This window comes from Humulus lupulus, chromosome 1, assembly GCF_963169125.1.
Source record: "Humulus lupulus chromosome 1, drHumLupu1.1, whole genome shotgun sequence".
Lineage (NCBI taxonomy): Eukaryota > Viridiplantae > Streptophyta > Magnoliopsida > Rosales > Cannabaceae > Humulus > Humulus lupulus.
Window position 1 is genome coordinate 86373733 of NC_084793.1, and position 72089 is coordinate 86445821.

Below are 72089 nucleotides of genomic sequence, written 5' to 3' on the forward strand. Positions count from 1 at the left end.
TTATCTTATCGAGCCTTGGCTTACATGTGCTATGTGGTTGTTGAATCTAGTTTATGTCACGGTTTGGTGGTGTTTTAGGTAGTCTTTTATGTTGTTTTTATTTCATTTAGTGTGGTTTTATGCTTTTGTTTGTTTGTTTTTCAATTTTAGCGAATAAAAAGGAAGATTTGAATACTTGGAGGAAATTGGTTCAAAAAGAGAAGAAAAACCCAAGTTTCGGTGTTGTTTTCAATAAAGGATGGATCCCGGAATGATTTGAAGGCATTGGTGATTTTTCGGGTTTAAAATTGCAAAAATTGAAGAATTCATTAAGGGTCGCGGCTTGAGATATTTGGAGTCGCGGCCAGCCTGAGGATGATATTTGGTTTTACCAAGATTATTACTAATTTGTGATACGTGCACTTGCGTAGCAATAAATTTCGCAACACGTTTTTGACGCCGTTGCCAGGGACTGAAAACTATCAATATCAGTCTAATTAATTTTATTTCTAATTTGGTTGTTCTTTGTCTTTTTTCTAACCTGTTTCAGCTGCGTTTCTTTGTTAATTTCAGGTAGTTTTGTTATATGTGTAGCAGAAGAGGAGAAGATAGTCTTGTTCCTGTTAATCCTGGCACAAAATGACGAGAAGAATAAGGTTCCTGAAGTTGTTCAAGGTTAGGCTCAAAATTCTGCTGCAAGTAGGCTGAGAGACTATGTACTGCCCACTATTACGGGAGTACAAAACTGTATAAGACTGCTAGTTGTGGAGGCCATTAATTTTTAGATTAAGTCGGCGATCTTGCAAATGGTGCAATCCACTGTCCAATTTGGTGGTTTGCCTTCTGAAGACCCCCATATGCACTTGGCGAATTTCTTGGAGTTGTGTGATACCTTCAAGTATAATGGGGTGAGCGACGATGAAATCAGGTTGAGGTTATTCCCATTTTCCCTGCGGGAAAGAGCTAAGAGTTGGTTGAACTCCCTTCAATCCAATTCGATAAATACTTGGGAAGATTTGGCTCAGAAATTCCTTGTCAAGTTCTTCCTCCATCAAAAGATGCTAAATTGAGATGGGAGATTAATAATGTTTATCAGCTGGATGGTGAATCTTTGTATGACTCTTGGGAAAGGTTCAAGGAGCTATTGAGAAAATGTCCCCATCATGGTATAGAACAGTGGATGTTAGTCCACAATTTTTACAACGAGTTGTGTGATACAACAAGAACAATTATTGATGTTGCAGCTGGTGGGGCATTCATGAATAAGAGTGCCAATGAAGCTTATGAATTGCAAGAGGACATGGCCACAAACAATCATCAGTGGTCTGATGAGAGGTCATCTGGGGTTAGAAAGGTAGTTGGGGTACATGAACTTGATGCAATTACTGCTCTTACAGCACAAGTAGCCTCGTTGACAAAACAATTGCAGCAGGATACTGTGTATGCTAATGTGATTCAGATGGCAGCTAGTTGTGAAATTTGTGGTGGTTCTCACTCTTTTAATCAGTGTCCTGCTAGTAATAATGATAACATTCCTATGGACCAAGCTCAGGTTCAAGATGTGGGAAATTTTCAGAGGCCATTCAACAATCCATTCTCCAACACTTACAATGCTGGGTGGAGAAATCACCCCAACTTTTCTTGGAGAAACAATCAGGGTCACCAACCTCAGTTTCAGGGTCAGTTTCAGCTGAATATGCCTCAACAACCAATGAATCAAGCCTCTTCATCACAACAGCCTAGGCCACAAGCTCCACCAGACAGGCCTAATGAATTACAAGCTGCGTTATTGACTCTTACCAACACTCAAACTCAGTTTATGACTGAGACCAGATCTTCTATCAGAAATCTTGAAACACAAGTGGGGCAGTTGGCCAATATGCTAAATAATAGACCTCAAGGAAACTTGCCTAGCAACACTGAAATTAATCATAAGGAGCAATGTCAGGCAATTACTTTGAGGAGTGGTAAACAAATTGAGCAGTCTAGTGTACAACAATCAGTGGTTCAGAATGAAGATTTGGGTGAAAAGTCTGATACAGTTGAGCAAGGGGTTACTGAAGATCACAAGAGCACAAAGAAGATTCCTCCAGTTGTTGTTGACCAACCAGACCGAGTTCCATATCCTCAGAGGCTTAGAAAACTACTCTTGATAAACAGTTTTCTAAGTTCTTAGAGGTGTTCAAAAAGCTGCACATCAATATTCCTTTTGCTCAGGCTTTGGAGCAGATGCCCAGTTATGTAAAGTTCATGAAAGAGATTTTGTCTAAGAAAAGAAAGATGGAAGACTATGAAACTGTGGCGCTCACTGAAGAATGTAGTTCAATATTGCAAAGGAAGCTGCCCCAAAAGTTGAGAGATCCGGGGAGCTTTAATATACCTTGCACAATTGGAAAATTTGAGTGTAAGCATGCCTTGTGTGATTTGGGGGTGGGTATTAATTTGATGCCCTTATCTGTGTTCAGAAGACTTGGTTTGGGTGAAGCAAGACCAACAACAATTACTCTATAGTTAGCAGATCAATCAGTGAAGCATCCACGGGGTATCATTGAAGATGTTCTTGTGAAGGTGGATAATTTTATTTTTCCTGCTGATTTTATTGTTCTTGATATGGAGGAGGATGCAGACGTGCCTATCATTCTTGGAAGACCATTCCTAGCCACGAGCCAAGCTCTCATTGATGTTCAGAAGGGTGAATTGAAGCTTCGGGTTCAAGGGGATGAGGTGGTATTCAATGTCTTCAAGGCAATGACATATCCGATGGCTAGTGACAATTGCTATAGTGTGGATGTGATAGATAAAGCAGTCTCGAAAAGAAGGGTGAGTAGTGATGCCTTAGAGGCGGTGTTGATAGGTGGTTAGGAAGATGATGATGATGTCAAGATGAGAGAATATGTAAATTGGATTAAATCTTACCAACTGTACATGAAGAATTTTGAAGAGTTGGCGGAGGGACCCAAACGACCATTAACATCTATTCAGCAGCCGCCGCAATTGGAATCAAAGGCTCTTCCAGATCATTTTTGTTATGCATACTTGGGTGAGAAGGAGACTTTACCTGTAATTGTTTCAGCTGACCTCTCAAAAACTGAATTGGAGAAATTGTTGAGGGTTTTACGGGTTCATAAATTGGCCATTGGATGGACATTGGGGGATATTAGAGGAATAAGTCCTTCAACAGTAATGCATAAAATTTTATTGGAGGAAGATAGAAAGCCATCTATAGAGGCTTAGAGAAGACTCAATCCAGCTATGAAGGAGGTTGTACTTAAGAAGATCCTTAAATGTTTGGACGTCGGGGTGATCTACCCAATTTCTGATAGTGCTTGGGTGAGTCCAGTGCAGGTGGTTCCAAAGAATGGTAGAATTACAGTAGTAAAAAATGAAAATAACGAGCTAATTCCAACTCAAATAGTGAACAGATGGCACATTTGTATTGACCATTGAAAGTTAAATAAGGCAACACGAAAAGATCACTTCCCACTTCCCTTTGTTGATCAAATGTTGGATAGGTTAGCTGGTAATGAGTATTATTTCTTTTTGGATGGTTACTCAGGGTATCATCAAATTGCCATCGCACCAGAGGACCAAGAGAAAACAACATTTACATGTCCCTATGACACATTTGCTTTCAGGAGAATGCCATTCGGACTATGTAATGCACTAGCAACATTTCAACGGTGCATGATGGCTATCTTTTCGGATATGGTGGAAAGGAGCATTGAAATTTTCATGGAAGATTTTTCTGTTTTTGGTTCTTCGTTTGATATGTGTTTGGGTAACTTGGAGAATGTATTGAACCGATGTAAAAAAGAAAATCTGGTGTTAAATTTGGAAAGATGCCAATTTATGGTAAAAGAATGCATAATACTTGGCCACAAAGTATCTAGTAAAGGTATTGAAATCTCTACAATAGAAAATCTTCCACCGCCCATGTCAGTCAAGGGAATTAGAAGTTTTCTAGGACATGCTGGGTTTTACCGAAGATTTATTAAGAAATTTTTGAAGATTTCAAAGCCTCTTTCTACTTTGTCGATGAACGATGTCACCTTTGATTTTAACAAAGAGTGCTTGCATGCTTTTAAAGTGCTGAAGGAGAAGGTGAAATCTGCACCTATTGTGGTGGCTCCAAATTGGGATTTACCGTTCGAATTGATGTGTGATGCTAGTGATTATGCAGTTAGCGTGGTTTTGGGGCAGTGTATTGACAAGGTATTTATGTAACGCCTTAGTTACCTCAGAATAGTTACGGTGAACTAGAAATTTAACTCGCTACCCAAGTCATTTGGTTAAAAACGTGCTTATAGTGTTATTAACAGGCTAAGGTGGAAAACCAATCAAAAGGAAATGATATATTTTATTTAACGCATAAAACTGTTCATGGGCCCATAAAATCATTTACAACTCAAAATGGTCATTACTGTTTCAAATTTACAACCTGCCGACCTAAGCGACAAAAATAGGGTAAACCCCCTAGTTTCTCTGAGAACTCCTTGGCCGTGGTGGTCAAACGGCCGCATATGTACACAACACCACCTAAGCTCTCCACTCAAGGCTGGGTGAGCTTTTCTTTCCCTTTACCTGCACTACATAGCACCCATGAGCCAAAGCCCAGCAAGAAAAACACAATATAGCATGAATATAATATCAACAATGATCATAATAATCATTCAGGACTTTCAGTCCAAAACAGATGAGTGACAATTGGAAAATAAACTAAAGTGGGTTTCGTTCCCATCAGCCATGTGACGATAGGGTCACCGGGGTTTTACAAATAAGTGATCCTTTCACTTGCTTAAACAAGATAGGTGCTTGATGACTAGTCACCAACATAACCTACCTCGTGACCATAGAGTCACAACCATGGGATTCCGCTCCCTAGCCATGTGACAAGCTGTCACCTAGGCCTTTGGCCCTGGCTCTGAGTAACTAGTCATAGACTAGACAAGCGCTTATACTTTTCATCGACTTTAGGGTCGTTCCAACATTAATGCTCCTAGAGTCATTCAATGCTGATATCGATTAGATCCAATCTGTTATCGCCCCTGCGTTCACAATGCTTATGCCGTTTCTGACTCTAAGGTCAGTAATACGCGACCAGTGCCGATTCTGAATAATCAGTGCCATACCCAAGTAAACAAACTCTGCTAGCATTTAATATGCAATCAATGTCCACATTTAGTAACCAACATGCCTCAACAACAACCACGCATGTCTTATACACATGGTGCAATTTTCTTACCTCTGGTTCGAGCGAGAAATAGAACAATAATGACTCTTGAGAACAATTGACCTTTTGATTCCTTAGCAGTTACTTAATCATAACCAATTATAACCTCCATTAATGAAAATCAACAATGAAAGGGTCTTGACCTAACCCCACTCTCGGGACCTCGAAACGTACCCACACGGTGAGTAGATTCGATCCCGGGCCTTAAGGATTGAAACCCCGAGTCAAAAACCCTTAAAAACACTCAAAACGGGATTATGAAGGAACAGAGTAGCGCTACTGCGCTGCTCACTAGCACCCCAGTGCTATTCTCAGAACCCCAAACCGCCCAACAAAGCACTGGGTAGCGCTAAAGCGCCCCCTGGTGGGTGTTGTAGCGCTACACCCAGCCAGATCCTCCCCTGAAACCTCTTCCTTCGACTCCTTCAATTCCAACTCGATTCTAATGCTTCCAAACCTCATTTTTGGTGCCAAATGAACCCAAAAACCATCCCCACATGCCCTAAGCATCACAACCACAAGAACCCTAGCCAAAAACTCCCAACAAAACCAATCATCCAACCTAGAAATCTCAACTGAAAGCAAAGCTAAAACAGAGCAAACCAGGAAATTTAATGGCTAGAAACTTACCTCAAGCTCAGATTATGATGCTCTTCAATGGTGGAACACACTCCCAAGCTCTCAAGACTTACTTCCCAAGCTTGAATCCTCAAGTTAGGCTCAAAAATCCAAAGAGAAAATGAAGAAAAACAGGTACGGGAGAAGTGTTTAAAATTGCTCTGTTTTCTCTTCCTACTACAGCCTTCAATCGCTTAATACTATCCTAGGGGTGAAAAGACCAAAATACCCCTAGGTCAAATAAGGATTTCTAAAGGCTCCCAAGGGCAAAATTGACATTTCCACCTATTTCGTTAATCATAATTAACGCTCTCCAATTCCCGCTATTCTCGATATTCTCAAACACCAATAATTCATATCCTGTTACCCTTTAATTCTCGGCAACGCTCTAATCATTAAAATCATCTCGAGACTCACCCCGAGCCCCGAACTTAAACCTGTTATGACTAAACCGCTAATTAATATTCAAAGATCGTCTCATGCCAAATAGCTCGAACAAATCCACATTATAATGTGGTCTAAAAAATATGTCACCAACATGCATACAAATATACAATTACGCCCTCAACGGGCCAAATTACCAAAACACCCCTGTAATAAAATATGGACCCACATGCATGCATTTAACATCATATTATAATATAATTTACATAAATATGCATATAATCATTTAATGGCATAATTAAACAATTATGGCCCTCCCGACCTACTAATCCAGCCATTAAACATCATTAGGGATTTTGGGGCATTGCAATTTCGATCTATTTACTATGCTAGTAGAACTCTTAACGATGCTCAGTTGAATTATGTCACAACAGAAAAGGAGTTGCTAGCCATAGTATTTGCTTTTGACAAGTTCAGACCGTATCTAATTGGTAACAAGGTGATTGTGTACACTGATCACTCTGCTATCAAGTATTTTATTACAAAGAAGGATGCAAAGCCTCACTTAATCCGATGGGTTCAATTGCTAGAAGAGTTTGATATGGAGATTCGTGACAAAAAGGGTACTGAAAACCTGGTAGCTGATCACTTGTCAAGACTTGAAGTAGAAGAGAGTCAGAATGAGAAAGCTATGCAGATTAATGATTTCTTTCCAGATGAACAGTTATTTGGGGTGAGTGAAAATTCTGTTGTGCCTTGGTTTGCTGATTTTGTGAATTTCCTTGTTGCAAAGATTGTGCCTTCTGAGATAATGAGGCAACAGTTGAAGAAATTTTACTCGGAGGTGAAGCATTACTATTGGGAAGAGCATATTATCTATAGGCATTGTGTTAACCAAGTCATTCGTCGTTGTGTACCTGAGGATGAGATACATCCATTCTCTATAGGTGGTGTTTTAGGTAGTCTTTTATGTTGTTTTTATTTCATTTAGTGTGGTTTTACGCTTTTTTTGTTTGTTTTTCAGTTTTAGCGAATAAAAAGGAAGATTTGAATACTTGGAGGAAATTGGTTCAAAAAGAGAAGAAAAACCCAAGTTTCGGTGTTGTTTTCAATAAAGGATGGATCCCAGCATGATTTGAAGACATTGGTGATTTTTCAGGTTTAAAATTGCAAAAATTGAAGAATTCATTAAGGGTCGCGGCTTGAGAAATTTGGAGCCGCATCTAGCCTCTTCACAGAAGTAGTGTTTCAGAGTCAGGACACGGGCCGCGGCTTGGAACAGCAAATTCCCAGGGAAATAAGATACGGGCCGCGGTAGGTGGACAGTTGCGCCACAAATCGCCTCAACGAAAAATTCAGTTTTTGGGACACGGGCCGCGAAGCTTGAATAGCTGGGCTGCGGCCCAAATCCTTTAGAAAGAAAAAAAAAATTAGGTTATAAACCTAATTTCGAAAAGAAAGAGACAAAGAGTTTTTGGGTGGCTAAAAAACCCTTGGAGAACACCTTTGGGGGCCTCCTCAATTTTTTGTCATTCATCTACTTTTTTATGTGTGGTTTTGAAATTCTTTGTGTTTAGAATGACAAGTATGAACTAATTTTTTGTTTAAGGCTGTTAATTGAATCACTTGAATCCATATTATGAACTAATGCAATTATCATTCCTTCTTCATCTTCTTTTCAATTCCTTGCAATCTATGCTTGTTGATTGATTATTGATTGGCCATCTATAGTCATTACCTTTATGTTTTTGAATCAAAATCTGATAAGTGCGATTTGAATTTGCTTTGGTTGTTTAGGACGCAATTTTAATTTGGAACGAGAGTATCTAGATTAATTGTGTAACTCTCTTTTGAGTTGTTTTGATTAATGCTCTCTTTGTGATTAAATTTACCATAGAAATATAGGAAATTTTGACTTAGGTTGAATTTATATTCATAACATGATTATAAGCTGCTTTTGTCAACTCGTTAATTGAAATAGGAAGAAAGAAGAAGAAATTGGTAACTTGTATTAGAGATTAATAGGGAGGATAGTTGATAAGATTAAATGCCATAATTACTCTCTCATTATTTAAATTCAAGGTTTTCTCTTACTTATTTTCTTTATTGTGTTCTTGATTATTGTTTCTGCAATTTATAATTTTTTTTACCTTGTTACAAAAACCAAAGTTTAATTGACCAAATAGAAATAAAAAAATTGATTGATTGGTAATTGGTAATTCAGTCCCTGAGGATGATATTTGGTTTTACCAAAATTATTACTAATTTGCGATACGTGCACTTGCGTAGCAATAAATTTCGCAACAGTGGTGCAGGTTAGGGTAAGGAGAAGCTTGGCCCGCCATGAGTTGGAGAGTTTTAGGGGTGGAGTGTACATATGCAGTATTCTCGACCACCACGACTGAATATCACAAAGGAACTAGGGTTGAACCCTATGTTGTCGCTTAGGCCGACTTATTTTGTAACCCTTGAGTTGTAAATAACTTTTAAACTTCTATTTTGGGATCCCATGCAAAGACTAAAACTTTTTAATGGAAATGTTTATTCCTTTGACCAAAATCTTTAATACCTAAACTATTAGTAATTTAATCACATGTTTTAGTCCAAATGACTCGTTTAGCGAATCCAACATTATTTTAAACACATGTTGTAACAGTATCTGAATGTCGTAACACTCGTTTAGTGCGTTACATTTTTAGTTGAGATGGCTGAGGCAATGGCTGCGAAGATGGGCATGGAACTTGCTAGGCAGCTGCATATTCCCAAGTTTACTCTTACCTCTGATAGTTCGTTGGTGATTAAAGCTTTACAAGGAAACCTTGATTCGAGCACAAATCAGGGGATAATTATTGAAGATATTAAAGAGCTTTTTAACTTTGTTAATTGTACAAAAAATTTCATTCTTTTCGTGAAGCTAATGGTGCAGCTCATAGGTTAGCTAGTTTTGCTTGTAAATCCTTACAGGATAAGATTTGAATTGCTGTCATCCGTGAGTGTGTTTTTCATCTAATTAGTGGCGAGGTGCCTTAGTGGTTTTTGTAGGAATAAAAGATTTATTTTTTAAAAAAATAATAAAAATTAATCCCAATACAAGTCGGTAAACTAATGGATAAACATTGTGTCTTGTTATCTCAACTATTTTTTTTTGTGTAAGTTCATATGTTTCAAGTTGATCAGTAAGTTTTATGAATTTTATGGTGGATTTTTTTTAATAGTCAATAGAAATCGATTAATCATGCTTTAATGTTTTAAAATATATCCCCAAATTTATATATATATATATATAAATATATAAAAGATGCAAGAAAGTGTACCACCAAGTTCACAAAATTACAAATCAATTAGTTAATCAACAAGTCTATGAACATGGAATTTGACATGAACTATTTATAAACTAATGGTTAATGGGTAATTACAAAATATCCCCACCCTTACTAAAAATCTACTAATATTACTCTAAATAGGAATAAAATATATTTAAGGAGAGTTTTATAGTCCAAAATAGAGAAATTAGTGAAAATGATTTTTTTTAAATGATTTTGCACTCTGACTTACTTTTGATAATTTTTTGCAAAATGATCTCTGTCTAAAATTCGACCAGTTGTCTAAATTTTTCGACCAGCTGTCTAAAATTTTCAATCTGCTGTTTGAATTTTTCGATCACCTATCTAAATTTTCAACTACCTGTCTAAATTATAAGAGACCATTTTGCAAAGAATTATTAAAAATAGGCTATATTACAAAATAACTTTTAAAAAATATGACAAAGGACCCGTCCAAAATAATATAAAGGCAACCATTTTTTTTATAAGGGAGTCATATTTACATCCCAAGTATTATAAAGACATTTTTTAAAATATTTTCTTGTTACGCATTTGAGTGTTAAGTAACTAAAAGAAATTATTTAAGTCTTTAATGTTATTTACAAATTTCAGGCTTAATAAGTACATTATATTCTAATTAAATTAATTTTTTTTTCTTTTAAATTGAGCCTTTCTATTTTTTTTTTAAATTCTATTAATTGTGATAATAGCATAACAATACAATATTATTATTTTTAATTAATTTTTTTCAAAAAATTTATATTTGAGATTGTATTAAAAATTTATGATTTTTATTTAATTATTTCTTTTATTAAAAAAAGTTCAAATTTATCATTTCAAAAAAAAAATTCAAAATTTTAATAAATGATATACACAACTTTATTTTTATTTTTGTAAAATAATGTACAAATACCTTATATATAGGAAATATATGAATTCTAATTATAAATAAATATATTTTTAATTTATGTAATAAAATGTATTTAGTATAGAGTGTATATATAAACTTATGAGTGTAATTATAGCTTCCCATTACTAAAATGGTGAATATATAAGAATCTAAAAGAAAATATAATTAAAGAAGACAACAAGTAAACTTTTTTGGAGTTTTGAAAGTTGATAAGACTAGAGTTGAAGATTGAAGTTGTCATTATGTTTGTGATTTGTGCTCTTTACTTTTGGCGAAGAAAAATGAGGATTAAATAATGGTTTAGGCAGAAGATGAAAATTAAAGTAAACTTACTTGGAGTTTTTAGTCTCTCTTTGAAAGTTGATAAGACTAGAGTTGAAGATTGAAGTTCTCTCCATGCTTGTGATTTGTGTTATGTACTCTTATTGAAGAAAAATAAGGAATAAATAATGGTTTAGGAAGAAGATGATTTATTTGTTTACTAGCTATAGTAAGTGGGAAAGAAGAAAAGAAAGAGTAAAGTTAGTTGCTTTTGTTTTTATTTATTTATTTATTTTTAATAAGTGTCTTTTAGAAAAATGACCTATTTTAAAAATTATTTTGTACTTTAGCCTAGTTTAGATAATTTTTTACAAAATAGTCTCTGACAATTCAGATAACTGGTCAAAAAATTTAGACAGCTGATCGAAATATTCAAACAACAAGTAAAAAAATTTAGACAGCTAGTCGAAAAATTTAGAAAGCTGATCGAATTCTTAGAAAAATGTCATTTTGCAAAAAAAAAAAAATCAAAACTAAGACAGAGTGCACAATCACTTATAAAAAGACGTCATTTTCACCAATTTCTCTTTTAAGAAATATATGAGTTGTAAGTATATAACATTGGTTTGAATTTGGACATATTTTAGAGGAAGCTTGGCGCCAAATACTTTTTAAATTATTATTATTATTTACAAGAAATTGTGTTGACTCGTTTTTTCTTCAACTCACACGGTGTGATAAATGAAGAGTGGTTTGTGTGTAATATCTTAGAGGAGATCTTTAACGATGAACAGTGAGTTAAAGAAAAGAGAAGTAAATGCATCAATAAATAAATGAGACCAATATTTATAGTGGTTCGACCCAAAAAAGATGACATACGTCTACTTTAGTCAGTATTATTTATGAACTTTAAACCCTCAAGAGCAAGTTGAGTTTAATCTTGCTCTTGGGGTAATTACAAAGATGGAGAGCGGAAGCTTTCTCTAGAAATGAACAGGTGCTAACTTGTTTTTTCTCTCGATTCCCAGAATTCTCCCTAGATCCAAATCCAGATCCCCTCCTTTTGTTACTGTGTGAGTTGCACTATTTATAGCCACAGAGATGGGTAGGGCTGACGGTGGCACCTTGTTTCCCGATCAGGATAAATCTTGGTACACTTGGCTTGAAGATAGGTTTGTGTCGCACCAAAAATAGCAGTCCGACGTGTCTTGTTCATTTAATGGTGGAAGGCGCACTTGGGTGCGGAAGAAGGCTCGTATGACGAGGGCCATTGGCGAGCGTCGAGGGGCCTTGGCGATTGGCGACCGGATACTGGCGACTGACAAGGTGCCTTAGGGATCAGCTATGTTTGATGGCGACTTTAGCAGACCCTTGTGTTGAAGGCGCACTCAGGTGTGGAAGGGGGCTCGGGTGGCGAGGGCCCCAGCGATCGGCGAGGGGCCTCGGGGATCAGCTACGTCCGATGGAAATTTTAGCAGATCCTTGTGTGGCGCATTTGTCCGACTTGTGGATCTAGCTAGGGCCCTTTTCTTCTTATGATTGGTGTTGGTGTGACCATCTGGGATCATTTTGCGTCACACGATGGGAGAAGTAGGCTGGCACTGGCGAGTCTTGCCTCTTCTTGAGTATTGGGGAAGTGGTGAGGGCCACTCCTTACGGTGACTGGTGGTGACTATTGTGTCTTGACACGTAATCACTTCATGGGCCGCCACGTGGAGGTGCCGAATTTTGGGTATAACAAATTGTTGACAGGGGAAGCCACCATGCCACAATGCTAGATCCGTGCATGAAGGCAACACTCAAAGGCTTCTCCATCGTATAAGCTGAGTAAGGATGCTAATTAGGGGTATTCATCAAACTGCCTACACCGCACAAACCACCCACGTCGCACCACACCACATCGTAATTTGCGGTTCGGAACCCTTCGCGGTGCAGTTGCAGTTTGCATTTTTTTCCAAACCGCGCAGTGCAGTGCAGTTTGCGATTTTGAATTTTATATATACGGTTCAAACTGCACCGCACCACATCATTATATATATTTCAATTTTACTACATTTAAACTTAATGCATATATATTTATATAGTACAATATGCACAATATTTTAAAAAATTATTATTTTTCATAAGATGGTAACACATATTTTACTTCAATCTAAATATATTTTTCCTTAATCAAAATCTTTATTTCTATAGCACATTTTTTCTTTGTTATTAGTTTGTTGTTTTTTTTATTGTTTTGCTAAAAGTTTATTAATTTTTTTGTATATTTATTATTTTGTGAAACAATCTTTAGTTATGTGCTTTATTATTTTTTGAAAAAAGTTATGAGCTTTATTATGAATCTTTATTAATTATAATATTCAATTGTTAAATTATTTAGTGATAAGTATAAATCTTCCACACCACACCGCATCATACCACATTTTTGTAGTTTGGTTTATGCTGTTTAAGGTCTATGCGGGTGTAGGTTATGGTTTGAAAAATTACTCAAACTACATATACGGTGTAGTTCAATAAATTGGCAAAAAACTGCACCGCACACACCGCCGCGAACACCCCTAATTCTAATGGCTAATTGTGGGTTCTTACTCTGACCCATCGAGAGGCTTTAAATAGCCCCCACCACGTGGGGAAGTATAAGGTGTTCCAGACTCGTTACCCCTATTCCAACTCAACCCAACCCAACCCAACCAAACACCTTCATGTGGAATCTCACTTACCACCACTAGGCCACCACTAGGCCACCCCTAATTGGTGGCATTCAATGCTTGGATTTTGAAATCTAAAATAAAAGGAACATGTTTTACTTTATTCAAGAAAATTCATCAAATTATAAAGTTGGTCAAAGAAAAATCATAAAGGGGTTGGTGGAAGGTGACAATGGGGGTATCAAAACTTCTTAATGAAGTCGTAAATATGAGTGCTAACTTCCTCTGGCTTTTCTTGGTTGATGAAGTGAGCTACTCCTTCCATTACAACCACATCCTGCAAATATGGAACGTCTTTCTTAAAGCCATCTCCGTTTATGTATTCTTTGGCACCAGGGAAGTGATAAGTTATGTCCAAATCTCCAACTATGAACTTGGTTGGTACTTTCAATTGTACTCCACTCCACGCTGCTGTCAGCTCCCAAGTCCTTCAATAATAATAAAACATATCAAAAAAGATTCCTAAGAATTCCATATTGATGTTGATCACATTTAGTGTTTAAGAAAAAGAAAGAAACACTGTGTAGAGTAGCAAATGTACAAGTTTAAAGCTCGATAATAATTCAATCCTCCAGTGAAACCCTTTTGTTTGAATTTTTCAGCAAAATAATCGAGGTCTTGTTGTGAGAGCCAAAAGGGTAATTCAGGAGCTTTAAGGCCTTTGAATCCTATTTCTTTAGGCACACATGGAGGACGTGGATTCCGACCACCATAAAATTTCTTTAGTATGTTTGCAGTGTCATCTCCAGCTAAGTCTTCTTCGACCTCGCCCGGTTCCTACATGACAATTCAACCATAATACAATATCTCTGAGCTCGATAACATATGCATGTACATAGCCTTTTAAGGAGACCAAGTATCTCTAAGCTCGAACAACTAGATACACAAATGATTGAGTTCCTTCCTGGTCAAAGAATATAACTTTAAACAAATCAAATAATTGAATAGGGCCATGGCCATGTTTCTTCTTTTCAAACTAATAAAGTAATGAATTTATCATCGAAATTTCAGTCCCTCATTTCCACTGTACATTACTTCACAAATTCTTATCATCAATCGTGTCTAACTACTAAAATTTATATAAGTTCCATTCAAAATTTAAATCAGAGTGTTTTTTTTAATATAATTATTATGGGCACCACTTGGGTATTTGGCTGCACCGGTGCAACTATTTGGATATTTCAGCACTTAAATATTTTTTTTTGAGACTAATATACTGTGCAAATTTTTAATAAATTGTGAATAATTTATTATATCAAAATTAATATTCAAACAATTTACACGTGCATACAATAAATAGACAATGCAACAACCTTGATTTTTACAATATAAACTATTCCAAAATTCTTAAAAATTTACAAAATATTTTAATTAACTATAATATAAACCTTCTTACAAAAAATACTAAAAAACAAATTATTTGTGATGCCAAAAAAAATAATTGCACCAAAATGCTCCCCCAATTATTATTTCCATATTTTTATAAAACAAAGAACTTTAATGGTTAATACATTGCTCTTTTATTGATCATAGCCCATAATGGCAGATAATACGTACTACCAATATCTCTGGTGTTTTTATAATCTATAGTTAGTTATGGTTATTTATTAAAAGTACTTGAGAAAAGACTTTCTTTGAATAAAAGTAGAGATGTGACTATGAGAATCAGATACAACAGATGTATCTATAATGACATTAAAGATACTTGTGTGCTTTATGCTATGTGTTTGGTGTTCTCAACATATTCAATAAATGCAAGCCACACCATATTTCATGAATACCATTAAAGACATCACCCCCTCCCAAGAAATGCCTCTGAGTTTTCCTTTCTATTTCTGAAAAGCCAACTTTATATCTTAAATAGCTAGTGCTACTTTCCCTGTGCAGTGATCATCACAATAAAATAAAGCTAATTTCTTAAAAAAAAAAAACTTCATAAACAAACTAGTTAAAAAAAAATAACAACAAAAAAATTAGAAATTCCCATTGCTATTTTTCGAACTTGTGAATCATTTTAGTAATTAATTAGACAAAAATAGAAAGCTTAACCAAAAATAATAATAAGATGGTAAATTGAAAAATTAAGACAAATAATAGGTCTTTTTTTAAAAAAAATGTCAAAAGAGCAGGCAATGGTGAAAACCGGTCAAAGGATATACCTGGAATCTGCAAATATAGTAATCATCACCAAACAAAGCTCTGAGACCATCGACGGGTTTAATGTTTGGGTGCCTAGGACGGAAGGGCACGCTCAAGTTGACCAAGGCTTTGACTCTGTCAGGGCGGAACAAACAGAAGTGCCAGGCGATCATAGCTCCCCAGTCATGGCCCACCAAGAAAATCTGATCAATACCCAGTTTATCAATCAGCCCCACCAGGTCGCCAACGATGTGGAAGGACGAATAGGACTCCGCCGACGGAGGCGCGTCGCTGTCACCGTAGCCCCGGAGGTCAGGGGCGATGGCTCTGTACCCGAGTGATGACAGGGCAAGCATCTGGTGGCGCCACGAGTACCATAGCTCCGGGAACCCGTGGAGGAAGAGAACCACCGGACCGGTTCCGATTGAAGCGACGTGCAAGTTTATGCCGTTTGTGTGGATTGTCGTATGCTCTATTTTCTCCATCTTTGCTTTTCTCTCTTTTCTCTTTGTGGTTTTGGATTTTGGAGGTTACTCTGTGTTGGGTTTTAAAGGTGGTAGTGATTTTGTCTCATTAATGAATTGTACATAAAAGGTGGAGGGATAGGATCCAATTCATGCATTTTTATTTATTTACTTTTTTTCAACGGAAGATCATTGGAATTAACAAATATTGGAAAATACAGGGAAAGGGATTTTTTTTTTGGTTGACTCTAGGCATGAGCTGTGACAATAGTGTGAATTTGCTTGGAAATAAAGACGTCATTCATTACTCATTAATTTAATTGAGACAAGAGCCTTTGATGTATGACTGACTTGTTTTGTTCAAATGGGGATTTTGGTTTGGCCTTTGAGTTGTATTGTACTATTTTTATTTTAATTGTTTGTAAAGGAACTCTAGATTCTCCTTGGACCATTTTCCTCTCATAGATTTTGGCTACTACCGCCCTCCAATTCGGGCATTAACTCCCCCAAATTGCTCCTACAATACTTTTGTACAACAAAAACGTGACAATTATTACCTAGTTCGACACTTCTAATGCCAAATGCTATGAAGTCACCATAGAATTGAAAGGGAACCATTAAACCCCATGTCCTCCCATGGAATTTGAACAAGCTTTAATTATTTTCTTTAAAATTTCCAAGGAAAAAATGAAATGAAAAGAAAAGATAAGATAAAAAGTAGGTAAGTAATCATTTGGTATTATGTGTTTTTACAAAGTATTATTTTGATACTATTTGTTTTCAATAATGCTCGTATGGTACCCTGTATTTTAAAATCGTACATATTTGATACCCTAAACTTAAATTTAATTAATAAAATTTTATCAATTTAATCAAACTGTTGTCAATTATATAAGTTTCAAATTTAAATTTAATTACTTAATTACATATAACTGATGACAGTTTAATCATATTGACAAAATTTTATCTATCAAATCTGAGTGTAGGGTATCAAATATGTATAATTTTAAAATATAGGATACCATATAAGCATTATTGAAAACAGATAGTACAAAAATAATACTTTACAAAAATATAAGATACCAAACCAGTAAATTTCTTAAAAAGTAATTCACTAGCTTGATCCAACGTGGATACTACATTTACTATGCTGATTATTTAACTTTAGGGTGTCTTCTTATCTCTTGAGAGCACTTTGTTTTAAAGTTGACAGGCTTGACTAGTCTCGTGTTCATATTTGTTTGAAGCAAATTAGCAGAAGGCATCCTTGAATATCATGATTACTACCATTTCACTCGGTTTCACATTAGTTTGGGTCATTTGCATATTTTTTTTTGGAAATTATACCAAATATGGAATTTTTTCTTAAATTTTGAAAAATATGGTATATTTTTACTTAAGTTTTTTGTGTCATATTTTTTTTATTTACATTTTATGAGAGTTTTTTTTTCCATATATTTATTATTTATATACTATATTTGATCTTTATATATTTTTAGTAGTTTGTTTTGATATGTTCTGAGATTATTTTTATAATTTTAATCAATTTGTACTATTTTTTATCATTCATATTTTATAAAATAATTTTTTTTTTACATAATTCTTTGAAGAAAAAAAATTGAGACCTTCATCACCATATATTTTATTCCCATTTTTTATTATTTTATTCCATTTTTTTAGCTTGTTCAATTAATATTTTATCCACAGTAACTGATTACTACTTTCAAAACAATTTTAATTTTTTTTGTGATTGTAATCCTGTGCCACTGTCAATTTTTTTAGTGATGTGTGGTAACTGATTATAACAATAAAAATTATTTTTATTTTTAAGTGGTGTTGTATTAACTAGTTACAGCTATAAAAATAATTTTGATGTTTTTAGTAATGTACCATTATCAAAATATCAACTGAATTGTAATTGATTACTTAGTCAGATTTGGAAAAGAAAAAAAAACTGATATGAAAAAAATAAACTAAATTGATCGCAAAGGTCAATCTTTGGTGGGCCGACTATTTAAATCTCGTTACTATGCCAATGGGACTTTCATGTCAGCTGAGCTCGGCAGGAATCCAAGTTTCGTGTGGAGGAGCATATTTGAAGCGATTTCTCTGGTCAAAGAAGGAGCCCGAATGAAAGTGGGTAATGGGGCATTGATTCGATTGGGTATTGACCCCTGGTTGCCGTGTGAAACTCACTATACACCTAGAGGGGTTCACAAGTCAATGAAGAATACTCTGGTTCAATCTCTTTTGGTTCCCGACAAGATGGAATGGGACAAAGATTTGATTATGGATTTGTTCAATGAAGAAGATGCCCATATAATTTTGAGTATTCCCCTTAGCAACAGCCGAATGGAGGATTCATGGTATTGGTCCCTAGAAAAATCTGGGCACTTCACGGTTAAGAGCATCTATCGCATCTTGCAAGAGAGGAAGGAGGCTTCGGCAATGGCTTCTCAAGCAGATCTCTGGATGAAGCTGTGGAAAATTCGAGGTCCCCCCAAGGTAAAAGACCTTCTCTGGCGTGCGGCATCAGGATGCCTCCCCACTAGGATGCAATTGCATCTGAAGCATGTCAATGTTGAGCCCAACTGCCCTTATTGCCCCTCTGAATCTGAAACAATTATACACTGCATTGTTAATTGCCCATTTGCACTATCTTGCTGGAGGAGATCGGGTCTGAACGTTGCATACCCATTTCATGGGTCATTTGCCAGCTGGTTGGAGCAAAGCCTAAACCGTAATGATGATGAGAGTAGGCAGCATATTGCAATGCTGTGCTGGGGTATTTGGAAGGCACGTAACGATCTTGTGTGGCAAAACAGAAAAGGGTCTTCGGCTTCTGTGCTTATGGTGACTAAGTCCATGCTTAATCAATGGGTTCGGGCTCAAAATAAGGTAGAGGTGCCACTTGCTGCCTTCTTATCTAACGCAGATGGTGCAGACAATTGGCAGAAACCACATCATGGAGTTATTAAGGTAAACGTGGATGCAGCTATTTTCTCTGAGATGGGCACGTACAGTTTCGCTTGTATTGCCAGAAATGAATATGGGCATCCTATTGAGGCAATTACTAGTTGTAAACAGGGATCAATGACCCCAGAATTGGCTAAGATAATGGGGGTTCGGGAGGCTTTAAGTTGGATTAAAAAGAAAACTGGTCGAAAGCCACAATTGAAACAGATTGCCTCTTGGTGGTTCAAGCTCTCCGATGTAGTACTCCCATGATCTCTTACTTTGGAGATATTGTTCTAGAATGTAAATCCATGTGGCAAATGAGTAGTGATATTTCTATTTTGTTTGTTAAACGGTCTGCGAATAAGGTTGCTCATGCCTTAGCTAGAGCATCTTGTTCCCCCGCTGATCGTACCTTTAAGGATGGGGAGATCCCAACCTTTATCATGGATGTAATTTTGAATGATGCTTATTAATAAAGCTTATTTTTCTTTAAAAAAAAAAATTGATCGCAAAGGTAACTGGTTACAACTAGGTTTGAAAAACAAAGTAGATATAAAAAAAAAAAAAACTAGTTGCGATGGTAACTGGTTACTAAGCCAGACGTGGAAACAAATAGGATCCCAAACAAAAAAGCTAAATTAGTCATAATCGTAACTGGTTACAGATTCAAATCTTAAAAAAAAAAAGAACCAATCGTCATGGTACCTGTTTACTTAGTCAGGTGTAAAAACAAAATTAGATCTAAACAAACAAATCTAAATTAATCGTTATTGTAACTAGTTACAGCTAGATCTAAAAAAAATTAGATATTAATAAAAAGAATCAGACGCCATTGTACTCGATTACTTAAACAAATTTGGAAAAAAATAATCCAGAAATCATAATAGATCGTGACTGTAACCGGTTACAGTTAGTTTTAAAAGTAAAATAAATTAAATATGAAGTGCAAAATCATATTTGAAATAGCAAAACCAGATGTGAAAAAGAAGAAAAAAAACAAAGCGAATAAAAATAAAACTAGTTCTGAAGAAGAAGAAGGGTGGAGGTATGTCGCAATCAGGGGCGGGCAGAGGTGCGTCGTCGTCGTCAGGGGCGGGGCGGGGGAGGGGGCGGAGGTAGCATCGCTGGCGGGGGGCTGAGATGAGAGAACCGAATGGGAGAGGAGAGAGAAAGAAAGGAGAAGAGAGAGAGAGAGAGATGTTGTGAGGGAGAGAAGTGAGAGAGTGAGAAAGAGTTTTGTGCATTTATGATATGGTAATCTATTTTTTATATTATGTGGAATTACCATATTTTAAATTATTTTTAAAAAAAACTTACCATATTTTGTATAATTGTTTTTTCTCATAAATATAGAAACTATGTTTATTTTTCCTATATTTATGTAAATTTCTCTTTTTTTCATGAATAATTTATTGAAATTTTTATAGAAAATACTTAATTTCTTTAAAAAATTATATTTTTATGTTTATTTTTTTCAATTTTACATTTGATGGAAGTTTTTACACTTCGACTGTTTTGCATTTTTTTATTTATTTTTGGATTAATATTTAATTGTTTTTATATATATATATTTTATTTTTAATTTATTTTGAGTTGATGCAGTGAGTTGTTTTCTAATAATTTTTTAATTATTTTTATTGAGACCATATTTTTGTAAGTGTACAATTTTGAAAATTGTATATTTTGAAAACTTAACTAAGTATTTTTTTAAAAAATAATTAGGAATAATATAAAAATTAAAAAATATATATATTTAAGTAGAAGAAACCCATACTAATTTCATAATTTCAATCACATAATTTATAGTGGTCTTATTTGAAACCTTTATTAGTTAAAATTAACCAAATATCAATATATGTAATTTTGTCTTAATTTTTTATTATTATACAAGATTTGATTCACATTATACATTACTATAAGAATAATTATTATTCATTTAATTTTAGATAAAGGAGAATTATTATTTGATAGCTATGGTTTTTTTTTAGAATTCTTTTTTAAATTTGAAAAACGATTGGTGGTGTTTCATGCAGAATGATATTTTTACACCAGTATAACTAATATAAAAAATAACTACGTATATGTTACTAACATAAATGTTATACAAATTAAGGATTCTCATATTCAAATAACAAAAATACGAAACGTAATCCTTTTGAGTCAGTCAGTGAACTGATGAATAACAATTAATGTTGACCTTTTTAATTTTAGAAGTTCCAGCTCACATTTGGTTGAAGCAAATATTCTAAACAACATTCTAATGTAAGAAATGCAACAAAAATAAATTCATAAAATAAGAACTAAACGCCAATTGGGAGAGAGTAGGGGTTCAAATCCCCATTGTATCAAAAAATAAAATCTAAACTATGAAATTAAATGAAACCAAATAAAAAAAAAAAAAAAACTGAAGTGGAACGAATATTAGCTCCAATAACAATTCATTACTCAGATAATTGTTTGTTTAGTGAGAAGGACGGCTGAAGTAGACCTATAAAAACTAAGGAGTAAGTCCTTGGGATACCTCTTATTAGTGCTCAAAAATACATATTTATTGTTTTTAATAGCTAAAATAAATTAAATTTTAATTAATATTTTCATAGAATTAGTATGATTTAATTTATAAATGAAAATATTTAATTTTAATTTAATTTGTTTATTTTGTAGAATTTGATTGATATTTTTGGCACTTGAAAATAAAGAAAATAAAGAAATAAATAAAATTGAAGAAAGAAAAGGAAATGTGGCATTGTTGAAAGAAGGAAGCCCAAATAACACCCTAGGCCCGCTTGGTTTCCTTTCAGCCTAGCACGCCAAGTGGCGTTTCTCCCTCGCGCCACGCGTCCCAACCAGCCCAGCTAGCCCATCCGCCTGACCCGTGAGTTGCCTGACGACTCGAGCATCTGACCCAGCGACATGCGCCCTAGTTCCTTCCCCTCAGCCTTTGAGCGTCCAGGTGGCGCGTTCTGATTGGCTACACTTGGTCAAAAGTCCAGCTGCCACTAGCCACCCATCAACCCATTTTCTTGTGTATGTTGGGCATTGGACCTTCCATTTTGAGCTCTAAAACTCACATTTTGTGGTGTTTTAGAAAAAGCGCAAAATGACCATACACAGAAATAGCTATGTTAATATTAATAATAAGATTTGATTTTTCAAAATCATATTTTATTATTAATATTTCATATTTATTTTGTAAACCCCATTTGTTGTTTAATTTCTTTTTAGTCATTTTCTCCCTTTATAAATAGAGACTCTTCTTTCACATTTGGAATGTAATTTTGAGAGTAAAGAAACTATAACAACATTTCTACTCACTTTCTTCTCATACTTTCTTCTTAGAATTTTGTGAGAATCATGAGCATAATGACCTAATCTTCCTAGGAAGGTTAGGGATGATTTCATATGCTAGTGATGTTATTTTGCCACTTTGATTTACTATGCTCTTAATATAATGCATTTGAGTTATTTATGTTCTTTCATCCTCATCTTTATTTTAGTTATATTTATTTACTTATGCTAATAGTGTATAGGATCAGTCATGCTCTTTCTATGTGCTTCTAATTAGTAAAAGTAATATTGATACATAATTTTATGTCCAATCTTCTATTGCATTATTGCCATTGGGTATTTTGTCATTTTTAGATTTTTCATAAGATTGACATTGTACTCCTAAAGTAAAGAACTTTATAACTCAAATAGACTTTTGTTAGAAAAAAATATGGATTATAATATTAGATTTTCCAAGTAAATGTTGGGATGTGAACTATTTACTTGTGTATTTTTGTAAATCAAGTAACTAAGTAACCAAACAAGTATATGGATGATTTTTGAAACATTTCTACTTCTCAACTCTTGATTACATTTTACTTTTATTTCACTTGTCTCATTTTATCATTTCATAAAAAAGACAACACTAAAATCTCAAATCTTTTTCATTTATATTTTATTTATTTATTTCATGTTACTAACTTTTTGTGTTATTTTCTACTAATCTTTTGGTTTTAGGTTACCTACTTGTGGATCGACCGCCCAATTTTACTATAACTACCGCTTAGTGGTTGTCATATTTTGGACGTTAAACAAATTTTGGCGCCGTTACCGGGGAAGTAGTTTTCAAAAGTTTTAGTGAAGTTTTTACCAAATTGTTAGTAATTTTATTTGTATTTTTGTTGGTATGAATATTGTGTTAGTATAGTTTTTTTTTTCATTTGTGTGTTGTATTTTTTTATTTACTAATTTTTAGTTAATTTCAATATTGTTAAAAAATAATTAGTTATTTATATATATATTTTATTTCTTTCTTTTCTTTATCGGTAAAACAAAAAAAGGACAAAAAAAAAAGGAACATTATATATATATAAATATACACATAAAAAAAAAACATATATATTTATTTCTTAATTTTTTTCTCCATTTTTCTTTTTATTTTTAGTTAACTCTAATTTCATTTCATTTCTCTTTTTTTTTTTTTTTTAGTTTAATAAATATTTGTAAAAAAAAAGGAGATTAAGCTTACCATTTTATCTTCACTTCAAATCTCTTTTTTTTTTTTTTTTTTTTGTGTTGACTATTTTGTTGCTTTAGGTTCTTAGTTTAGATCTTTCATTCCTTTTTTTTTTGTTCCCTTAGTCTTCCTTAAAATTTAGTTCTTCCTTAAAAAAAACAACATAAATTCCATAAAATTGTTCATAAAATTTCAATCATAAAACGCTTAGTATTGGGAACAATTGTGTAATATTACAAATAGTCGAAACCGATATTGTTCTGTCTAGAAAGATTGGTTGTTAAATAAGGTTTGTGATAACGTTACGCCCCACACTTACTTGGGAGCCCCGGGGAGATCTGTCTAGGCAAGTGTGGGTCTAAAGCGATACCTTGACAACCTTCCCAATCAGCCTAGGAACATTTCGAGCATATACATTTGCACTATTACATTTTTGAACTTATTACTATAAGAAAACCAAGCTTGTTCTGTCAAAATAAGCAATTTCACTTTGCTTAAAAGTTGTTTGGTTGAAAATGTTTAACTTGTGATCCACCATACTTACTCAGTAACCTCGGGGAGTTCTAGTAAGGCATTGGAGATCACCCCAAAACCTCCAAATCTACATGGGAATAAGTTTAACAAAAAAAAAAAAAAATTCTGATTTTCGAGAGTGGATGAATCATCACGAAACTTCTAGTGAAACTTATTCCAATTCATCCACCACTCCTTTCAGAACTCCTTCCACCACTCCCGCTTCTCCACAAACTTTAGTTGATAATAATCCATTCGCAATGGCTCGCCATGATGAAATCCAACCGAGAACTCTCAATGACTACCTCCATCCTACTCGCACGTCCATGCCTTCATGCATTATCTTCCCTCCTAATATGCCCACATTAGAATTTAAACCTGGCATGATTCAACTCTTGCCCACATTTCATGGAATGGAAAACGAAAGCCCATATGTGCATATTAGAGAATTCGAGGAGGTGGTAGCCACGTTCTATAACCGAGCTGAAAATGCCGATTCTGTGCGACTAAAGTTCTTTCCTTTTTCCTTGAAGGACAAAGCCAAAAATTGGTTATACTCTTTGAGACCTAGGTCTATTGGAACATGGGAGGAAATGACAAATATTTCTTTCTAAAACACTTCCCTAGCCATAAGACCAATAGTCTAAAACGACAGATTTCCACATTTTCCCAAAAGGACAATGAAACGTTCTATCAAGTTTGGGAAAGATTCAAAGATCTGTTGAATCAGTGCCCGCACCATGGCTATGAGAACTGGCGTTTGGTCAGTTACTTCTATGAAGGCCTCACGGGTCATGAGCGCCAGTTTGTAGAAATGATATGCAATGGTGAATTCCTTAAAAAGAGGCAGACAATGCTCTTGAATATCTCGAAGAAACCGCGAAAAAATCTCACACCTGGACTGGTCAAAGTGCTAATGATAGCACCAACCGACACAAACCATCTGGGATCTATCAACTCCGAGAAGAGGATAGTGTTAAGGCCCAACTCGAAGCTTTGAAGCTTTGAAAAAGCAGTTTGAGGCCTTAATGACGAAAAATGGCCAAAAACCGCACATAAATGCTCAAGCGGAACCACAAGAACCTTGCTTTGTTTGTGGAGGGACGAATCATTTAGCTAATGACTGCTTAGCTTTTAATGAAATGAGGGGGCTTTATGAGGAGCAATGCAATGCCTTAGGGGCATATAACAATCCATTCTCCCATTCGTGCAACCATGGTTGGAGAAACCACCCAAATTTCAGTTGGAGAGATTCCAACCAAGCTTAATCGTCTAGAGGCCAATGGAGAAATGAGCAACAAGTTCAACATCAAAGGCGTATTCTGCACCTCAATACAATGCTCATCCGCAGCGAAATTCTCTTGAGAATACCTTTCATGCATTCATAGAGGAGCAATACAAACTAAATCGCCAAATGATGGAAGAAATCAAGGAAATGAAATATCAATTCTCAAAATTGACTGAATCCTTGGCCATTCCAGAAAAGGCAAACTTCCTTCCCAACCTAAATTCAATGTGCAAGGCCAACACATGGCCCAATCCTCAAATTCCAATGATCCAAATGTTAAGGAAGTAAATGCCATCACAACTAGAAGTGGTAAAACTTTGCAAGACCCACCCATAAAAGCCAACTCTTCCAGTACTCCAAAAGTTAATCCCGAAAATGCACCACTCAATGCTGCTCAAAAAGTACCATTTCCCTAGGCTTTGAAACTTGTTGGGAAACTTCTTAATAACCGAGCTGAAATCCTTAAGCACTTGACACAAGTGAAGATTAATCTTCCTTTGCTTCACATCATAAAACAAGTGCCGACTTATGCCAAAATCATCAAGGATCTGTGCACTGCAAAAAGGAAGCACCATGTCAAGAAGACTACTTTCTTGACTGAGCAAGTGAGTGCGGTGATTAAACAAAAGACACTGCCGAAATACAGAGATCCCGGCTGTCCCACCATTTCTTGCCAAATTGGGACTCATGAAGTCAGCCAAGCTTTACTTGATCTAGGCACGAGTGTAAATCTCATGCCTTACTTTGTGTACTCGCAACTCGGCCTTGGAGAAATGTAGCCAACATCTGCTATGCTACAACTTGCTAACTGCTCCACCAAAAAGCCTAGGGGTATTGTTGAGGATGTTTTAGTTCAAATTGAAAAATTCTATTACCCCGTGGACTTTCTTATTCTTGATACACAATCTGTGGTAAACATGGAGTCAAAAATTCCTATTATCCTTGGAAGACCATTCCTTGCTGCTACAAATGCTTTGATCAATTTTCAGAATGACCTAATGAAAATATCGTTTGGAAACATGATTCTCGAAGTCAATATCTTCCACATCGGGAAACAACCCTGAGAAGATGATGAATGCTATCAAACATTCATGATTGACACTTTAACTCCCGAGGAGATTCAATTGCGAAGCAACTTCGATAATCTTGATGAACTCCTCCTTTTGTCTCAAAATGATAGCCCGATTCTATTGAGTCTACTCTTGCAATATCAGATCACATAGACTCACAGAATAGAAGGACTAAGTTTTAGCAACCTCACTTTGAAGAGCTACCTCATGAGAGGGCATAGCCGAAAAATTCAGTCGAAGAAGATCCAATTGTTCAGTTGACCCAACTTCCCGAGGGTTTGAAACATGTCTTCTTGGGAGACGGTGAAACCTTTCCAGTTATCACCTCGTCCAACCTTCAAAATTCTCAAGAATTGCAGTTACTCGAGCTATTGTGAAAGCATAAATCTGCGATTGGTTGGACGCTTACTAATATCAAAGGTATTAGCCCTTTAATTTGCTCCCATTGAATGAATCTAGAGGACGAGGCTATCCCTCAAAGAGATCTTCAAAGGCGACTGAACCCCACAATGAAAGAAGTTGTAAAAAATGATGTTTTGAAATTGCTAGACACTGGTATTATCTATCTAGTGGGCGACAGCAAATGGGTTAGTCCTACTCAGGTAGTACCCAAGAAATCGGGTGTCACCGTTGTTCAAAAAGAAAAAAGGGTCCTCATCCCCACAAAAACTATGACAGGGTGGCACATGTGCATTGATTATAAAAAATTAAATGTCACCTCCCGCAAAGATCATTTTCCACTCCCATTCATAGATCAAATCCTTGAACGTGTAGCTGGTCATCCATTCTATTGTTTTCTTGATGGCTATTCTAGCTACTATTAAACCGAGATTGCATTAGAAGATCAAAATAAGACCACTTTCACTTGTCCCTTTGACACCTTTGCTCTCTGGCATATGCCATTTGGCTTGTGTAATGCACTAGCTACATTCCAAAGATGCATGATGATCATCTTTAGTGACATGATTGAAAAATCAATGGAAGTATTCATGGTTGACCTTACCGTTTTTGGAAATTCCTTTGACACATGTCTTCTTCATCTTGAAGCTGTTTTAAAACAGTGTATTGAGAAAGGACTTGTGCTCAATTGGGAGAAATGCCACTTCATGGTATCTTCTGGCATAGTCTTAGGCCACATTGTTTCTGAAAGAGGAATTGAGGTTGATCAATCCAAAGTCGACCTTATCTCCAACCTGCCTACTCCTAAGACTGTAAAAGACGTTAGGTTATTCCTTGGTCATGCTTGTCTCTATAGGAGGTTCTTACAAATTTTTTCAATGATTGCTCGTCTGCTAAGCAACCTCCTAGCCAAAGATGTTACCTTTGAGTGGACACCTAAGAGTGAGGAATCATTCCAAATGCTTGTCAGTTCACTCACTTCCGCTCCCATCATTCAGTCACCAGATTGGAATCTTCCTTTCGAAATCATGTGTGACACCAGCAACTTTATTGTGGGAGTTGTGTTAGGACAATGAAGGGAGGGGAAACCCTTTGTTGTCTATTATGCAAGCCGAACTCTCAATAGTGCTAAAATGAACTATTCCACTATTGAAAAAATTTGCTTGTCGTCGTCTTTGCCCTTGACAAATTTCGATCTTATTTGATTGGATCACCTATTATGATCTTCACAGATCACTTTGCTCTGAAGTATCTCCTTTCCAAAAAGGATGCTAAGGCACGATCAATACAGTGGATCCTTCTCTTGCAAGAATTTGATATAACGATCAAAGACAAGAAAGGTGTTGAAAATGTCATCGCGGACCACTTGTCCCGACTTGAATTCAACGATCCCGCTGATGGTCCACCTATTCATGATGATTTCCCCAAACAATTGCTTTCTGTTGCTAAGTTACCATGGTATGCTCACATTATGAACTACTTAGTAATAGGTGAACTCCCATCTGAATGGAGTTCACAAGACAAATGCAAATTTATGGTCGAGGTGCGCAATTTCTTTTAGGATGACCCATATTTATTCAAGTACTGCCCCGACCAAATCATGCGAAGATGCATCCACGACGATGAGGTGTCTAGTGTGCTGATTTTTTGCCACAATGATGCTTGTGGTGGTCACTTTTCTGTGAAGAAAACTGCTGCAAAAATCTTACAATGCGGTCTTTACTGACCCACTCTATTCAAAAACACCAATGATTTATGTTGTTCTTGTGTAAGGTGCCAAAAGTTAGGTTCCTTATCCCGTCGGCACATGATGCCCTTGAATCCAATTCTTGTTATCGAAATATTTGATTGTTGGGGGATAAACTTTATGGGACCATTTCCACCTTCTTTTGGCTACCTTTACATTCTTCTCGTTGTGGATTATGTTTCCAAATGGGTTGAGGTTGTACCCTGTCGAACCAATGATAATGTTGCAGTTGTCAAATTCTTGAAAGAAAATGTGTTATCAAGGTTCGGTACTCCTCGTGCTATCATCAGTGATCAAGGTACTCATTAATGCAACATATATTATGAAGCTCTTATGCGTAAGTATGGTGTACTTCATAAAGTTGTAAATGCCTATCATCCACATACTAATGGTCAAGCTGAGTTAGCCAATAGGGAGATAAAACACATTCTGGAAAAGAAGGTAAATCCGGACCGCAAATATTGGTCTACACGTCTTCTAGACGCTTTTGGGGCATACCACACTGCTTTTAAATCCCCTCTTGGGATGTCGCCCTATCGACTTGTCTTTGGAAAAGCCTGTCATTTACCTGTCGAGCTCAAGCATAAATCTTTTTGGGCTATCAAAGCCTTAAACTTTGATATGAATGCCGCAGGTATCAATCGCAAATTCCAATTGTCCGAAATTGAGGAGTTGAGAAACGATGCATATGAAAATTCCAGGATTTATAAAGCAAAGTTGAAAATTGATTACGATAAACAAATCCTGCGAAAACATTTTGAGCCAAATCAGAAAGTGCATCTGTATGATTCTCGCTTGCACTTGCATCCTTATAAACTGAGATTGCGATGGACTGGTCCATTTGTAGTGAAGCATGTATTTCCTAATGGTTCTGTTGAGGTTGAGGACCCAACCGATGGGAGAATTTTTCGAGTCAATGGCCAAAGACTGAAGCATTACATTGAGAGCATGAGTCACGTTGAAGAGGTCCTTCTTAAGAACCCAATTTATACACTCTGAAATTCTGAATGGTTTGTTTGTTTTTTTTTTTTTTAATTTTTCTGTCTTTCTTTTAATATTGTATGTTTTTCATTCTTGTATTTTTGTTTTTGTTTTGGGGTATTGTTATCAGGCTATTTACGCTCTCACCTCATGGACATGGTCATCATCCAGGTGTTCTCTTTCCCTACCTTTTTCATTGAGTATTCATTTTGACATTGAGGACACTGTCTGATTTTTAGTTGGGGGTGGTGAGCATTCATTATCATTCATTTGGAAAATCTTATTGTCGTGTTGAATTTTTAAGTCAATTTTTTTTCAAAATTATCCAAGAATGAGTACAACTTGTTGGTCTGAGTATTAAGAAGTTATTTTTAGAGTTCTTTTGTGCACTTTCCAAACATGTGATAAATTGGTTGTTAACACAAATAGTTGAGAGAAATTTCAAATTTAAAGTTTTTCATTTCTTGGTGAGTTGTGAGAGTTGAGAAAACAACTTTTTGAACTTTTATTGATATTTTGAGTTGGTAAAGTCACATCTTGGAAATTTAAAAGATGACATTTACTCGAGGGATGTTTTTCATATAAGAATGAGTCTTGGTAATAAAGTTTAAATTTGTGATCTATTTATTTTATTTTATTTGTAATTTCCTTTTATTTTTGTGTTGCCTCTTGTCAAAAAAAAAGAAGAAAAAAAAATTAAAATTAAAAAAAATGAAATGATAAAAAAATGAAAAATAAAAAAAAGAAGAGAATAAGAGCAACACTTTCATTTATTATTTTGCAGTTGTTGAAATTTTTTTTTCTTCTATTATTATTTTTTGCTTTGTGTTAATTGTATTAAAAAAAATTATAAAACATTATTATTAATAGTTTCATTTTCTTATTTATCATTTCTAGTTAGTTGTCATTTTATTCTTTGAGCTTTCTCATGTAAATCCCAAATGTTGTTTGTCATTTGAATTCCAATAAGTTGATATGCCTATCTTGTGATCAATACTTGTTCAAATCGCTTGTCTTAAAAAGTTTATCTTTTCTCATTTGAGCGTAAAATGCTACATTTCCAACTCCAAGAGTGTTATTCTTCCCATAAAAATACTTTCAATGCTTGTGAGGAATTTGGAGTTAAGACCTCTATACTTTTGAGATTTTTCGATACTATTTGTGTTATGACTTGCGATAAAAATGAACGTGGTTTGGTGCACATACACACAACTCTGGAATTGCAACTGAAGTAGCTTTGATAGTAATCTCTGACTTCTTGCTGATACTTTGAAAATGTTTAGATGGTTTTGCTTGATTTGACTTGATTATTCAACTTGATAATTTTATTTTTCGCTTGAATTGCTAGGGACTAGCAATAAGCTAGTTGGGGGTTGTGATTAGTGCCCAAAAATACACATTTATTGATTTTAATAGTAAAAATAAATTAAGTTTTAATTAATATTTTCATAGAATTAGTATGATTTAATTTATAAATGAAAATATTTAATTTTAATTTAGTTTTTTTTTGTAGGATTTAATTGGTATTTTTGGCACTTGGAAACAAAGAAAAATAAATAAATAAATAAAATTGAAGAAAGAAAAGGAAATGTGGCATTGTTGAAAGAAGGAAGCCCAAATAGCACCCTAGTCCCGCCTGGTTTCCTTTCAGCCAAGCGCGCCAAGTGGCGTTTCTCCCTCGCACCACGCGTTCCAACTAGCCCAGCTAGCCCATTCGTCTGACTCGTGAGCTGTCTAGCGACCCGAGCATTCGACACAACGACCCGTGCTCTAGCTCCTTCCCTTCAGCCTTTGAGCGTCCAGGTGGCGCGTTCTGATTGGCTGCGCTTGGTCAAAAGTCCAGTTGCCACTAGCCACCCATCAACCCATTTTCTTGTGCATGTTGGGCCTTGGACCACCCATTTTGTGCTCTAAAGCTCACATTTTGTGGTGTTTTAGAAAAAAGGGCAAAATGACCATACACCAAAATAGCTAGGTTAATATTAATAATAAGATTTAATTTTTCAAAATCATATTTTATTATTAATATTTCAGATTTATGTTGTAAACCCCATTTGTTGTTTAATTTCTTTTTAGTCATTTTCTCCCTCTATAAATAGGGACTCTTCTTTCACATTTGGAATGTAATTTTGATAGTAAAGAAGCTATAGCAAAATTTCTACTCATTTTCTTCTCATACCTTCTTCTTAGAATTTTATGAGAATCATGAGCATAATGACTTAATCTTCCTTGGAAGGTTAGGAATGATTCCATATGCTAGTGATGTTATTTTTCCACTTTGATTTACTATGCTATTAATATAATGCATTTGAGTTGTTTATGTTCTTTCATCCTCATCTTTATTTTTGTTATCTTTATTGGCACTCGAACACGAGTCGCATTGTTCGAGCCTGAGTTGCAGGCTCGAAGACACCAATCTTCTACGAGGGATGAGTTCGAAAAAATCACTGGATGAGGAGGAGGTTATAACTGGAACGATGAGCTCGAAGCCTAGCTAATCTCAAAAGTGCGTCAGCACAAAGATCAAGCTCAGTGACGCATCTGGTACGCGAAAAGACTGTTAGGAAATATTTCATAGGGATTGGTTATTATCATCTATTAAATCCCTATTGTCATGGAATATTGAGTAATTAATGCATTTATTGTATTTATTACATATTAATTTGATTGATTGTAACTTCTTTGAATTAGGGGAAGATATTCTCATGACCAGGTCTATAAATAGCTTGGAGTAATTCATTTATAGGCACACACAAAATTGTACTAAAGAATACTCTGCCAAATTGTTTTCCTTAAAAGCTTTGAGAGAGTAGTGAGAATAATTTTGACTCGTGGACTAGACAGGTTTTAACTGCTGAACCATGTAAAAAAGCCTCTGAATCCTTCAACTTTTTCAATATTTTTGTTTAGTTCTCTTCATATTTAAGTTGATGAAAAACGACGTCAACAGTTTGGTGCTTTCATTGAGAGCATTAAGAAAATTGGTGTATTTTTTAATAAAAAACCTCATGCACACCATCAATGGTCGTTGTGAACAACCCTAAAACTGGTGGGCGACCATTATCCCCGAGGAGCAAACTCTTTAGACTGAGAACTACCCACAGAGGCCTGGGAAGCAGTCCATGGTAGATCAGAGCCCTGATGAGGGAAGTGCATCATCAGCCTCCAGGGGGCAACCTGCTCCAACCCCCAGACCCGACGAGGATCTATACTATAATCCCGAAAGGTATGTGCCCGCCGTGGAATTGGAGAATCGCAGATTGCACGAACAGCTAGCCGAAGCTACATGGCAAAATGAGGAATTGGCTAGGCAGGCCGCTGAAGTACAGGCACCGCCTCGGAGGACCAGAGGACGGCCCTGTGGGAGTACGACCGCCAGAATGGATGAACAAAGGGCCCAACAAGCCCATCCAAGGCCTAGGACAAATACCGACAATGGTCGTCCTGGGGGAAATGCTCAAAACGCTGCTAGAGGCAATTGTAATGCCCCGAATTCTCCGATGTGTTTAACGGCGTGAATAGTAGGTCGGGAGGGCCATACTTGCTTAATTATGTTATTAATTGATAAAATGCATGTATATGTTGATTATATTATAATATGATGTGAAATGCATGCATGTGAGTCCATATTTTTAATTACAGGGGTGTGATGGTAATTGGCTCGTTGAGGGTAAATTGTTTACTTGGATGCATGTTGGTGATATATTTTGAGACCACATTATAATGTGGGTTTGTTTGAGCTATTCGGCATGAGACGATCATGGTATGTTAAATATCGGTTTGGTCATAACAGGCTTAAGCTCGGGGCTCGGGGTGAGTCTCGGGGTGTTTTAATGATTAGAATGTTATCGGGCATTAAATGGTAACGGGATGTGAATTATTGGTGTTTGAGAATATTATGATTAACGGGATAAGTGGAAAGTACCAATTTTACCCTTGAAATGGTTTTAGAAGCCTTAAGTGACCTAAGGGCATTTAGGTCATTTGGATGGATTTATATAACCCTTTAGTTGGCTGTAGAAGGATATAGAATAAACAGAGCCAAAACAAGGTCTTTCTTCTCCAACCCGTACACCATCCTTCACCATTTCTCCTTTGGAGTTTTTGAGCTCAAAGTGGGGTTTCAAGCTAGGAAATCAAGGGGCTGGGTTTGTGGATTTGGTTCAGCCATTGAAGGAGGTTCAATCACGAATTTGAGGTGAGTTCAGCCATAAGTTTCTGGTTTGTACTCTATTTTCCTTTAGTTTTTCAGTTTATGATTTCTTGATGATAGTTTGGATTTGTGGAGGTTTTGATTGAAGTTTAGCTTGGGTTTTGATGAGGGTGAGTTATGGGTGATGTTTAGAGGTTAAATTGGGTGTTTGGAGGAGGTTTGGAGCTGGTTAGAGGGCTTGGTTCCAAGGGAAAACGCAGGGGAAAGTTTGCTGGTGCGTGCTGTCATTTTGGCTGGTCTAGGTATTGAGCCGCGGCATGGCTGTGGTGCGCCGCAGCTCATGGCGTCTGGTAGAGAGGGTAGCCTCTGTCTGAGGGGCGCGCCGCGGCACAGCTAGGGCGGGCCGCGGCCCTTAGGGCAATTTTGGCCAGAATGGAGTTTTTAGCTTGGGGATTCAAGCCTTAGGCCTCGGGGTCGAACCTAGTACCCGGTTGGGTAGTGTTTGATGTCTCGGAGGCTAGGTTTTGGTTTGGGAACCTTGTGTTATTCATTTTATTGATGGAATCCCATAATTGGTTATGACCAGGTAACCGCTAAAGGACCAAAAGGGTTGATCGTTCTCAGGGGTCGTTCTTTTATTCATTCTAGCTCGAACCAGAAGTAAGAAAACTGCACCCCAATTGTGACATGCATGGATATACATGAGGCATGTTGGTTGAGTAAATATGGACATGAATTGATTGTGGAATACTTAGCATATGTTGCTCACTTGTGCATGGTACTGACTCATTAGTCAGATTTGGCAAAGGTGCTAGTATCAACTGTGAAGCTGTGACTTATTAGTCAGGTTCGGCAGTGGTACTGGGCACTGGTCACGTTGCGTTGACTTATTAGTCAGAATGGCATTGGCCTGTTAACGCAAGCCAACAAAGATTAGATCTAATCGACTATCTGCATTGAATGACTCAAAGAGCATTAATGCCAGACCGACCTCAAGGTCGATGAAAGAAATAAGCGCTTGGAGGCTAGTGGCTTACCTAGCAGCCACTCTCCCACTTGAAATAGTGACATGCTTGTCAGTCACTCAGTATGGTTTACCAGAGCCTGTTGAAGGCTAGTGGCTTACCTAGCAGCCACTCTTCCATTTGAGTTAGTGACTTACTTGTCAGTCACTCAGTATGGTTTATCAGGACCTCATGTGATGTTCACTCATTTGTTTGAAAGCTTTATGCTCAGTGTGATTATAATGATAATCATTTGATAATGTTTACATATAATGTTATGTTTTCTTGTTGGGCTTTGGCTCATGGGTGCTATGTGGTGTAGGTAAAGGAAAAGAAAAGCTCACCTAGCCTTGAGTGGAGAGCTTAGGTGGTGATGTGTACATATGCGGCCGCTTGACCACCACGGCCAAGGAGTTCTCAGAGGAACTAGGGGGTTTACCCTATTTTTGCCGCTTAGGTCGGCAGGATTGTAAAATTTAAAACAGTAATGACCATTTTGTATTGAGAACAACTTGTAAATGTTTTGATTAGCTCTGCAGAGCAGTTTGTAATGAGAATATCCATTTCCTTTTTATTAGTTTTATACCTTAACCTGTTAATTACACTTAGAACACGTTTTTGACCAAAGGACTCGGGTAGCGAGTCAAATTTCCGGTCCACCGTTCACCGTAACTGTTCTGGGGTAACCAGGGCATTACAGCAACCCTACAGTAAGTGTAACTGCTGGAACAGAGAATAATCGATCTCCTTTCGTAGCTCGAAATGATAACCCCGGGCCTATTAGGAACAACTTGGAGCTTGTCCGAGCTAATTCTGGACCTTCTAGACCTTCCAGACCCAATTTTGGAAGGCCCCCGCCATCATCAATAAGGCATCCTCCCTTGCCAATAAGGAACCCCTCTTTAGCTCGAGAGGCACCCCAGCCAGCTCCCAGTGGGAAGCGGATGGGGTAGTGGGCACCTTAGAGACCTACTCGGAGTGTGAGCTAAGATAGAAATCATAGGGCTCAACCTGGACAAGGGGGTGAACGAGAGGCTCACCGAGGACATAGGGCATCCCAACCAATGGGAAGTCATATGTCGAGGTCGCAAATGACTGGGGCGAGGGGGCAAGTGGAATACCCACCTCACAACCACCGAGCCACACAACACCAACCTGAGAGGAATGTCAGCTTCCTCAGTGGAAGTCAGCACCTCAGTAGATCAGTGAGTGTATACAACACCGAGCCCAGGAATACTGAGAATTATGAGAATGATTACCCTGATCTCCGAGGTCTCTTGAATCAAAACTGGGGGCAGACTTACCCGTCAAACCCGGATTCACGAACACATTTAAGTAGCCAAAAAGAGCCCATGCAGCCAGGACGCGAGATTCGGTATAACCCTGTATTGGAGCAGGGAGCTGGAGTTTTCACAAACAATATCCAGCTACCCCAAATACAAGCTCAACCTCCGGTGGACTTGGTCCAATAAAGAATCAACCAACTTGAAAGAGCATTCATGCTCATTCAAGAAGAAAGAAATAAGGACAAGGCTGATGACTCCGATGAGGAGCTCGGGCCTTTCGCTCCACATATATCAAACACTCTGTTTCCTTACAAATTCAAGATATCCCACATGGCACCCTTTGATGGGACTTCAGACCCATATAGCCATTTGAGTACGTTTAACACGATAATGCGTGTTAGCGATGTTTGATACGAGCTTAGGTGCATGCTCTTTCCAACCACACTAATGGGACCAGTAAAAAACTTGTTCGACAAGTTTCGAAGGCACTCGATCTCATCTTGGGACCAAATGGATAAGGAATTCAAGAAGAAATTCAAGGCCATGGTAGGTGTCAGGCTCAAAGCCTCGACCTTGACTAATGTTAGACAGTAGCCGAGAGAATCATTAAAAAGCAACTTGGCAAGATTCAACATAGAGGTGGCACTAGCCCGAAATGTCGATGACAGTGGTCATCTCATGGCAGTACGAGCTGGAGTATTGCCGGGGAGTCCCCTTTGGGACGACATGCAAAGGAAACCTGTAAGGACAATAAACGAGTTCAATAACAGGGCTCTGAGATTCGTCAATGTAGAAGAGATGAGGTTAGCATTAAAACTAACCCCTCAACCTATTATAACTACAATGACAAACGTTAACTCAACCTCGAACTCAGCTACGCCTTCAACCTCGCGACCCTTAGGAGACAACCCTTCAAAAAGGAAGAAAAATGAAGGGAATAACTCAGAGGTGGACGGGGAAAAAAGAAAAATGATATAAATACTTCTCCATTTATATAGTTTATACCGAGCTTACAGATACTCGGGAGAACATTTTTATCGCAAACGAGAACCAGATCCATTCAGGCGACCTGGTTCGATGTGAAATGAGAAGTCGAAAAGGGACACCGGTAAATTCTGCAGATTCCATAGAGACATCAGTCATACCACCGATGAATGCAAACAATGAAAGGACGAGATCAAAGGTCTGAGGTCGAGAAGATATTTTGGGCAGTATGTTAGAAACATGAATCTGGCCCAAGATTCGGCTGGACAGAGGGCAGCTCCTACCCAACTTGCCTAATAGAATATGACCCCACATGCAAGGGAGGATAACTGACCTCCCCCGATATATGGGGAGGATGTGGTTACCATTGCCGGAGGATCGCATATCACTGGGTCGGGCAGAAATGCCCAGAAAAGATATATCAACGAGCTCAAGATGGGGGATAGATCTCCCTACGATCTTAAACCCGAGCTCCAAAACAATAGAGGGTTGAAACTCAACCCATTACTTTCACTGAAGAAGACGCCTCGCACGTTTAGTTTCCCCACAATGACCCTTTTATCATTACATTCCAACTCGCCAATAAAAGGGTGCGCCGGGTCCTGATAGATAACGGGAGCTTGGTTAACATCCTTTATAAGGCAACCTTGGAAAAGCTAGGACTTCTCGGTTCGAGACTTGAAAGCCTGTGCAATGATGTTGTACGAATTTTCAGGAGAAGGAATAGCCAGCACGGGATCTATCGAGCTCTCGGTGACCTTGGGAGACTACCCAGTCTCAGTAACTAAGATAATGGAGCTCATAGTGGTGGACACCCCATCGACTTACAATGTACTACTCGGTAAACCAACCTTGATTGGGCTTGGGGCAGTATCATTTGTGAGGCACTTGGCCATCCAGTTCCCAACACCTAGAGGCATTGGGACATTGAAGGGAGACTAGTTGGCCACCTAAGAATACTATTGCATCTCCATGAGAGGGAAGGGCCAAAAAAGTGCACAAGCACTTGTTGTCATCTGAGAAATAAGCAGAACAGTCTTCGAAGTCGAAGAAGAGATCGACCCTAGAATAGAAAAGGATAGAGCCCATCTCAGACCAATCGAGGAGCTCAAGGATGTAGAGCTCAATGAAAAGGATACCACTAGGGTGGTAAAGATAGGGAAGAACCTCCCAAAGGATGCGAGATAGCAATTAATCCGCTTCCTGAGGGAAAATCAAGATGTGTTTGTTGGGAATTGTGCCTTTAAAGCAATTGTAGTTGACAATAGTTTAATTAAATAAATGAATGAATTTAATTATTTTATATATGTAGCTTATGTACCATATTAATGTTAATAATATTAAGTAAATATCAGAAAATTCCCTAGTTCATCTATGTGGTCTCAATCTCATATTGGTATGAGAGGATCGAGATTGAGATTATGAACTTAAATAGTTCACAGTAAAATAAAGCTATGAAATCTTTAGATTAATTACTGCTGGTACGATCCACTAGTATGTTGAATACATGTGACCTAGATCCGGGTTACTAGTGTAGTAGGACACTTTAGTGGAGGTACTTTGCATGGTGAGAGTATGTAGAACTGGACTAGATGTAATTTAATAATACTTGTTTAAATACCATTTCATAGTATTATAAAACAAATCAACTGATGATCGTATATAAACTGATCTTAATCCTGAAGTTACTATGAACTCCTGTACATGTCATTTGATCATTTGATTCATGCGTTATAGTTTGTCAGAATGATCAGGCTAAAAACTATTGTTTTGGGGACTCAATGATGTATATGGCTAGGGACATTGCTTAACAGATATGGAATCTATACCTTCTTATAGATTGAATGATGATTTCCTATTGGGTTGAATTTTAGAACTGAAAAGGTTATTGACATCAAATTCATATTCAGATTATAAATTAACCTTCACTAGTAAAGTCAATGGTACACTAGGAATCAAGATATAATTAAAATGGTAAAACGATAATTTTATTCCCACTTAATTATGAATCATCAATAGAGGATTAATTTGTATGTAATGATTGTATCAATGGACACTTTATGGTTACAATAAAGTACTCAGTAAATATATGTCTTTAATTCTCAAGAGTGGAGTCTCATATTTATAGTGGAATAATCACGAGATTAATAAATATGATTATTGAATCAAAGAGTTTTGGTTAATAATCTTTTATTTATTGGAGCTTGGAATTATTTTTCCATAGGTCCCCGGGGCGGCTCTATTAACACTACTCATGGTAAAGAGTTGATACAAGGGTCAAACTGTGAATGAGCTATTTGAGAGAATATCTATTCTTCAGAATAAATATGCAATTATGTGATAATTGAAGTTGCACAATTTATTATTCCAATAGTGCAATTTTTGAAATTGTATAGAAATAAAAGAAATTGATTTTAATCAATTATTTGTTTAAGTGAGAAATGATAAAAATGGATAGTCAAAATTGGTTTTGATTATTATATTTATTTAATTAACAATAAGATGATAATGAAAATTCAAATTTTGAATTTTAAAATTTAAGTTGTTATCTTTTCCTTAAAAAGATGACACCTTATTTGAATTTCTACTTATTAATTAATTAAAATAAAAATGCACGAAAAATCAAATCCCTTTATTTTAGGAAAGTGTTACACGCATAGGGCTTTCTGGACTGCCCTATGTGTGTACCACGACTGTTACTGATTAGTTATTGGTTTTATTTTATTTTATTTAATTAAACATTTTGAAAGGATTTTAAAATTGAATGTAAGGCTGTCTTTAATCATCATTATTATTATTAAAGATGATCAATTTATTATTATTATTATTATGATAATAATGTCTATATATTCTATATGATAGAAAATAGAATTACAACAAGTTTTACACAAAGAAGAAAAACTATCATCTTTTTCACACAAAGGAAAAACCTTTCTCTCTAGCCTATAATCAAGAGTCTTATGTGTTGAGAATACTTTTGATTCACAAATATTGATTCTTGTTCTCTATGTGCCCACCCACATCTTGAGGTGTAGAGAACGTCTTGGAAGATCTAGGTGTGAGTACTCTAGCGATGATAGGAAGATCGAAATATATACGAAAAGATTCAAGGATTCTCGATAGGCTACAAGAGGTAAATCATTTCGTATTTTTTTACATATACATATTATATTGATTACCATATTGCATATTAAAGGATTCTGATACAAAGTTGTTTATATGAAATTTTTTTGTTGTATACAATACTACCATTACCGCAATTTTCGCTACACACTAGGAACTGTTCATAACAATTGATACCAGAGCCATGTTTAATCCCTGCATATATTAATTACTGTGTGGGTATCATATGCATTTTTTATATTATGTGTAATATATGAATGGATGGATGTTTATGTATGAATCGTTTATGTTCTTAAGGGTTGGTTTTCATGGTGTTTTTGGGTTAGGAAAAGTTCTTAAATTTTATAGATATACAAAAATTATAAGACATTTTGGGGTGTAGGAATTTTATAATTTATTTTTAAATTCTGAAAAAAAAATTCTTGTGAGGCCCGAGCCCCGAGCTCGAACCTCGAGGCCTGAGCCTACACCCCGCGGCCTAGCGCCCCTGCGCGCCTGCACCCCGCGCCCTTGCCAGCCACCCACGACCTCCAGCCGCCGTCCACCATTGACACACCCATTAGGGTTTGTGTCATGCATACCCTAATGGATGTGTAATTATCCATTTGGGCCATTTTAAGCCCAATATAATTAAAAGTATTTTAATTATATTTTATGAGTTAATTGTGGCGAGTCCAAATTCCAATTGGGCTTCAATAACTTATTGGGTATTAAAACCCAAAGTTTGATTAATTTAAAGTTGTTTAAAATAATTAAAAGGTTATTTAATTCATAATGGATAATTAAAATGGTAATGACCCAAAGACTAAAAGAGAATGTCCAAGATCAAAGGTGTTGCTCTTCATTAGGCCTTAGTTAGTTTAATTATTTTTGTGTATTTTTCGCAAGTGTTGTAATTTTCTATAAATACCCAAAGCACCCAACCCACATTTATTTATTTGTTTGAGCATGATTAAATTGTTTAATACTTTATCATGCATAATAACATGCCATACATATTACCCACGTATTACATATTAAGCATGCATATTTTAGAAACATACTTAGGATTGATTATATATTTTTATTTGATAACTCATATAATTAATTTAGTCTTAATTAGTTAAGATGGTAAAACGAATTTAAAGTTGTTTATTTTCTTAATTAATAAAATTGTTTTATTAAATAAAATGATATTCTATTTAAAAGACAAAATAAAATCTAGGGCACGATTATTTATTTTGCATAATTGGATTGGTATTTATTAGAATATCATTTGGTAAAATTAATTTAATTAGTTTTACAAATTAAAAAATATTGATTTTGAGAAAAACACATTTTTTTAAAAATGGTGAGTGAGAGAGGTAATTATGACAATAAGTCCCATGGTCTCCATTATTGGTTGAACACCGAGAGGCATAGGAAGGGCCTCTTGTTGCCTTCGTTTGCGGCCTCCCTGAGGAAAGACTTTTGAATATGTTTATTTTATCTCAAGTTTGACTTCTCATAAGAGAATAAAATTAGTGATGTATTTCAAGTTTGACTGACCCTAAGGCACACTCTTGAGTTAAGTCATTAATCGAAAAATATTGGGTTACACTCCGAAGATGTATCTAGGCTTTCGAGCACGACTAGTGCATCTTGACCAAACTAACGGTAATTCATAAGTCAAAAGAGAAAAAAAAAGTTTTTAAGTTTTCATTTATGGAGTTGAGATCTTGTCTCAATATTAATTTGTGATTAGTCTGACCTACCTTAAGGCGGTCCATTAATTTTCAAAGGCTATTTAGGATTTTTACCCCCCGAACTATTACCACTACCGTATCGTACCCTCTAATTTTTTCAGGTCGTTAAAAATTCCCCCTGAAATATTCACAGAAATGTAAAGAAGGACTTCCGTTAACTTTCAACACAGAATGCTGACATGGCTCTTTACATGCTGATGTGTCTTGGCCATGTCAGCGCCATGTGTGTAATTTTATTGTTTTTAAATATGGTTTTTATTTTTTTTAATGTATAAAAAATGATTTAATTTATTAATTCTATTTTTTAGTGTTTAATTCATTAATTTTTAATATGATTATAGATTTTTTAATTTTAAAATTACACACATGGCGCTGACATGGCCAAGACACATCAGCATATAAAGAGCCATGTCAGCCTTCTGTTAGCCACATGTGTTGAAAGTTAACGGAAGTCCTTCTTTACATTACTGTGAATATTTGGGGGGGAATTTTTAACGGCCTGAAAAAATTAGGGGGCACGATACGGTAGTGGTAATAGTTCGGGGGGTAAAAATCCTAAATATCCATTTTCAAATTAATCTATCGTGGACTAGTAACTATTTTGTATGTGTTATTTTATGTGTTGCATTTATGCATCATATTTACTATTCCAAATATAAACGGATATTTATTATATGCATTAATTCATTATATTTTATTTATTTAATTTTCAGCAATATGTCCAATCCAAACCCTGTAACTGCTTTACTTGCTAATGAGAAATTGACTGGTGATAACTACATGAAATGGAAATCAAACATGAACATTGTTTTGATATGTGAAAACCACATGTTTGTCCTTATTGAGGAATGTACTGAGGTTCTTGCTCTCACTGTTGGCAAAACTGCTAGAGAAAAGTATGACAATTGGATCATATCTAACAATAATGCCAAATGTTATATGCTTGCTAGTATGAGCGATGTGCTTAGAAATAAGTTTGAAACCGTTGAAACAACCTATGAGATTTTGGAATCTCTACAAGGCATGTTTGGCTAACAATTTGGTAAGTGCAGACATGATGCTACTAGAAGCTTCATGAATATGAAAATGAAGAAAAATGTTTATGTCAGAGAACATATCCTAGACATGATCAACATATTGCATGATGCAGAAATCCATGGTGCGACCATTGATGAGAGAACTCAAGTAAGTGTGATACTTGAATCTCTCACACCAGCTTTTATGGCATTCACTACCAACTATGTTATGAACAAGTTGGAGTACAACATGACCCAACTACTGAATGAGTTGCAAACTTTTGAGTCTTTAAACAAAAGTTCCACCAAGGTTGAGGAGGAAAATGTTGCTGAATTCAAGCCTTCCACTTCAAATGGTAATTCAAAGAAAAGGAAGGGTGGCCGAGGAAATGACAAGAAAAAGGACAAACTACCAGAGAAGACCAACAAGTCTTCCAAGATGAATAATTATGCAAAGAAATCTAAAAAGAAGGCACCGAAAGGATCATGCTTTCATTGTGGAGTTGACGGTCATTAGAAAAGGAATTGTCCTAAGTACTTGGTTGAACTGAAAGACAAAAAGAAAGGTAAATTTTATTTGCTTGTTTTAGAATCTTGTTTAGTGGAAGGTGATTTTTCATCTTGGATAGTTGATTTTGGAGCCACTACTCATGTTTATTTTCTTTGCAGAGTCTTAGTACTTCGAGGAAGCTGGCTCATGGAGAAGTGACCATGAGAGTTGGAAGTGGATAGGAGATCTCGACAGCTGAAGTTGGAAAAGCTCGCCTATTTTTTGATAATAATAAATTTATTGTATTGGAGAATGTTTATTTTATTCCTGGATTTACTAGAAATTTGATTTCCCTATCAAAATTTCATGAACAAGGTTTTAATATTTCTTTTAATAATAATTTGATTGTTATTTTGAAATATGGTTTTGACATTTGTTCTGCAAAGTCTGAAGGTGGACTTTATAAGTTAGAGTCCAACGTTGAGCATATTTATGATTCTGAATTATTTTAAACTGCAAATCCCAGATCTATTAAAAGACAAAAGATAGATTCCGACAGTGAAACTTATCTGTGGCATTTGAGATTGGGACAAATTGGTCTAGACAGAATTAATAGACTAACAAAGGATGGTCCTTTAAGAGAACTATCTATTGGTTCTCTCTCAGTCTGTGAATCCTGCCGAGAAGGCAAAATAACCAAGATACCTTTCTCTGCTAAAGGTTCAAGAGCCACAGAACCACTTCAACTTGTACATATAGACGTTTGTGGTCCACTAAATGTCCAAGCTAGAGGGGGTTATGAATATTTTGTTACTTTCATTGACGATTATTCAAGATATGATTATGTATACTTGATGCAAAGGAAATTTGAAACCTATGGTAAGTTTAAAGAATTCCGAGCAGAAGCTGAAAAGCAATTTGGTAAATCACTAAAGGCACTTCAATCCGATCAAGGTGGAGAGTACTTAGATTATGAATTTGAGGACCATTTGCGTGAGCATAAAATTCAATCCTAACTCACTGCATCTGGAACGCCACAACAAAATGGTGTTTTAGAAAGGCGAAACAGAACCTTATTGGATATGATTAGATTGATGATTAGTTTCTCATCATTTCCTTTGACATTCTGGGGTTATGCAATAAAATGTGCTCTATACATACTCAATGTTGTTCCATCGAAGTCTATTCAGAAAACACCATTGGAATTATGGAATGGTACTAAGTTTAGTTTATGCCATTTTCGTATATGGGGTTGTCTTGCACACGTGCTTAAAGGAAAGATTGAGAAGTTGGAATCATGCACTAAAGTGTGCATGTTTGTAGGATATTCCAAAGAAACGAAAGGTGGTATATTTTATAGTCCTAAAGATAAAAAAACATTTATATCTATAAATGCTGCTTTTCTGGAGCATGATTATATAAATAACCACAAACCTCAAAGTAAAGTTGTACTTGAGGAAATGGTCTCAAGTAAACAAGACCAATCACCAGCAGTGACAAATGAAAAACAGCTAGAAGATATCGCTAGTTCTAGTCAGAACAATAGAGAGCTTCGTCGTAGTGGGAGGGTTGGTAAACAACCAGTATGCTATGAATATGAAGTTCAGATGCTTGTGTTTGACACAAACAAAGATGATCCATGACATATAGAGATGCAATGGAAGATTCTGACAAAGAAAAATGGCTAAACGCCATGGACCTTGAAATGGAATCGATGTATTCCAATTTTGTGTGGACTCTTGAAGATCCACCTGAAAAGGTTAAACCTATTGGTTGCAAATGGATATTCAAGAAGAAGAAAGGAGAAGATGGGAAAGTAGAGACTTTCAAAGCAAGGCTAGTAGCAAAATGGTACACACAGAAAGAAGGAGTTGATTATGAAGAAATTTTTTCACTTGTGGCCATGCTCAAATCTATCCGCATACTCTTATCCATAGCTGCTTACATGTATTATGAGATTTGGAAAATGGACGTTAAAACAACTTTTCTGAATGTCTATCTTGATGAAACCATTTAGATGTCTCAACCATAAGGGTTCGAAGTTAAAAGTCAGAAGCAAAAAGTTTGCAAGCTTCTTAAGTTTATTTATGGACTTAAACAAGCTTCGAGATCTTGGGATCTTAGATTTTATGAAACAATCAAAAAGTTTGGTTTTGAACAAAAAGTTGATGAACCTTGTGTTTAATAACAAATTAAAGATGAGATTGTGGTATTCCTATTTCTTTATGTTGATGATATTCTACTCATTGGGAATGACATAGAGATAGTATCAAAAGTAAAGAAATGGTTACCTGAGCAATTCCAAATGAAAGATTTGGGAGAAGCCAAATATGTTTTGGAAATTCAGATGTGTAGAGATCGAAAGAACAAAGTTTTGGCATTGTCTCAAGCAACTTATATTGATAAAGTGCTAGAACGCTTTGGCATGCAAAACTCCAAGAAAGGCATTATGCCTACCCGGTTAGGAGTTAAATTCTCTAAAGAACAATGTCCACAAACACCTTAGGAAGAGGAGGACATGAGACAGTATCCCTATGCCTCTGTAGTAGGTAGTTTGATGTATGCAATGTTATGCACCAAACCTGACATCTGTTATGCATTAGGAATAGTCAACAATTATTAATCCAATTCTGGGTTGAGTCATTGGACAACGGTAAATAATATTCTCAAGTATCTTAGACATACTAGAGATTACATGCTTGTGTATTTAGGTGGAGATAAACCCATTGGATATACTGATTCTGATTTTCAATCAGACAAAGATAGTCGAAATCAACATCTGGATTAGTTTTCACATTTGGAGGAGGTGCTGTAGTTTGGAGAAGTATTAAACATTCCAGTATTGCAGACTACACCATGGAAGCCAAATACATAACAACTTGTGAAGAAGCTAAAGAGGTTGTGTGGCTCAAGAAGTTCTATATTGATCTAGAATTTGTTCCAGGCATGGATCAACCACTTGTTCTGTACTGTGATAACAGTGGGGTAGTAGCTAATTCAAAGGAATCCAGAAGTCACAAGAGGGGAAAGAACATCGAGAGGAAATATCACTTGATCTGAGAGATAGTCAACTGAGGAGATGTTACTGTCTTGAAGATTGCCTCTAAAGATAATCTTGCTGATATGTTCACAAAGACTTTATCTATTAAATCTTTTCAAGGTCATGTAAAATGCATGGGGTTGAGGGAAATTCCTCATTTGCTTTAGGGAAAGTGGGAGATTGTTGGGAATTGTGCCCTTAAAGCAATTGTAGTTGACAATGGTTTTAATGAAATAAAGGAATGAATTGAATTATTGTATATATGTAGCTTATGTACTATATTATTGTTAATAATATTAAGTAAATATCAGAAAATTCCCAAGTTCATCTATGTGGTCTCAATCTCATATTGGTATGAGAGGATCGAGATTGAGATTATGAACTTAAATAGTTCGCAGTAAAATAAAGCTATGAAGTCTTTAGATTAATTACTGCTAGTACGGTCCACTAGTATCATGAATACATGTGACCTAGATCTGGGTTACTAGTGTAGTGGGACACTTTAGTGGAGGTACTTTGCATGCTCAGAGTATGTAGAACTGGACCAGATGTGATTTAATAATACTTGTTTAAATACCGTTTTGATGATCATATACAAACTGATCTTAATTCTGAAGTTACTATGAACTCATATATATGTCATTTAATCCTTTGATTCATGCGTTACGGTTTGTCAGAGTGATCAGACTAAGAACTATTGTTTTGGGGACTCAATGATGTATATGGCTGGGGACATAGCTTAACAGATATGGAATCTATACCTTCTTATAGATTGAATGATGATTCCCTATTGGGTTGGCTTTGGGAACTGAAAATGTTATTGACGTCAAATTCATATTCAGATTATGATTTAACCTTCACTAGTAAAGTCAATGGTACACTAGAAATCAAGATATAACTAAAAGGGTAAAACAATAATTTTATTTCCACTTAATTATGAATCATCTATAGAGAATTAATTTGTATGTAATGATTATATCAATGGACACATTATGGTTACAATAATGTACTCATTAAATATATGTCTTCAATTATCAAGAGTGCAGTCTCATATTTATAGTGGAATAATCATGAGATTAATAAATATAATTATTGAATCAAAGAGTTTTGGTTTATAATCTTTTATTTATTGGAGCTTGGAATTATTGGTCCATAGGTTCCCGGGGCGGCTCTATCAACACTACTCATGGTAGAGTTGATACAATGGTCAAACTGTGAATGAGCTATTTGAGAGAATATTTATTCTTTTGGAATAAATATGCAATTATGTAATAATTGAAGTTGCACAATTTATTATTGCAGTTGTGCAATTTTCGAAATAGTGTAGAAATAAAAGAAATTGATTTTAATCAATTATTTTATTTAAGTGTGAAAGGATAAACATGGATAGTCAAAATTGGTTTTGATTATTATATTTATTTAATTAATAATAAGATGATAATGGAAATTCAAATTTTGAAATTTGAAATTTGAGTTATTATATTTTCCTTAAAAAGATGATACTTTATTTGAATTTCTAATTATTAATTAACTAAAATAAAAATGCATGAAAAAAATCAAACCCCATTTTTCAGGGAAACTGCTATACGCATAGGGCTTCTTGGACTCCCCTAAGCGTATACCACTATTGATGGTGATCAATTATTGGTTTTTTATTTTATTTAATTAATTAATTAAATATTTTGAAAAAAGGTTTTAAAATGGAATGTAAGACTTTGTCTTTAATTATTATTATTATTATTATTATTATGATAATGATGTCTATATTTTCTTTATGGTAGAAAATAGAATTACAACAAATTTTACACAGAGAAGAAAAACTACCATTTTTTCACACAAGAAAACCCTCTCTTTAGCCTATAATCAAGAGTCTCATGTGTTGAGAATACTTTTGATTCATAAATATTGATTCTTGTTCTCTATGTGTCCACCCACATCTTGAGGTGTAGAGAACGTCTTGGAAGATCTAGGTGTGAGTACTCTAGCGATGACAGGAAGATCGAAATATATACGAAAATATTCAAAGATTCTTGATAGGCTATAAGAGGTAAATCATTTTGTATTATTTTTACATGTACATCTTTTATTGATTAACATATTGCATATTAAAGGATCCTCATATAAAGTTGTTTATTTGAATTTTTTTGTTGTTGTATACAATACTACCATTACTGCAATTTTTGCTGCGCACTAGGAACTTTCCTAACAGTGTTCGCATGATCACATTCAGACATTATTAGGATCAACCCAAGCATTATAAGCCATGCACTCAACATAGACAATGGATTCCCTCCAAAGCAACAAAAAAGGAGGCTCCTAGACGACAAAAGGAAGAAAGCCTTGAAAGAAGAGGTCGAAAGGCTGAAGGCAAATCGGTTTATCCGAGATGCTTTCTATCCCGTTTGGATAGTAAATCCTGTGTTAGTTCCAAAGCCCAATGGCAAGTGGAGAACTTGCATTGATTATTCGAACCTTAACAAAGCATGCCTAAATGACTGCTTTCCCCTACCTCGAATTGATTAGCTCATAGATGCCACCGCAGGTCACGACATCATGTCATTCATGGATGCATATTCTGGGTATAACCAGATAACCATGAGTGCACCTGACCAGGAACATACGAGCTTTATGACCGATAAGGGTTTGTACTGCTATAATGTGATGACTTTTGGACTCAAGAACGTAGGAGCCACATACCAGAGATTGGTGAATAGGATGTTTACTGAGCAAATAGGGAATAACATGGAGGTTTATGTGGACGACATGCTGGTCAAGTCCAAGCTTAATTGTAACCACGTTGATGATCTCGCAGAATGCTTTGCTATACTCTGGATATACAACATGAGACTTAACCCATATAAATTCTCATTCGGAGTATCCTCGGGAAAGTTTCTCAGATTCATAGTAAATGTTCAGGTCATAGAGGCATACCCAGATAAGATCAAAGCATTAGTCCATATGCCTTCACCTCGAAAACATAAAGATGTCCAAAGTTTAACTGGACGAATGGCAGCCTTAAGTAGGTTCATATTGAAATCTACAGACATATGTCTTCCATTCATTAATCTTTTGAGAGGGGCGAGAAATTCGAATGGTCGGATGAGTGTGAGCTTGATTTTCAAGCTCTTAAAAAGAACTTCGCTGAACCACCAATCTTATCCAAACCAATCACAGGAGAAGTATTGTACGTGTATCTCACCCCAACCGAGCATGTCATAAACACAATACTTGTTTTGGAGGATAAGAAAGTACAAAAACTTGTTTATTATGTTAGTAAAAGGTTACTGGGGGCAGAGTCGAGATATCCATCAATGGAGAAGCCAACCGTGTGCTTGATACATGCATCTCGAAAGCTTTGGCCTTACTTTCAGGCACATCCCGTGCACGTATTGACTGACCAACCATTAAGATAGGTGTTGTCAAAACCTGAGTCGTTTGGAAGACTGCTAAAATGGGGGATCGAACTTGGATAATTCGAGACCACTTATCACCCAAGAACAACATAAAAGGACAAGACTTAGCAGATTTCATAGTTGAATGTACGGGAATCACCAATGAAGAAGTCATAACCCCAACCCTTAAGCTGTGGAGAATTTATGTTGGTGGGTCTTCTAATGAGAACAGATCGGGGGTAAGAATTATTTTTATCACCCTGAATGGGAATCATTTTCATTCAGCCTTACAGTTTGGCTTCAAGGCATCAAATAATGAGGTTGAATACGAAGCACTATTAGTGGGACTTCAGATAGCTTCCAAGCTCAAATCGAAAGACATTCATTGCTACAGTGATTCCTAATTGGTCGTTAACCAGGGCTTAGGAGAATATCAGACTCGAGGCATTAAAATGGCAGCTTACTTGGAGAAAGTCAAGGAAACATTTGGGAAATTCAAGTTCTATGCCATCAAACAAGTTCCACGAGAGCAAAAATTGAATGCAAATGCTCTAGCTAGGCTCGCCACAACCAAATAAGCTGATGCACTCAATGTGATGATGGTCGAGTTCCTACCGGTCCCAAGCATAGCCGAGCTTGAAGAAGAAGACGTAAACATGATTGACTCGCACCCTACCTGGATGACCCCCATAATTGACTACCTTGAAACTGGGAGCCTCCCAACTGACTGGAATGAGGCTAGGAAACTTATGTACAAGATACCAAGATACACTATCTTGGAAGGGAAGTTGTACAGAAGAGGGTATTCAATGCCACTGCTAAGGTGTGTAACTCCACCCGAAGCTAGGATTTTTTTAGAAGAAATCCATGAAGGATTTTACGGAGACCACATTGGGGGCATAGTCTATCAAAAAAATGTGATTAGGCAAGGATACTTCTGGCCTACAGTTAAAGCGAAATCGTTCGAATACGTCAAGTGCTGTGACAAGTGTCAGTGGTTTGCTTCAATCTCGTGAGCTCCACCTATTGAGCTCACCATGATGAGCTCTTTGTGGCCATTCATGGTATGGGGAATTGACCTCATATGATTTTTACTGAAAGGAAAAGGGGGAGTAAAATATGCCGTAGTCGCTGTTGATTACTTCACAAAGTGGACCGAGGTCGAACCTCTAGCTACTATCACCTCAAAGAAAGTTTTGGATTTCGTGGTGAAAAGTATAATTGTAGATACGGGGTACCAAGGAAAATAATATCAAACAATGGGACCCAGTACGATAGCGAACTGTTTACACAGTTCTGTGAAAAGAACAAGATAATCAAAAGCTTTTCCTCTGTAGCCCATCCATAGGAAAATGGCTAGGACGAAGTAGAGAACAAAACTCTGAAGAGTTCTAATAAGAAAAGGCTCGAAGAGGCCAAAGGAAAATGAACAGAAGAATTACCACAAGTCCTATGGCCATACAGAACGACAGCCTGTACCTTGATAGGACATACCCCCTTCTTCTTAGCTTACAATTGCGAAGCTATGCTACCTATTGAGGTCAAAATCCCAACAATCAGATGTGAGGCATACGACCAGTCCTCAAACCCATCCCAGTTCGAAGAAACATTAGATCTAATTGAAGAAAAATGAGACGAAGCCCAACTTAAGAATGTTGCATACCAGCAAAAGGCTACAAGATACTTCAATAAGAGGGTTCGAGACAGAAAATTTGGATTGGGAGATTTGGTGCTCAGACGCATGTTTTTGGCCACACGAGATCCCTCAGCAAGCGTGCTCAGGCCTAATTTGGAAGGACCATACCAAATCGAATCCATTATTCGACTCGGTGTTTATAAACTAGCGAGATTGAATGGAGAATTGCTACCATAAGCTTGGAATGGGGAACATCTATGACCTTATTATTAGTAATGTAGGAATGATGTTTATTCATTTGTAACCAAGCTTGTACTTAATTTTTACTTTTTATCGATAAAGCATTGATTTTTATTCAAATTTTGTGTATTTTTATTGTTGTATATTTTACAAGCTTTCAAAATTCAATAACCTAAGATTGCAATCATAGGATATTAAGGGGGCATAAGTGGTATACAATAATACCATAAGCTGGAAAGTATAACATCAATAAAAATGAAATAAAATTAAACAATTGTATGGATTATTAACCAAACACAAACTAAACAAGTCTGGAATGAACAAGCAAATTCTAATCGACACGGTTAAAAGTTGGAATTCTAGATAAACCAACAAAAAATTTATATGTCTAGACAGAGTTGGAAAATTTTGCAAATAAGTTTCAACCTCTCAACCTCGAGACCATACTCAAGGATGAGGAAAAGTTACTATAATTAAGCAAAAACATAACTAGACAAATAAGGTTACCCACCAAAAAGTATATTAAACGAAGATACGTGGTAAAAGTAATATTCGATTTTGAAGATAACGAAGTCGAAAAATGTGCAATCGAATGAACTATGTATAAATGCATGGAAATTCAAGCTCAAGCACGACAAATATTTGTGTAGATAAACAAATATAGAAGTAAGTACTTTATGGGCAGGCTTGAAACATTTTGAGGCTAGAAATGTGATGAATGAGATAAAGGAAAAAGCGTTCAAGGTAGACAGTATGCATAAAGATTTTGAGAAAGTGATTTAAGCATAGAATAAAAACTACCATTAACATATAAAAGAAAAACTCAAACCTCGAGTTTTAATTGTCTTTGCCCAAAGGGCATAAAAGAAAGTTAATTACAAAAAATAATAAGGGACGCAACCCTTGTAGAAACATGATTCATTTCTGGCTAGCAAGAGCAGACTCAGCTATTTCGCCTTTCTCCTCTTCACCTCCGCCATCCAAGGTGGTGACAGTTACCTCCTCCTTGGCCAACCGAGCCTTCCACTTGGAAACGAACTCCTCTTCCTTATCCAGGAGGTGAATTCCTCGAGCATGCGTTTATTCTCATCCTCGAGGATCTCATAAGCGATGCTCTTTTCCTCGTTCAAGCGATCGATCTCGGCTTTAGCAGTGTCAAAATCAGCCACCCTAGTGTCGAGCTCGGCCTTCAGGTTATTAACGCCAGCCTCAAAAGAAGCGAGCTTGGTCTGGGAAGCTTTGAGGGCTTCCTCGGCTTTGGCTTGGGTCTCCCAGGCCTCTTGGAGCGATGTTTCAATACGGGCTTGGGCCTCCGTGGCTTCCTTGAGCAGACTCTTGGCTTTAGCCTGGGCTCTGTTGGCCCCCTTCAGGTCATCCTTGGCACGGATTTGAGCCTGGTGGGCGTCGTGGACCAAGGTCTCGGTAGCAACTACTTTCAAGGAGAGAAGGGAGCTCTGGCGTATGACACCAAGATGATTCTGAAATGCAAAACTGTAATAGTTATAAAAAAAATAATAACAAGTAGCCAAGAAAGTAAAATTCAAATAATGTAGACTTACAAAAACCTCGAGTTTCATAATCTGATAAAAAAGGAGTGTGGTGTTATCTCCCCTCAGAAATCACCACACATTGGCATCAAGGTTGTTTCACAATTGGCCTGCATTGGATAGCAAGTCCGAGCATAAGTCAGCTCCTAGGGTCCCAGCCACATTTTCCAAGGGGTACTTGGGCATATGTAGTGCAACAAATAACTGTCGAACCACGGTCGGAGTCGGGGCACCCATAGGCTTTGGGACTGAAGGGTCTACAACCTTTTTGCCTTTGTCCCCAGCAAGGACTAGGCGCGAAGAAGGAGGATGAGTCTTCTTTCCCTAAGAGGATGACATGAAAATTAGAGGCTCGTTTATGATTTCCTAGGAGTGATGTCCTTGACAACCTTCATAGCATCAGGAGTCTGGGGCTTGGGCTCGTTAGAGGCAGCTTTAGAAGTCACCAGGAGAGGATCCTCAGCAACCCTTACGACCTTCGAAGGAGGGGCGTCCTTCTTTGAGGTGGCGCGTGCTTGCTTGCTTCCTTGGGCCTTAGAAGGCATCCCCAGGATGTTGTCCAAGTCTGAGTCCATCTCGTCTAAAAAGAAAAAAGAAGATCAATTATGTTGAGAAAAGAAAAATTACACAAGTTCAATATTGAAGATGACTAAGTATTAAGAACCTAATTGGAGGACTCATTTGAGCTCGAGCTCGGGGACAAGGAGATTCCCCAATCATCTGATGAAGCTATTGGAGTCCCCTCCCTAAAAGTAGGGGACATCCTTGAAAGGTCCCTATAGTCATTGGACCCATATTGGACGACTATCCCATCCCAAACCTTGTTTAAACGGTACATCATTTGGTACTTCCCCAACCAGCTATCAAACCTATGAACCTTGAGGTCTACCCCTGACCATACCATAAAATTGTTCTTGGGATTGTTATATAAAACTATGGTATTGGGTTCTTGTCTAAGCAAAGTTGGAGACCATTTCAACAAGTCAAGCATGACTTTACCTCCTTCAATTAAGCTCATTGAGGCCTTGTCTTGTCCTTCGTTACCCGAGTACGAAGGTTTGACGGACCGAGGAACAGGGCCGCACGAGCTCTAACCCACATGTTACCTCTAGAAGGGAGCTTGGCCATTGGCACTGGGAATTCTTCCCACCTCGCATACTTGCGGATTCCCGAGTCATCTCTAGACCTGCCTTCACCAAAGAGGCCGCAAAGTCGGAGCTTGTCCTCGTGAAGAAGGTAGTTTAGGGATCGCCGATTGTAAGGGAGGTTGAGGATTGCTTCCCTATGGTCCTTCATGGCCTCCGTAGGCTGTGGGCGATGATAGTTGGCTGCAAGAAAAGATTGGATGAGTGTCTCGAGCTCGAAATAAAAGAAGAAACCAAAAAACCATGCAAGGTACTTACAAATCCAATGGAATGAGTAGAAATGGGAGGGAGGGAGACCGTCCGTCCATAAAAAATGGTCTTTATGTTGGGAGGATGGTTGGGGATATCCTCGAATAACTGTCTCTCCTTGGCGTAGCTCGATAGAAAGTAAAACCCGTCTCCACCATGAGCTCGGGAGGGGTTGCTCTTGAGGCAGAGGAGGTAGTGCCGAAGGTCCATCCCACTTCAATTCATGGTATAAAGATCTAAGGGTGGCTAAGACCCTATATGAGTTAGTTTGGAGCTGGAATAGGGCGATGCCAGCGTAGTCTGTGAAGCTCCGAAAGTAATCCTTTAGGGGCAGTAAGGCCCCAACTCGCATGTGATCATAATTCCAATCGGCAAGCTTAACTTTCCTCTCAGGATCGTCTTCGCCAGGGGCGAAGAAGCTCCTCTTGTCGAAACTGGCAGGTCGACACACCAGCTTCCCAAATAGCTTTAGCCTATGGCAGGATAGTAACTCTGAAATCTGTCAGGTCGAGGTGGCAAAACTTTGGTAATGTTCAAGCTCAAAGAAGGAGTTTTCCGAGGCCGGGATGGAAATAGATTTGGGGGATGTGGTGTAGAATCCCAGAATATTTACTTAGCTAGCTAGGTAGTAGTAGTAGTTAGTATTAGTTTGTAGTATGTTAGATTCCGTTGATTTTGGTTCAAGTCGGGACTTAGTTGGAAACTCATAGCAACAGTTATGGATTTTATAAGTTTAACCTATAGTTTAAGAATATTAATTATAACATAAGGTTTGATTAATATTGCTAGTCTTAGATATATATTTATTATAACCTAAGGTTTAGATAGAACATTTAAGAGCATGGCACTTGTCATAATCATGATTATTAAGGAATTAAGTATTTTTGATGGATAGTTATAATAAAAGAAAGATCTAGAAACTCTAGAACCTTCCAGAAACTGTTAGGATCACATTTAGACTCAGTCAAAGTTGTTTATCCAATTCAAAATATGGTGAAAAATTACAAATATGTGTTTGATATATCAACGTATGTCGATATATCGCCTATGGAAGATACGGAAAACACGTCGACTTTGCACGAACGTTTGAACGGGGCTCGGGATTAGGGTGGAGCTGATATATCGCCCAGGGTAGGCGATATATCGCCTCTGGTGATGTATTTTTGAATGTTGATGATTTTTAAATTTAAAAATACCCTTAACCACTTGGACATGCCTTTGAATGATTTTGACCGAGTTCTGGGCGTCTGTTGAACGAAAATTGAAATCTTTTTCATTTTATATTCATTTATTTATTCAAATTAAAAGGGGTTAGTTTCACTCCTTGAACTCTATAATTAGGACCTAGTACTCAGTCATTTTCTTCATTCTTCAAGTAGTCTTCAAAGCCTCCAAGTTGCTAATGTTACTATAGAGAGAAACACTTGGGTTTTGGGTTAAAGCTTTCTCATTCTAAGCTTTTCTAAACACTTGGGAAGTGAGATATAGTGAGATTTTGGTATTGAGGTTTAGATCAATTCATAAGATCATTCAAGGTATTCTTATCCCAAAGTTCAGTTCTTTATGATTCTGTAGTTTTCTTTTATTCATATCCTAACTCTTTTTTATGATTATTGATTAGGTATTTAAGTTTCTTGAAACTTAAAGTTCTTCTTGGTAAGTTTCTTCTTGATGGTTTAGTTTTCTTTCCATCTTTATTCTTTAGAGATACTCACCATTTTTTTTACTGTTGGTTTATAGGAGTGTTCTAATCCCGTTCTTGTTCCCAAATATCCCGACTTTTGGTAAGGAAAATAGGATAGATTTTATGTGCTTATATGTTTATGTTATTATATGTTTTATATGTATATATATATGTATAAATATTTCTTGTAGTCATTTAGGGCTTATAGTTGCTTAGATAGCAAACCCCAAGATTATTTATCATTTTCATGGTTTGGAGTTATGATTTACCCTACCTCGACTAGTAGAGGACCTAGATGGGTTATCATATACTACCATGTGATCTAACCTACCACGATTAGTAGACAGAGGACCTAGATGGTTTATCACAAGCCATGTTAATGAGTTAATGACCATTAATATTGTAGTCCTATATGACATATGTTTTTATAGTCATATTTTATAGTATATGTTTATGATTTAGTCTTATGATTTATGATTTATGTGTTAGTAGATTTTCCTTGCTGGGCATTAGGCTCACTCCTTTATTTTTTTAGCTTGATGTAGGAAAATGAATATGGAAGGCGGAAGGATTCATGGCAGCTTGGCTTGTGTGTTAAGGATGAATAGATTCAATGAACTGCGTGTGGATCGAGGATGGCGTTAATTTTTAGTCTTTTAAATTATGTTTTTGATGTAATTCTGCAATTAGTATTTAAAGTTATGTTTTATGTTTTATAAACTATGGGATCCCATACCATATCACATTTTATTTTATATTTTTACCTTATTTTGTATTGGTACAATATTTTGGGTTTTAAATAAAGTTATGTTCTTTCTTATGTATGTTTCCCAAAATAGTAGCCATGTCTAGTAGTTTTAATGGTCCAAGGTCTTAGAAATAGTTGGGTCATTACATGTGGACGGTTGACCTAATGTACCCTCCATGAGGCTGAATGAGAGTGTGCCAGGGGAGTAGGCTACGGTGACCTTAGGTTTAGGATCTAGTGGAATTGGTCTGATTTCGGGGTCTGGATCGGGGTACACCGCAACTCGAAGCTCCTTTCTCTTCCTTTCTTTGACCTTGAAGATCTTACGTCAAAAATCGGCTCACATATCCTCTCGTTTGAGCTATTCCTTGTGCTCACAGATTAGCCGTTGGTTTCGCGTGAGTGTCAATCTAGGTCGAGGAGATGGTAGGTGGTAAGGGATGGCAAGCTCGGGCCCCCACCGATTCTCTGAAGACTGCGACATCTAACAAGAAAGAAAAAGGTGAGGGCCCATTATAAAAAAAAAGGAAGTGGGAAATATTAAGATCTTGATAACTCAAGTTTGTAAGCTCGAGATAATGAGATCACCTTAATTGAGCTTGAAGGCTCAAAAAGGCGAGATTAACTCAAATGCCAACACCAAACTATTATAAAATTCGGGGCATCGAGAGTGTACCCACGCGGGAGTGGGGCAGTTACTGTCAGTTTAAGAGTATCCCGAATTTCTAGGAAAAAGTGGGCAGTTACCCAGAAAGGAGATATTATCGGGATACGTTCGTTAAAACTCTATTCTAGAACCCTTTTTCTTAAGCTACAGGAAACCTATATCCTATAACCCCATAACTTAAAGAAAGGTTCCATTTTTATCTGTTTTCACCGAACCTTTTTGCCTAAATATGTTTCTGATCACTAAAAATCTACACAAATCAAAAACTACCTCTTGCAAAGAAAATTTCAAGAATGTAGCAAGAACCAATTTTCTTACATACAAGAAGCACACACAATAAAAAATGTGTAAGAAATAAGTGATAAAGTCTGGTGAACTTACACAAGGTTGATCTTGGGAACGTAGAGATCGTAGGCTGGAAAATGGGAAGCAGAAACGATCCCACGGAGCCGAAGGTGGTCAGATTGTGTTGCTTCTTTGGCTTGGAGAATATGCAAAGAGTTGAGAGCTCTGGTTCATTTTTTTCCTTTTGAAATTAAAAAGAAAAGTAAAGAGGTGGAAGATGGCGAATGGATTTAAATAGGAGAAAAGGTGATGCTCAAAAGGGAGTCTGATCCATTGATTTGGGTTAAAACCTGATCCAAGGGACCATGCTCGATTTCAAAAAATTGGCGACAATAATGGAATAGGTAGGGACGTGCGTAGAGAAAAGAGTACTCGAGTAGTCTTAGTATGCAATCCCATAATCCACACTCGAGTATAGTAGGTGGGCATGTTTTTCGAAAGTGAAGTTCAAAATTTTTCTTCTCAGAGGATTCAAACCAACACTTTTGAGGGGGTAAAATGTTACACCAAAATTTCGAGAATAAATAAATAGCCCAAAATGTAGGCTCGAAAAGAGTGAGCTTGAAAATAACAGGTATTAGCAGTATACTTGTATCTGCAAGTGTTAGCAGTACACTTATACGAATTGTTGAGTGGTTCTAAATCTATTATTATCACTCAAATACGAGTCGCATTATTCGAGCCTGAGTTGCAGGTTCGAAGACACCAATCTTCTCTGAGGGATGAGTTCAACCAAATCACTGGATGAGGAGGAGGTAATAACCAGAATGATGAGCTCGAAGTCTGGCCAATCTTGAAAGCGCATCAGCACAATGATTGAGCTCAGTGGCGCGTCTGGTACGCGGAAAGACTATTGGGAAAATTCTATTTCATAGGGATTGGTTATTATCATCTATTAAATTCCTATTATCATGAGATATTGGGTAATTCATGCATTTATTGTATTTATTACATATTAATTTGATTGATTATAACTTCCCTGAATTAGAGGAAGATATTCTCATGACTAGGTCTATAAATTGCCTGGAGTAATTCATTTGTCGGCACGCACAAAATTGTACTAGAGAATACTCTACCAAATTTCTTTCCTTAAAATCTATGAGAGAGTAGTGAGAATAATATTGATTCATGGACTAGGAAGATTTTAACTGCTGAACCACGTAAAAAAGCCTCTCAATCCTTCAACTTTTTTGATATTTTTGTTTAATGCTCTTCATTTTAAGTTGACAAAAAATGACGTCAACACTTCTGTTTATAGTATCAAACCAAACATGTCTTTTCACGAAGGATAAAGTAATTTTCATTTTCTTAATTGATCAGGATAATGAATAGCTATAAGCTTTACTAATAATTATACCTTTATTTGATCCTCAAATTTCTTTTTATAACTTGAAAAAAATTATATTTTTACATCATTTATCTAATAACTATTAATGGTAAGGTTGTCACTACTACAAATTTTGTTTTTGTGTCACGAAAAATCATGACACAAAAAGGGTTAATGCACCGTGTTTAATTACAGAGCAAAAGGCCTAGACGCCAAAATGCAGACATTTCGCAACGAGATTAGTGGCACCAAAACTACTTTTTGGGCCACTATTCTCGTGACACAAAAAGTGTCAGTTTTTTTTTTATATATTTTCTTTAAAAAAAGATGAAGCTTGACCCCCAGTCGTTGGATAGCCACCACCATCACCATGACACCACTTGCAAACCTAAAAGAAAAAAAAAACATATCAGTGGGGCCACCACCACCAACCAACCACCTTCTGCAACCAGAAAATTAGAAGAAAAAAGCCCAGATTTGAGGGACACAAAAAAACCGTCACACACTCCTCTGTTGCATTCCACACACTCCTTTGTTAATCTTACCTTGTCTATTGTCTCCACCCCAGCAAACCACCATTTCTTATCATCGCCTTGCCAACAAAGAGAGCCCATGCTCCATTGTTATTCGCCTTACCACCTGCAATGAAGAGAAAGTTGTAACGCCCTACTTCCTTAGAGTCGTTACTATGTGAGTTAAAAATGTGCCATTAGTTCTCTAATCAATGGTTTAGGTTAAAAGTGTGACTAAACTGGAGTTAAACTCGTTAAATGACAAAAATTATAAAATTTGGACATTCATTGAAATAATGGAAAGTTATACAGTTGGGATCCCCAAAACATTATTTAGAAAATTGTATTACAACTCAAAATATTCACATGGTCAACCTAGGCGACAAAACAACCATTTCAGTACATTTTCCAAAAAATAATCCTGGCCATGGCAGCCAGGCAGACCGAACATGTACCTGTCGCTCTGCGCTCTCCGTACTCATGGTTGGTCGACCTTTACTTTGTGCTTGCCTGCACCATAGAGCACCCGTGAGCTGAAGCACAACAAGAAAACTCAACATATAACATAACATTCAGCAGTATATAGCAAAGTAGCCAACGACTAAACACATAGCGGCCTATGCCATCGCAGTCGCTTTACCAGGCCTTGGGTTCACAGTCTTCATCGAGTGGGTGGATACAACAACCTAACAGGGTCTCATCCTAGTCACCTGCACTCAGCGTGCTTTAAAGCTGATCCCGACCCCTTGGTATACTCGGCTTCTTGCCGTTATCGGCCTTCGCCGTTCCTGGCCCTTGTCGTTCTTGGCCTCGCTGTTCATTCATAACATACATAATAATATCATTGCTATTTAAATGCATAAAAAACATAAACATTAGGGTCACACCATGCAATACAAACAATAGGGCCACACTCTGCTCTACGAGTACAACCATTTTCTTACCTGTGTCCCGAGCTATCCAAATACCGCGATCCTGAGCATAGTACTCTATCCCGAGCCTTGTTGAAAACCTAGTCACAACACATTCATAATAACCATCCATCAAGTTCTAAATCAATAAATAACTTTGGAATATTAATCTAGCCTCCAAGACCTGGGATTCTACCAAGCTGGGTATTAAAATCCTTAATTCCCCCTTTTTCCCATTTAGGGTCGGGACATGCTCTTAAGGGCTACGGACCGCTACTTGGTCAGAGGGTAAGGACCTCCCTGCTTGCGGACACAGGCTATGACCTGCACCCCTAGGGTCACGGCATGCCTAAACAAAACAAAGGCCTTCCAGCCTCTTCCAGCACACGGGCCACAACACCTGAAGAACAGGGCCGCGACCCGAGCCCCCAAACCCAGAAAATCTACCTTTTTCCTCGAGCCTAAACCCCAATTTCATACCCCAAACACCAATTAAACTTATAATCAAGCCTAGACTTCCCTTCCACACAACCTAGGCTACATAACAAATCTCACAAACAATTTATATACTCATCAAATCTACAAACCATACTGAAATCTACCTTCCATGCAAACCTAAGGTTCTAGCAAGAATTTAACAGAGACAAACCAAAATTAATTCTTACCTCTGTGATATCTCAAACCCTGAGCTGATTTCCCAAATCTCCAAGCTTCTAGCCTCCCAAATTCTAGCCTTGAATCCTTAATCTCTGGACAATTTTCTTCAAAACCTTTAAGCTTAAATGAGAGAAGGAGTGAGAACCGAATATGAGATAGAGGGAGTGAGCTGAGTTTTTTCTTGTTTCCTTCTAAGTCTCTAGAGTCTCAGCATCCAAAATCCATGTATATCCCTTAGCCAAAAGTCCAAATTACCCCTTAAGTCTATCTAAATCCTCAAGTGCCACTACGGGAAATTTCGTCATATGCCACATCCCGCTAAGTCCTCGAGTATTCCTACAAATCCCTGTTTAATCGAGGCATGCCCAAATAATTAATAAAATACTACCCATTACCCGATAAATCTCGAACACATATTACATTCCCAAAATACCCCTAGGCTCCTCCTGAGTTGGGTCTTCGACTCCGTTGTGACTATGTAACTCAACTACTCCCTAGGACCGTCTCGAATCGCACATCACAAATATATCACCACTCACTCGTGGTATCAATCATAGTATACATAAATATTACATGTATGCCCTCAATGAGCTAAAATTATAAATATGCCCCTAATAGCCAAATGGGGCCCACATGCATATTTAATTCACCTAAACATGCATTTCTAATTACATAATCATCAAATTCACATATTAGCGCAATTAAATCAATTATTGTCCTCTCGACACGCTAATCGAGGCCCTAAGCCTTATTAGCAAATTTGGGATGCTACAAAAGTGAATGAAGAGATAAGGAGACAGAGAGGGAGGGAGAAGTGAGGAGGAGAGGCAAGAGAACGAGTGAGATAGAGAGAGACAGAGAGATAGAGTGAGAGAGAGAGAGAGGAGACAATGATGGAAACAAAAGATGATATTTTTCCTTACCATGAAAAAAGTCGCTATTGTATTGTCCACTGTTAAACCTGTTGTATCTGAGTCTGCTGATGAGAAGAAAAAAAAAACAGACTAAGGATGTAGAGTCTTGGGATGAGAATGATTTCCTTCGTAAGAATTTTATTTTTAATGGTTTGTCTGATGATTTGTGTGATTACTATAACTCTGAAAAATCTACCAGGGCAATTTGGGAGGCATTTCATAAGAAGTACGACACTGAGGAGACTGGAACTAAGAAGTATGCTGTCAGTCGCTACCTGAAATTCCAAATGACTGATGACAAGCCTGTATATACACAGTCCTATGAGCTGCAAAAAATTGATCATGAAATTATTTATGAAGTTATGACTCTTGATGAATAATTTCAAGTTGCTGTTATAATTGACAAATTACCCCTAGTTGGATGAATTTGAAAAATGATCTCAGACATAAGACGGGAATGATAATTTGAACACTTTCCCATATTTAGTACTGAGTTTGAATATTTCTAAACTAGGAAACTGTACTCCAGGGGTTTTAACTTTACCTGATTCTGAGTTCAAGTGAAACCGACCTGACAGGTGGTTTTTAGATATCCAAGAATGTGAAACACTTCAATATTATTATTATTTTTTAAAAAAATCTTAAAACAATAATTTTTTAGTTAATGACTTATTTTGTTTTTGAAGCTTATAATATAGAAACAAATATACATATATCCAACTATAAAATGATAAATAATGTTTTTTTATTTAAATAAATTAATATGTAAAGCCTTTATAAGGAATTTACTCATTTGGTACCTTCTGTTTTTGCAAAGTATCATTTTAGTATCTTTTTTTTCTTCAATAATACTCATATGGTATAGTGTATTTTAAAGTCATACATATTTGATACTCTAGACTCATATTTGATGAATAAATTTTTTTCAGTATGACCAAACTGCCATCATTATATGTAATTAAGTAATTAAACTTGAACTTGGAACTCATATAATTGAGAGCAGTTTGATTAAATTGGTAAAATTTTATTAATTTAATTTAAGTTTAGGGCACCAAATATATACAATTTAAAAATACATGGTACCAAATATGTGCGATTTTAAAATACAGGGTACCAAAATGATACTTTACATAAACACATGATACCAAATGGTTATCTACCCGCCTTTATATCATTACTTTAGTTTAAAATAACAAATGAAATATTATTATAAGTAAAATAAGGGTATTTTTGTATTTTTTTTAAAATTATACTAGATTCTAGTATTTAATAATCGTATTTTTAATTCAATTAAATTAATATTTCATGAGTAAAATTGTTTATAAACACATGGTTCCAAATGAGTATTTACCATATAAATAATAATATAAGGAAAAATTTGGTAATTTTTTAAAATGTCATTTGCTATTTATTATTTGATAAAATATATTATTATATTAATTTTATGAAAATATGAAAACTTGACAGAATCATATGCACAACCAAACACATAAAGTGATATTCCCAAGAATCATAGATTATATTCCAGTGGACAACCAAACACAATGATGCAAGTTTATAGACTATCAGATTACTATCTTCAACTTTCTTAGTAATATAAAAACTGTGAACTCCTCATACCAAACGACCCCTAAGGAGTTTTCCTTAGAAAATTTGATTATTCGCCATTGCATTGAGGAGGAGGCACGAAATCAAGACCAGAACATGAGGTGCTCGTTGTCTCAAACAACAACAACACCAAGAAGTCCACAGTTGCAGTTTCGAAGCCGAATTCAAATTCTAACCACAACAACAATCCTTAAAACAACAATTAGAATTGGAACCTTCCAAGGAACCAAAAACGGAAGGTAGCAACCGCCCTTAAAGAATGAGTCTGGATAGTTTATATTCCACAACTGTAACAGACTAGGACATATGGCACGCAAGTGTCGGAACATGCCAAGCATTCCCCCGCCGCAGGCTAACCTGACTGAAGAGCCATTTACGGCTATGATTTCTAAGATCAGCCTTGTTGGTGGATCAGATGGGTAGTGGGTAGACACTGGCACTTCTCGCCATGTATTCTATGTTCAAAACATACACTGATGATAAGAAAATGTTGTTGGGAGACTCTCACACCACTACTGTTGCTGGAATTGGAAATGTGTTAGTAAAGTTTACCTCTGGAAAAACTTTGTTACTGAAAGAGTAATACATACTCCAGAGATGAGAAAGAATATGATTTTTTTTTTGTTTTCTACTTAATAAGGCTAGGTTTACTCAAACTATTGGGGCTGATTTGTACACCATCACTATGAATGGTATTTGTGTTGGGAAAGGTTATGATACTGATGGCATGATTAAGTTGAACATTATATTTAATAATGTGTCTACTTCTGCTTATATGTTGTGTGATTTTAATGTTTCTCATGCTAGACTGTTGTCAAGTTAATAAGCGTATTATTAAGAACATGAGTAGCTTAGATTTAATTCCTAAAATGTCATTAAATGATTTTGAAAAATGTGATTTTGTAGCCAAGAAAAAATAACTAAGACCCCACATAAATCTGTTGTTAGAGAATCTGAGCCTTTAGATTTAATTCATTCTGATATATGTGAGCTTGATGGGGTATTGGCTAGAAATGGTTAACACTACTTTATTGCATTTTATTGATGACTGTTATCATTTTACCTATGTCTATCTTATGAAAAACAAAAGTGATGTGCTTGACATGTTAAAATTATTTGTGACTGAAATTGAGAATCATTTCAATAAGAAAATTAAGAGATTTCATAGTTATAGAGGAACTGAATATGATTCAAGCATATTTATTGAGTTTTATAATTCACATGGCATTATTCACGAAAAGACTGCTTCTCATTGTGGGGTGAAATTTTGTTAACTGTCTGCTATGTTTTTAATAGAGTTCCTAAGTCTAAGAGAAAAGTATTACCATATGAGATTTTGAAAAATAGGCAGCCTAACTTGTCTTATTTTAGAACCTGGGGTTGTTTGGCTTATACTCGTATTCCTGATCCTAAGAGAATTAAGCTAGCAAGTAGAGCCTATGAAAATCTATTTATCAGTTATGCAATTAATAGTAAAACATATAGGTTTTATGATCTAAATGCACAAGTTATTGTGGATCAAATGATGCTGATTTTTATGAAAATAGATTCCCGTTTAAATTGAGAAATAGTGGGGGTGCATCTTCTAGCAACATTCCTCTTATTAGGAGTAATGAGCATATTGAGGATAGATAAACATAACCTAGGAGAAATAAGAGAGCTAGAGTTGCTGAAGATTATGGTTCTGATTTTTGTGCTTATACCTTAGAAGATGATCATGCTAACCTCCAAGACGCATTGTCTTCTCTATATGCTGACATTTGGCAAGAAGCCATCATTGATGAAATAGACTCTCTTGAGTCTAATAAAACATGACATTTAGTTGATATACCTCATGGTTGCAAACATATAGATTGTAAGGGGATTCTGAAAAAGAAACTAAAACCCGATGGTACTGTTGACAAGTACAAAGCTCCCTTAGTAGCCAAGGGTTTTAGGCAAAGAGAGAATGTAGATTTCTTCGGCATTTTTTCACCTGTTACTAGAATAACATCCATTAGAGACTTGATTTCGCTAGCTGCAATTTATGATTTAGAAGTGCACCAAATGGATGATAAGACTGTATTTTTGAATGGTGAATTAGAAGAAGAGAATTACAAGGATCAACCTAAATGTTTTGTGATCCCCAGTGTAACGCCCTACTACCCAGGGACCGTTACACTGTGTATTTAAAATAGTGCTAAACTCGCTAAACGAGTCATTTCGCCATAATCGTGTAACTAAATGTGATTAACAGTTTAGGGTTAAAATTTTTGGTCAAAGATACAAACATTTCACTAAAATGCTTACTGTATACATTGCGATCCCAAAATACATTTAAAAGGTTAACTACAATAAAATAGTTACAACCAGCCGACCTAAGCGGCAAAATAGGTTTTAACCCTTGTTCCTCTTTAAACACTTGGTAGTGGTGGTCGAGTAGACGCATATGTACACATCGTCACCTATGCTCTCCAACTCAAGGATGGTCCGACTTTCTTTTACATTTACCTGCACCACATAGCTTCCATGAGCCGAGGCTCAGCAAGAAAACTCAAACATGCTCATAAGCAGATAATAACATGTCACCAAATCATAATAAGCATGCCTAGCAGTAATAACCATATTCATGCATGTAGGCAAGTGCGAATAAATTATTATGGGGTCTTGCGCCCTAAGTAGATGACTGTTAAGTCAATCTGGGGTCCTGCACCCTGAATAAATAGCTATTAAGTCAATTTGGGTCCTGTGTCTAGAATAAATGACAATTAAGTCAATTTGGTGTCCTATGTCTTGAATAAATGACTATTAAGTCAATATGGGGTTCTGCGCCCTAAGCCATGTGACGTTCCAGTCACTTGAGCCTTTTACTCTGGCTCCGAGTAACTATCCTTAGACTAGCCAATCGCTTTAGTTTTCTTCGACCAATAGGTCGGTCGAGCATATAATGCTCCTGTTGATTAGATCTAATCATATCGACCAACGTTCAATGCGCTATTGTCGCTCTTGACTCATAAGTCAATTCCATACGACCAACGCTCAGTACTATTGCCGATCACGACTGATAAGTCAAAGCTTCACGACCAGCACTAAACACCATTGTCATTTTTGACTAATAAGTCAGTGCCTAGCTCAGATAAACAATGTATTCCAGCATTAACAATGCAACAGATATCCAAATATAGAGCACTCAACATGGTTCATCAACAATCACCAGCATAATTATGATCATGCACATTTACAGAGACTTAAGCTCTGGTCAATTCCATATTCAACGTTCATGCCATGCCACAATCACATGTATCACATGCATCACATACTGGGTGCAGTTTTCTTACCTTTGGTCGAAGCACATGTTACCAATTAACGTCCCTCGAGCACGATCCTCATTCTTAACCCCTAGCAACAACCTAGTCATAACCATAATATAGAATCTCGTCAAAAATGAGTAAATAAATACTTTCAGACCAAGTCCTAGCCTTCGGGACGACGAATCCTACCAAACTGAGTATTAGGATCGATCCCGAGCCCTTAGAGTTAAGTTCCCACGACTAAAAACCAAATCTGGCCAAAAATGCACAGGGGGGCCGCGACTTGGCCCTTGGGGTCGCGGCGCACCTCTCTGACAAAGAGCCCTCTGCCTGGGCTTCAAGGTGCGGGCCGTGACTTGGCCCTCTAGAGTCGCGATGCGCCCCCCAGGCAGAACCCACCTGGTCTAGGTTCACACAGGTCGCGACTTGCTAGAACAAGGTCGCGACCCAACCTCGAACCCAACCATTTTCTACATTTTCTCCCATTTAAAATCCTCCAAAATCCTATCTAAACATATTCAAATCCCAAAAACAAAGTCCCCAAACATCCTAATTTCCCAAAACCATGAAAACCCAAGTCCCAATCAAATCAAAAACTCCTCAAAACGTAAAAATCCAATAAAGGCTTAAAAACTCAAAAACTTAAAACTTAAAGCTTGGATTTCCTCTAATTGAGTTGTTTCCCAATTAAATCCTCTGGCTAATAAGCTTCGAATTTTCCTAAGAATTGCTATGACTCGATCCCTGCTTGAATCCGAGTCCTAAAACTCGAGTTTCCTTCAAAAATACAAACGGCGTCAAAAAGGGAATGGGAGAGAGAGAGAGAGAGAGAGAGAGAGAGAGAGAGAGAGAGAGAGAGAGAGAGAGAGAGAGAGAGAGAGAGAGAACGTTCTGAACATTCTTTTTATTTCTAACAAGTTACTTTGAGCTTAAGTATCCTCAAGCAAATCCTAATGCTCGGGGTCCGAAAAATGCCCTCGGGGTAAAATAGTCAAAATTCCCATAATTCCCTCCTGATCTCACTAACTCTGAATATATCATTCCCATTACCCAATATCCTGGTAATGTGCTAAATTCCCATTATACCCCTTGACTCACTCCGAGTCAAGTATAGGTTCCATTGTGACTTTCCCATTAGCTTACTCCTTAAGATCGTCTCGTGCAAAGTAACCCAAAAATATATCCACATAATAATGTGGTCTCACACACATATATCACTGTTAGGGTTTTATGCCCTAATTAAAACCCAAATTTCTTTGTAATCTCATTAATTATCAATAAAAGAATAGAAATCATTTTTTGACTTGGTCAATCACTTTGCTCACATGTTTTATTTTCATGATTATTTGTTTAATATAAACTTCTATTAAATCCCGAGCATATAGCTAATCATATTTATAGTGACGTAATCACAGTGGAATATAAATATGATTATATGTTCAAAGTAAGTTAGTCCTAAGATTAGTCAGTTCACAGGATTTACACTGACTTGCCAATCTACGATATGATCTACATACAAATTGTTGTGTTATGTCCTTTCCAGAACATTAGCAAAGTATATAAGATTGGATGTATTTGTTACATCAGACATGACCGATATTGACAGTTGATAGGATAAGTAAACATATCGTTATTATCTATTCTAGTCATATCATATAGTTGACCATAGGTCAATTCAATCTCAATTATAAATGGTTAGTATTCTAACTGATTGTATTATTTGACTTCTTTGACTTGTTCATTACCAGCTTACCCTACGGACTAGCTCATACTTACATCTTGGGAACTCGGTAGTATAACTGAGTAGGAGTGTTAATCATAGATATGAACATCTATAACTTCTAACGAAGAAGTGAAACGATGGTTTCCTTTTAGTTTGGTTCAAGGTGTTAAATGATGGAGATCTCATTTCAGTAATTAAATTAGTTTACTGAAATATCATTTACAAGGAACTAAGTGTTTTAAGGATAAGATACAATGATGGGTAAAACAGTATTTTAGTCCCATCTCATTGTAGACCGTCTATAGAGGATTGAGTGAAAATTATGGTTGTAACAATGGATAATTAATAGCGTATCTATATTTGTTATAGAGCGTTCTATGAATTCAAGAGTGCAATTTCGAGTCTTTAGTGGAGTCACGAGGAATTAATAAGTTAGTAAATTTATTTGTTAGATTTATGATAACTTATTGGAGCTTGATTTCATAGGCCCATGGTCTCCACTGTACCTTGGATAAAATCATATACATAGTCTCAATTAATTGATTTAATTATCAATTAGAATTATCAAAGTTGAGCAGGTCAATTTTGGATAGTTTCACAGAGTTATGTAATTTTGAGAAGAAATGAGAAATTAGGGCAGATTTATTAATTAAGATAAATTGGTATCTAAATTAAGTAATAAGTATAAATCAACGTTAAAATTATAAATAATTAATTTGATAAATGATTTAAATAACTATTTAATTAATTAAATCAATAGAAATAATACATGCCTTGATTTTAAGTCCAATGTGCTTATAACTAAATGATAAATTTCACAGGCCTAAAGCCCATGATATTTTCGACCTAGGGTTGTTAATTGGCTATTATTTTATTGATTTTTTATTTAAATAAATGACCTAATTGAATCTATAAAAGGAATGTTAAGGGAGAAGTACAAAAAAAAGTCAGATAAGTTGAAACACAAGTTTCTGATAGGTTTTAGATTCTCTCAAAACATAAGTCATTTTCTAAGCCTTATTGTTCTTCTCTCTGTATCTATCTCTTGTGTTGAGAATTGCCTACTCTATTATGTGATTCTAATGATGCTTTGGAAGACTGTGAAGAAAATTGAAGATCCGTTCAGTTTCTTGGAAATACCCTACGACAGAAAGGATACAAGGGTTAGAGAAACTGAAGGAATGACTCATTCATTCCGCAGCGTATAATGTAAGTATTCTTATCATTATTTCTCTTTGAATTTAATTTTAGAAACATGTTCTAGGTTGTCTCATATTAACTTGTTTAATATTAGATCTACATGAAAATAAATAAAGATCTTGTATAAGTTTTCCTAACAACTGGCCTCAGAGCCTTTGGTAATACTTATTTTCATGCATGAACATGTTAAAAATTAGATTATTTGATGTGTTTGAATAATTGGATGGATTTTTTTTTATGAAGCATATTGATTTTTTGTGATTATTAGCAATTTTTAGGTTATTTTGTTGTGTTTTCTATGCTATTAATTTTTATATATGTTTTATTTTGTGTAAAACATAGTAAAAATTAATTAGAAAATGTTTTTGGTTTGAAAAATTGAACAAAAAAAAATTCTGAAAATTTTTGCCTGGCTGCCATTGCGTGCACACCCGCGCGCGCACCAGCCACTTGGGTACTATTCATCCAAACAAAATTAATTTTTAATTTTTTTAATTAAAGAAATTAAAATGTGAAAATTAATTATTTATAATTAAAGCCAAAAATATCAGATTTATTTTTGTATTTAAAAAAGGATATTTTTGTTGGTTGAGATTTAATAATTATATATTTTCTACAAAGATTCAAATTCAAATTTTAAAATAGACTAACAACTTAATTTTAAATCTTTTGATATATTAAAATTTTAAAATTAAGATATGAGATATTTAAGATATTTTCTTTTAAATACTTGATATTTTTATTAAATCTTTATTTGAAAATATAAATATCTGTTTATTCTATAGTTTTTAATATTTAAATTATTTGAAATTTGTTAGTTAGATATTTTCATGGATATTTGAATTTTTTTAACTGTTTTAAGATATTTAAGGGTTGTTATAACTATTAATATATATTTTTTAAATGGTTAAAATATTAGCTTTTTGTTGTAATAATACAAGATATTTTTTAAAAAGAGTTAAGATATTGATTTTAAAATTTAAAATTGGTTAAAGTTTGAAAAATATCAATTTTTTTTCAACCAATTAATAAAATATTTATTTTATAAATGAGATTTAAATTAACTTTGCTTAATTATTGATAAATCCTATTTGAATTAAATTAATATTTTTCAAATTAACCTAAACCAAGTTGATTGTTGATTGTTGATAAATGAAATTTAAATTAACTATTGTTAATTGTTGATAAATTTAATTTAAATTGACTTATTTTTTGTAAAAATTTAATTAATTCAAATTTTTTGATAAATTCTAGATAATTAATTGTGGTATTTTTGCATAAATTCATAGACTTACTCATATAGTAACATGATTAAACCCATCCAATCATAACATGTCTGTTTGCACTATACGTGGTATTTTTACAATAGGGCTTAGATGCATATAGTGGCCCATATGTTTGTTAGATATATTGATTTTGCTAAATAAAATATTCATAAAATGATAGGTTTTATTTGGGCCCATTAGAAAATGTAAACTTTAAATTCCTCTCTTGTGGATGATTCCACTTGTGAAGGCCCATTTTCTTTGCATGACTAATGTGGGCCTAATCAATTAATAACAATTAGTAAAACAAAGGTTTAAATTCCTGTCTTTTGGACCTTGTATGGAAGTATGTGGACCTTTGTAGTGGGAACGATATACTGGACCCAACCCTCCTCCATACAAGCTCAATTGTTAAGGCCCATTTACCTGAGTTGGACTTAATTGTATAGGTTCATTATATTAATTAAACCTAAATATTGATTAGCAACAGATTAATTCTAAATTAATTGAATTTGTTTCAATGTGACTCTTTAGAATTAATAGGAAATTATAGGACTTTGGTTTTAAAAATTTAATCTTTTCAATTTTTTTGGAGAACCATAGTCATTAATTTTCTAAAAATAAAAAATAAAAATACCATTTTTAATTTTATATTGAACTTATTTTAATAATTATATTCGACTTCCACTGTTGGTTTAACAAAGTCAATAGCATAATGGGACCTCGAGGCGCT

At 36.0% G+C, this 72089-nt stretch overlaps 2 protein-coding genes and 2 non-coding genes across 4 annotated transcripts; 1 reads left to right on the top strand and 3 right to left on the bottom strand.

Moving 5' to 3' along the window:
* Positions 1–785: 785 nt before the first annotated feature.
* Positions 786–3213, top strand: LOC133817724 (uncharacterized). Its single transcript, XM_062250313.1, has 6 exons — positions 786–907; positions 994–1764; positions 1873–2095; positions 2197–2409; positions 2596–2799; positions 2911–3213. Exons 1-6 carry the CDS (start codon positions 786–788, stop codon positions 3211–3213), a joined length of 1836 nt encoding a protein of 611 aa, XP_062106297.1.
* Positions 1043–1149, bottom strand: LOC133813532 (small nucleolar RNA R71). Its single transcript, XR_009884541.1, has one exon. It is a non-coding gene; the product is annotated as a small nucleolar RNA R71 (small nucleolar RNA).
* Positions 3214–13493: 10280 nt separating the features above from the next.
* On the bottom strand, positions 13494–16132 carry LOC133795512 (uncharacterized). The gene is made up of 3 exons (XM_062232962.1): positions 15573–16132; positions 13955–14190; positions 13494–13841 (listed from the first exon to the last, which is right to left on the bottom strand). Exons 1-3 carry the CDS (start codon positions 16035–16037, stop codon positions 13595–13597), a joined length of 948 nt encoding a protein of 315 aa, XP_062088946.1. The 5' UTR covers positions 16038–16132; the 3' UTR covers positions 13494–13594.
* An 8499-nt stretch (positions 16133–24631) lies between these two features.
* On the bottom strand, positions 24632–24738 carry LOC133813747 (small nucleolar RNA R71). Its single transcript, XR_009884747.1, has one exon. It is a non-coding gene; the product is annotated as a small nucleolar RNA R71 (small nucleolar RNA).
* Between the last annotated feature and the right edge of the window lie 47351 nt (positions 24739–72089).

Coding starts and splice junctions, on each gene's coding strand:
- LOC133817724 (XM_062250313.1), top strand. CDS start 786: ATGGTGCAATCCACTGTCCAATTTGGTGGTTTGCCTTCTGAAGACCCC. Junction 908..993: donor GTGAGCGACGATGAAATCAG/GTTGAGGTTATT, acceptor ATACTTGGGAAG/ATTTGGCTCAGAAATTCCTT. Junction 2,096..2,196: donor TTGTTGACCAACCAGACCGA/GTTCCATATCCT, acceptor CCTTTTGCTCAG/GCTTTGGAGCAGATGCCCAG.
- LOC133795512 (XM_062232962.1), bottom strand. CDS start 16,037: ATGGAGAAAATAGAGCATACGACAATCCACACAAACGGCATAAACTTG. Junction 14,191..15,572: donor ACTATATTTGCAGATTCCAG/GTATATCCTTTG, acceptor ATTGTCATGTAG/GAACCGGGCGAGGTCGAAGA. Junction 13,842..13,954: donor TATTATCGAGCTTTAAACTT/GTACATTTGCTA, acceptor TTATTATTGAAG/GACTTGGGAGCTGACAGCAG.